Source organism: Scleropages formosus, chromosome 13 (genome assembly GCF_900964775.1).
Source record: "Scleropages formosus chromosome 13, fSclFor1.1, whole genome shotgun sequence".
Taxonomy (NCBI): Eukaryota; Metazoa; Chordata; class Actinopteri; order Osteoglossiformes; family Osteoglossidae; genus Scleropages; species Scleropages formosus.
In genome coordinates, this window is record NC_041818.1 from 5,203,386 (window position 1) to 5,262,662 (window position 59,277).

The following is a 59,277-nucleotide window of genomic DNA, read 5'->3' on the forward strand; positions in this document are numbered from 1 at the left end:
CATCGTTCCTGTCCGGTATTTCGTCACGTCTCGGGGTTGCGGTCATACTCACAGATTAGCGTTTCACTGTTCACCGTAGTTCAAACACCGTGTGTGTTTCCTGGTCTCGTGTTTCCTGTTTCACTTCCACCGAGTGTCTTACAATACGCACAGTACACTTATAACATCACACTGCACGTGAAGTCATTTTATATTTCGTCTGTGTTTGGACGTAATAGCAACGCGCGTCCGTGTCGGACTCCCATCCGGACGCTACAGCTGTCAAGGAGCTTGAACACTTTTGCAAGACACTCTATATCAATAACTCTACTTGTACAATTGTTTTGGTTTGCACAATTTTTTCTATTGGTGATGCAAATATTCAACCATGATTTCTTTAAAAAGCTTTCTCTTGGACAGAAAGATGATCACAAAAGGGCGTATTTGGAATAGTCATGCCCATTGGTAATTTTGTAAATTGTAATATTTTTGATTGATTTAGGAGACTTTTTAAAATAGTACATTTATGAGAAGACAGAGGAAAATATAAAGTCATGATGACACCAGGGTGCCATGGCATGTGCAAACAATGCGGTATATCAGCCTTTAAGCAGTTCTAATTCTGCTGGAGGGGTATAAAGCCTGGATTTTGAATGGTAAATTTAACTACCAGGCTGAGGTGTCTGAAGCATTGTCTGCGATACCTAGTAAATGATAAGAAAACAGTAGTTAAAATAAGAACAAATACTGTAGATTTAGGTCCCAGCAGCTTTCACAAAAATCCTAAATTCCATTAGACTCTAAAGTCCAAGGAGTATGTATAAATGTTATTGTCACTCTCACATTGTCCATGTGTCTCTTCCTTCATCTCACTTTTTGGATTTTTGCCCTCAGAAAAAGGTATTGCAAGTCATTGCATCATTCTCAGCTCAGTTCAGTGTATTGTATAAGTGTCCTTCCTCGACCTCAGTAGGCTTGACAAAAATGCAAAGAAACATATACAGAAATTTAATCAACAAGTACCTTATTAAATCAAAAATTATATTATTAAACATACAGTTGATTTTATGCATTTATTCATTTGGACAATTAATTCTGGACTTTTGTTGGGAAGTATCCACGAATGCATCTGAGTCCGAAGGCCTCGGCCCCGGTGTAGTGCGTTCATGTAAAACTATGAGCTGTAGTTGTGTGTTGGAATCAATCTGCCTCCCCTCTGCAATTTCACTGAGACTGAACACACAGAAGAAGCTCTTCATCTTCTCCGCACATCACATTCTGAGAAGAAAGGCAACAGGAGGTTTTGAATTTCCTCTGCCACCCCATTAGTAGAGTATAAGAAGCTCTTTTGCAAATGAAAGGGATTCCTTAATGCTATTACACTGAAAATATGCTCATTACTTTATGGAATTTGCGTGGATAGATATGGCCCCTCCTTGACAATTTGGGTTTTGAGCATGTTAACTAAATGACTGACTTGCAGGGTTCTGGAAATGCATACGGGCAAATGTATAATTGGTTTTCAAAGAGCTTAAAGACATTCTGACTCCGCTGGATCAGTCGATCAGAGGCAAATGACTTCAGAGTGATGAGACAAAGAAAGGCCCATTTTCCACTGATGGAAATTATAATATCTGCCTGCTATGTAAACTTTGGTCTTATCACTGCTGACTACTGAGTATGACCTATTAAATAATAAATAACACAAGCACTGAATAGTTTGTTAAATAGCCACGCAGGTTTCTGCACACACCGGATTTTCAATATCAATGTCTATGCATCATTTTACATTTTTGATTTGCTGCTGAAGACCTTCTACCCACTGTTTCCTTTTCTACATCCTGCACATCCCCAGGTCTGCGAGAGAGATGCTCTGTGAATGCTTCATTCAGCTGTTAAATAAATGATATAAAAGGCTCAAAAAGTGAAATACTCCAACAAAAATGTCAATAACAATAGACAACACGAAACCAGTCTTACAAGGGAAGCAGCTCCCGTTTATTTGCAGGTTATGAGTCAACAAGGAAGGGTGAAGATGACTGCTCACAGCAGACAGGTGAGCACGTGGCTTTCTACGACTTTCGCGCTCCAGTCCACGTGGACGAGCCTCCGCTGCATCAGGGAGTCGGATCAAAGTCTGGGAGCGCGACGCGACTCCGACTGAGCGCGTGCAGCAGACGGGACGGGCGCGTCTGCAAAGGCTGTGGTTTCCAGATGTGCGGTGACACAGTGGGATGCGCTGCGATAACAGACGGCCTTGGCGGAGCTGATAAGAGCACGCGGGTTGTGCAGCGTTACGCCGTAAAATCCACCCGTATGGTATTTCTGCAATTTTACAGCAGCAGCAGGCAGCTGAGAGCGCGCACACAGCCTCGTGTCACCTGGACGACGCAGCTGATCATTCAGTGAATGTTTTTACAGCGCGGCGCGACACTCCCCGGGCTCCAAACGATAGCAATTCATCGTCGTTTTGTTTACAAATAACGCTTTTATTACGTAAAATGGTACAGCTGGTAGTGTAGTGATTCGCGCTGTTGCCTTTGGACCCAAAAGTTGCAGATTCGATCCCCACCTCTGGCTGTAGGTATTTACCCTGATTTGCTCCGGTAAAATTATCCAGCTCTAATGGGTAGATAATTGTAACCTAACGCTCTCGCTTTGGTCTGGAGAAAAGCGTCAGCTAACTGAATAAATGTAATTATATTAAAGGGTTTTGGGTGTGTAGTTTACAAGTACGTGGGACTCGGAATCTTCTCTTGACATATGATATGTGGATGAAAGAAAGACCAGGTCGCTTTATTTCTTACCAAATTTCATCTTGATTTATTTAAATATGGGCCTTCAAAAATACCGGCCCCGTAGTTGTCAAAATTGCCTTGTTTCGATGGAAACGAGATTAAAGTATGTGGCACGTGACACGCGTTTTACCACACATTTGCTGTTTGTTTACTGGGTTTATGAAGGTTTATTCTTTTCACTTTACTGACACGGTGAAATATGAAATTTGACCACAAAGTGGCTCAAATCAAATGTTTCTCTCTGTTCTGTAACTGTACTTACGTAGCAGTTACTGTCCAGAATACACGACTTGAGCTGTTCCGTATTTTCACACTTATTAAACTTATTATTTCGTGCGTTAAAAAGGTAGAAAAATAAGTAGAGAGAGCTTTGTGAAGTACAAGTAATCATGGTAACGTGGTGCAGCTCGTCTGCTCAACTTCTCGCGCTTCACACAGAGAGAAGCTACAGATTAAATCTATGGCAGAAAACACACACACACACACACAGAGTCTCTCCGCCGGGGCTGTGGGCGTTTCTTAAACCGCCTATTCAAGGCTTTGCGAAGAGAAGGATGACGAGCGGTCCGAGAAGGAGTCCGCGTCGCGCGCTCCTCTAACCCTTTCACGCTCACGCACACCGCGCGCGCCCCTGTCACACCTCAGCTGCTGTGACTTCAAACGCACCGCAGGTACGTTCCCAAACTCGCCCTTCTGCAACTGACCGTTTCTGCCGAGAAATATCTACGGCTCTTGGGAGCGAGCGCGCGCGAACATCATCATCATGCATGTCTGTATCAGCTGTTGCAAACTAAGTTTCAAAACTTTTTCGCCAGCTCCGATTCCAAGAAGCGTCTGTCCGGTTTGCAGTTATTAACACTTTATTTTGGGTCGTTTGAAGTGACGTTGCGTTTGCGCGGAGAACACTGATTGACATTTCCATTACTCGTTACATCTTATAATCCGCGAAGAAATTACATTTACATGATTTATTCATTAGCAGACGCTTCTCTAAACTTAAAAGCGACGTATATCTGAGATATTATCTCAGAGAAAATACAGTTTGTAGGAGAAAGAGACATGGCTACATGTGATTCTTAGTAAACTTAGTTTACTTTGCGCCGATGATGTTCATCGCTCGAGGTGGTGCATAAAACGCAGGATAGATGAATCCTCGATGACCTTCCTACAATTTTTTTTAATAAGGCACACAAACGTTGACATATGAAATCATGCAGGAGTAACAGCTAGTATGTTGTAACAATTAAAAAAAAAAAATTACTGCTTTTATCAAATTGATCAGAGAAAGGTGATGGATGTCAGCCAAATGTGATGATTATCATTTACATTTTAAAATTATTGTAGCGGTGCCTCTGCAGCACGGAGATGAGTGTTTATTTGGGCAGCGAGCGAGGCGGGTCTGAAAGTTCTTTGTGACTCAAATAAGAAGCTCAAAATTGCAGATACTGACTGTGCTTAAATACCGATGTGAGTCGTGAGCGGCTCAAGTTCGCAGTATTAATCTCTATTTATGGAAATGAATTGTGAGTGTGGAGAGCCGAGCCTTATTCGTCACAGTAAACATCAGTATTGACTATAAGAGACAGCAGCTCAGACAGAAGGCAGGAATTACGCAAGACCGTTTGCCATGATCTATCTGGAATGTACACGTGTGGAAATAGGGTAAAATAAATGTTGCAAAAAAAAAAAGACTGTTTCTTTAAGGGAAGTTAATAAAAAAATATGTGGGCACTTGCTGACCTCGAATAAAGTCGTCTATCAAACAATCCATCTGGAAAATATGCTGGAAAATATGAGGAAGCGTCTCTTAATTACTAACTTATTTCAACAATGAGAGCAGTTTCTCATCATTGAGCGTCTCTGCTGTAACCCATTGCACAGAGCTCAGTTATATTCATGCTGATATTTTCTCATGATTTGACTGACAGATCTGTGTCTCTGCATACGTGCGGCGAGGACGCACTTAGTAATAACCCAGTTTTGTCCCTTTCTCACTTTGTGTTACCCCCTAATACCCAAGAAATGCAAGGTGTGGCAAATCTTTGAGAGAAAATATTTCATCTGGGGGGGGTGCGGTGGCGCAGTGGGTTGGACCACAGTCCTGCTGTCCGGTGGGTCTGGGGTTCGAGTCCCGCTTGGGGTACCTTGCGACAGACTGGCGTCCCGTCCTGGGTGTGTCCCCTCCCCCTCCGGCCTTACGCCCTGTGTTGCCGGGTAGGCTCCGGTTCCCCGTGGCCCCATATGGGACAAGCGGCTCTGAAGATGTGTGTGTGTATTTCATCTGGGAATTAGCGAAGGCATTTTATTAAAAAAGGCTAGGTGGTGTGGGGCCAGAGGTGTTTACATTTGTTTATTTAGCAGACACTTCTCCAAAGCGACTTCTAATGAACTCTATGTAGTGTTATCAGCCCACACACCTTATTCACCAAGGTGCCTTACACTGACAGATACACTACTTACAATGGGTCACTCATCCATACATCAGTGGAACACACACTCTGTGTCACTCACACACTGTGGGGGGACCTGAACAGCATGTCTTTGGACTATAGTTCAGCCTTCAGTTAATGCACATCTCATCATTCAGAAGGGGTCATGTGATCTGTACAACACTAACTATAAAGTGGTGACATGTAAATGCTTCCTTTTTTACAGTCAAGGAGCAGTAACAGCTGGACACAGACGCATCAAGTGTGTCATTGATCAGAGGTGTCAGAGGTAAGAACCCGCCTCCTTTCCGTTGGTAATCCAGTTGCTGGATGAGTTGCAAATGATGTTTCTCATCATAATACCCACATAAGCATTCTATTCTATTCTATTCTAACAGTGTAAGTCACCTTGGATAAAATGTGTCGGCTAAATAATAGTTAATCATTATTTTTTCTTTCTTTGGAGAAAGAAGTCTACACTAGATTTGGACCTGAAATACGAAACATTTACAGAAGTTTCAGAAAGAGTTTACCTGCCTTGCCTCTGGAATAAATACTCACCTTACACTGCAGTCACCACTGTAATAACCATAACAGGTGGCACAGCGAGTAGTGCTGCTGTCTCACAGTGCCAGGGTGGTGCAAGAGGATGTGGGTTTAATCCTCACTCAGTATGTGTTAAGTTTGCATTTTCTCCCCGCGCCTGCATGGGTTTCATTCCACAGTCTAAAAACATGCTGTTCATGTTCACCCATAGCATGTGAGTGACAGAGAGAGTGTGTTCCACTGATGTATGGATGAGTGACCCAGTGTAAATAGTGTATCTAGCAGTGTAAGTCACCGCGGTGAATAAAGTGTGTGGGCTGATAACACTACATGGAGTTCATTGAAAGCTGCTTTGGAGAAAAGCATCTGCTAAATATAAATTTGAACTCCTTGTGTATAGCCATGAAGAGCAGTTTTTTTTTTTTTTCCGCTGGAAAAAATCATCATATTGCAAACCAGACCTTTGATGCTCATACTTTTCATAATAAACTATTCAGATTCATAAAACAAATTTGTGCTAAACTTGTGCGACATTTTCATTTTACATAGTTTGTTTGAACTGTAATCCCCAAGGGAGACCTGTGCTTTATTCAGTTATAACTTTAATGGGGAAAGAGGTAATTGTGATAGGGGGCGCGGTGGCACAGTGGGTTGGACCACGGTCCTGCTCTCCGGTGGGTCTGGGGTTCGAGTCCTGCTTGGGGTGCCTTGCGGCGGACTGGCGTCCCGTCCTGGGTGTGTCCCCTCCCCTTCTGGCCTTACGCCCTGTGTTGCCGGGTAGGCTCCGTTACCCCGTAAGGGACAAGCGGTTCTGAAAATGTGTGTGTGTGTAATCGTAACATTTTTATGGCATTCTTGACCATTGTACCATTTGTTTATGTAATTGCTGTTAATGTAGAAACCTGTGGTGTGGTTACTGCATTTTTTTACTTTCCCACCACCCGTTGTATCTATCTATCTGCGCATCGCTGTAGCGTTGATATTTGTGGAGCGATACTGCATTCAGCTTTTCTTTCTGTTGCTGTTTTGGCAGCTGCAGACAGAGAGATTCAGTGATCAGAGATTTATGGCAGGAAGTCTTTATACAGGAAATTACACAAAAGACTGATTAGGAAAAAGTACTAGAATTAAGATATAAATTACAGTTCATGCAGAGGTCTATGCCATTTCCTAACTTATCAACTTCATCTAGTGCAGACCTACAGCAATGCTTGTGTGTGGGTTTTTGTGTATTAGGTGCCTCTTGTGACTTTGCCCAACAATACAATGCACACACACACACACACACACACACACACACACACACACACACACACACTTTCAGAACTGCTTGTCCCATACGGGGTCACGGAGACTACCCGGCAGCACAGGGCGTAAGGGGACACACCCAGGACAAGACACCAGTCCGTCACAAGGCACCCCAAGCGGGACTCGAACCCCAGACCCACCGGAGAGCAGGACTGCGGTCCAACCCACTGCGCCACCGCACCCCCTGACGCCCAACAATGCTTTAATCCTAATTGGATTAAGGAGAACAAGACTGAGTTTCATCATTTTCAAATGCACTTTTTGTGCAAGTTCTTTCCTATAACTGATAACACACTACAGCCACCAAGTTCATCTGTTCCCACCCACCCCCACGGTTCTCTTTTAATTCTCTTCAGCACATGTGTTATCAAGATTTTCTAACCTGATGCACGAAAAAGGTAACATCTTGTAAAATGCGGCATCTGTGTTCCTCATTTTCACACTGGACACAGGGATTTCCTGCCACTTCAGGGAGCTTTTTGGATGTCAAAAGATAAACATTGGAACTGAGAGTGGGAACAGCACAAGAGTTTCAAGTTGGAGTACTTAATGCTTCTAGTACATAATGGTTTGTTTAAGAGAAGAGCTGTTTATGCTTTGTACTATTAACAGACTTCTCTGAATATTTACCTCGGTCTGTTCTGTAATGCTGAACATATTGTATACCATACAGTTCATGCCTGGCCATCTAGGTTTGCATATTCCTAATGTCACGGCCGAGTGACTCATAACTGCAGCTGATCAGGTTTCCAAATCGCACTAAATTAATTAGAGATTCAACTGAATCCTATTTAGAGCTGCTTTTGAATGAGAGATCATCCGTCCATTGTCAATAACCGCTTGTCCCAAGGTGAACCAGAGCCTTACCCGGCAACACGGGGCAAGGGGGCCACACCCAGGATGGGACGCCAGTCCATCATAGGGCACCCCAAACAGGGCTTGATTCTCAAACCTGCCACACAGTGGGCACCAGCTGAACCCACCATGCCATCACGCCCCCCATGACAGATCCATGTTGAGCTTTTTTATTATTGACTGTAAAGAGGATGTATGTCAGCATAGTCTCTTCATCTGTTGTAGAGAGATAAGAAAAGATAGTGTTTGCAGAGCCTTCAATGATGAGCACTTAAGCAACCAGCAAAGCACTGTTTTTTGAAAAGTATGATTCCATTTGAGTCAGGATTCTTTGACAATCATGCATTGGTAGAAACGATTCATTAGTGTGAATGTAATGGTTCCAGTCCAAACTAAGATTTCCCCCATTTTGTCTTACAGGACAGCCCATTTATAGTCATGGACCCTACAAACAGCACTTTCCGCCATGGAAACATCACCCCATTGGGGTGTGATTCAATTGATGACTTTCGAAACAAAGTTTACTCAACGGTTTACTCCATTATTACTGTGTTTGGCCTCGTGGGCAATGGTTTTGCCCTGTTCGTACTAATGCGGACCCCCAACCAGCGATCTGCCTTCCACATCTACATGCTGAATCTGGCTGTGTCGGACCTGCTGTGTGTCAGCACGCTGCCCCTGAGAGTTCTCTACTACGTCAACAAAGGTCAGTGGAACCTTGGAGACTTCCTGTGCCGCATCAGCTCCTACGCGCTCTACGTCAACCTCTACTGCAGCGTCTTCTTCATGATGGCCATGAGTTGCACCCGATTCCTGGCCATCGTCTTCCCAGTGCAGAACCTCAAGCTGGTCAATGAGCGCAAAGCCCGCTTTGTATGCGTGGCTGTTTGGATCTTCATCTGTGCCACCAGCTCACCCTTCCTCATGTCCGGCACCCACATTGACCCACTCACCAACAAGACAAAGTGTTTTGAGCCACCTGAGCGGGAGGGGAGTTTGAAGAAGCTTGTAATGCTCAACTACTTCTCCTTGGTAGTGGGATTCATCATCCCCTTCTTGGTCATCCTGGTTTGCTACGCGGGGATCATTCACACCCTAATGACAGGTTCCAGCAGCATGAAGAAGCAGAAGCAGACACGCACCAAGGCCATCCGCATGATCATCATTGTCATGCTTGCCTTTCTGGTCAGTTTCATGCCCTACCACATCCAGCGCACCGTGCATCTGCAGATCATGAACCGCAAGGAGAAGAACTGTGAGGTGGAGATCTTCATGCAGAAGTCTGTGGTGGTCACACTCTGCTTGGCTGCTGCCAACTCCTGCTTCGACCCCATGCTCTACTTCTTTTCTGGAGAGAATTTCCGCCGTCGCTTTTCCACCTTCCGCAAGACCTCGGTTGGCAGCATCTCGCAGCGACGCCAAAGGATGGGCTGCGGGGCTGACGGTTTTGAGGAAGAGGAGGATAAGCTGCAGGACTGCAATGGTCCAACCAGGAGCCAGGCTCAGGAGTGATCTGCAAGGAGACCTGAGTTCTATGTTTTCTGCCAGGAGGAATTGGCCAGGTTGCTTTGTTTTTCTAAGAATATAACAAAAGGTGCTTCAGGTTCTCAGAAAATTGAGCTAGACATGTCAGTGACATGGAGAGACAGGTTTTAAGACAGACGAAAAGAAAGGAAACAGAAGAGGTAAAAACGATACCAGACAAAGTAAACGGTTCAGGTTCTCAGTTCAAAAGGCACTGTGTGTTTAAGTAACAAAGAGTACAATGCACTTCATCACGTCAACATATCAAATCTGTAATATTTAACACATATAAAACTTGACAAGGCCGTATAATTATATGTCCAGTGCTTGCTTGTGCGTTTGATCGGCTCCTCTTTAACTCCATTTTACCCTGTGTGCACTTAAATAGTAAGCAGCTTCTGACAAAAGCAAGTGCTGAGTGAATAAATGTAATTGCATCACTGCTGAGAAGGGCTGTACATAAAAAAACCTCAAATGAACGGAATTCAGAGTTGTTGGAGGAACAACAGATGTAGCTCTAACTGTATTTCCAAGACAGAACATTTGGTTGATACTCATAATGAGAGTTTTAGGGAGCAGGTACAGTTCAGGTATCCCAGGTAGCAGTGTGCTTGGATTGCTTTATGGTACATTTGTGCTGTGGTGGGAATTTTTCATATTTTATGGACAACTTGTGTCCTACACTTGAGGGATATAATTTCTAAGTGTTAAATAAATATTTGTATTCCATTACAGCACGGACAGTGTGTTTTCTATTCGGCTGCCAAATAAAATGTAAGCATGTGAACATTAGCACCCACCTGTGTAAATGAATTGAGCCTTTCTGTGTTATGCAGTGTACACAGTGGCATATCTTGTACAATGTTTGTGTGCTGCTGTCAAATATAATGGTATAGTGGAGAAGTGTAACAGATAATCAATTCCTGTATTTAAAGTATCCATGAATACGCTTGCATTTCAAGTTGCTCCAGTGCATTAACTCTGTAAATACTATTACAGTGACTAATGAATCGTTAAGTCAATATTTAAGGTTTCAGATCACAACAGAAAGTGTGTGTTTTCTTATGTTTCATTTTTAATAAAGGTTTTCCTTTTTTGCTGCATTTGTATTTCGTTTGAGAATTTACTGTAAAAAATATGTGGCAACTCAAAGGTCTTTAGCAAAGCTATGAAATGAATACAGTTCATAGCATGTGTGTTGTCCGAATCAACACCTTCTAATGTAATGTGATACTAATGATTATGGGTAGGATGGAATGTCATACACTGGTTACCAACATTAAAGTCTAACCACAAAAGGATATTTTGAGAATGTATTATTGTTCACACCAAAGACACTCACTTGAGAGATGTGGATAGACAAAGTTATACGATTTTAAGGAGACGTAGTTGCGTGTGATGATGGATATGTGAAGGAGTACACCAGCAGATGGGTGCAATCGGTGTGCCATGAGCATGGTGTTACCTGACACTTCCTGCTGTTAAGAGTGTACACACACTTGGCTCTTCTGAGCAGGATGTGGGCAGGTGTTTGCTCCTTGGTTAAAGCACCCTTGGCAGGTGACAACCAGGACATCAATCAGCTACCTGGTACCTGCGGTTTTGAACCACAGCTGTATTGCAAGGCTGTAAATGGGCATCAGACAACTGAAGCAACTCCAGGCTTAAGTCTTTCAGGAAAAACTCACAACCACCGAAGTGCCCAGTGCCATAAGCATCTCATAGGGAACTACACACACACACATTTTCAGAACCACTTGTCCCATATGGGGTCGCAGAGAACCAGAGCCTACCCGGTAACACAGGGCACAAGGCCGGAGGGGACACACCCAGGACAGGACACCAGTCCGTCGCAAGGCACCCCAAGCAGGACTCAAACCCCAGACCCACTGGAGAGCAGGACTGTGGTCCAACCCACTGCACCACCGCACCCCATAGGGAACTAATCAATTCCAATAACTACATGTCCCAAGCAAGATTGCAGTGAGCCAGAGCCTATCCCCGAGATACTGGGCACAAGACTGAAGGGATAGGCACACCCTGGACAGGACACCAGTCCATCGCAGGGCCATAACTAGTTACCCAGGCACACAGACAGGCAGAGGTACTAGAACAACTGGAGAGTAAGCACCTTGCTCAAGGGCACTACAACCAGAAGCAGGGGATGGAACCACCAACCTCTGGAGCCACAGGCAGCTGCTCCAACCATGATGCTACCAGGCACCCCTTGTAGGGAGTCAATTCAGTTCAATTCAACTTTATCGTAATTTTTCATTACACAATTCAGTTTCTGAAACTCCCACAGTGTGACACAACATACAAATACAAAGAAAAAAAGTTCTGCAGACGGGAGGTGCAGTGGTGCAGTGGGTTGAACCGGGTCCTGCTCCCTGGGGGGGTCTGGGGTTTGAGTCCTGCTTGGGGTGCCTTGCGATGGACTGGCGTCCTGTCCTGGGTGTGTCCCCTCCCCCTCTAGCCTTATGCCCTGAGTTGCTGGGCTAGGCTCCGGTTCCCCGCGACCCTGTATGGGACAAGCAGTTCAGAAAGTGTGTGTGTGTGTGTGTGTGTGTAGTTCTGCGGAATACAGAATAAATAGCATTGCATATCAATATAGCAGCAGATATAACTGCAAGTTACAATAAGTCAGTAAACTTAAAATTATCAATAAAACAGAAAGTGGGTAGCATGGACCCAGGAACCACAAAACTGCCTTATGTGCCGCCACCACCACAATGTGAGGGGCAGGAAGATACAAAAGCTTCAGATTTAAAATTGAGATATACTCAGCATTATATTCTCATATGTGGCTTCAATAGATTTTTATTACTATATTATAGAGGAAGGAAGTAATAACAAAATTTGTTAAATATAAAGTTTATAATATTTCACAGCGCATATCACTTTTTTATAATGTTTGGACATAGCATTTGACCCACCTTTAATCGGTGTACAATTTGTACAAAGTTTTGCTCAGTTGTGATAAGTTTGTTCAGTTCTGTATTACTGTAATGAATCTATTCATTTTCAAAACAGCTTCTCCTCATAAGGGTCATATTGAACCATAATATTACCTAAATGGATGCCATCCTTGCCTTGGCAGTGAGTCTCAAGTGCCCCTGGGACCTCTAAAGCTACATAATAGCAGACTGGACACAGGGTTTAGAGTCTTGTGCTATTGATGGGGTGACCTATGACAAACTGGTAAGGGACAGACAAACAAAATAAAATAGAAAGACCTTCATAAAACTAAACCCTGTCTGGATTGAGGTGCTGGGAATGAACACTGAGCCAGGGTGAGCCACGTGGTTCCGTCAGGAACAGGTCAAAAAGACCATATGGAGCTGCCTTGTGGGCTCATTACCCAAGAGGGCTCAGCAAGGGACAGCTGATAACAGTGTGGGTAGAGTTACTGCCTTTGGCTCTAAAGGTTGTGGGTTTGAGTCCAACCTACTGCTAAAGTACCCTTAAGCAAGATACTTACCTGTAGTTGCTCCAGTACATTCATATTTATTCATTTAGCAGATGTTTTTCTGCAAAGTGATGTACATCTCAGAAAATAATTTTTAAAAGTGCAGTGATTTGGATGCAATCAGTAAAATTACCCAGCTGCGTAAGTGGGTAAATAATTGTCGGTAGCTTAACGTTGTAAGCTGCTTTGGATAAAAGTGTCAGCTAAACCAATAAACATCATATAAGGTGAGATATTCTGATTGGGGGAGGGTGTGGTGGCACAGCAGGCCTTGCTGGGTCCTGCTCTCTGGTGAACCTGGGGTTCGAATCCCGATTGGGGTGCTCTGCGATGGACTGGTGTCCTGCCCTGGGTGTGTTTCCTTCCACCTGCAGTAAAGTGTGTTGGCTCACAATACTAGAGCTCTTCAATACTCAGCCATATCCAGGATTTTGAACATATTGCAAGATTAAAAGCATGTTAAACACTAACTGAGAGCCCTCTGTTACCATCCTCATTGAACTGTCACATTTCTGCTAATGTAATAGGTTTCTTGTTTAGTTTACAGTTATTCATTTAACCAACACTTTTCTCCAAAGCAACTTACAATGTTAAGATTACAATTATTTATCCATTTATACAGCTGGGTAATTTTACTAGAGCAATTTAGGATAAGTACCTTGCTCAAGGGTACAACAGCCCAATGAGGGGATCCAACCTGCAATTGGGGGATCCAAAGATAGGAGCTCTAACCACTACACTACCAGCTGCCCCACTTTAGGGCTACTAATCCTACAATACTGTTCTACAGATAACAACAACTAATTGATTATGGATTTAGGGTTTGGCTGAAATGCTCTACACCATATATGTTGTTAGAATTCAGAATACAAGCACAACAAATTGAGACGCCAGACATAGACAGAGGGTGCCGTACACACGGTGCCTCCATTACGCACTTCCCATCCTCTTGTCATTGTAGACTAATTTCAGCTCACAAAAAGATTTCAGAGATCTTCAGCCATGCAGGAAGGAGTAGAAGGTAGAGATAAGGTTGCCATAGAGTGAATGGTACACCGCAACAACGGACAGTTGATGGTATGGGAGATACGCGAAACACAGATGAAGCGGGAAGGCTTAAGGCAAAGCCAAAGAGGGAAGAGTGCATGCCTGCCACCAGGTGGACAAAATAGAAATGAGCCTGTCACAAGATAGGGCATTCATGCCTTCCCATAATGCATTTTGGCATGTGTTTTCAAACAAGGTATAGACCATTTAAATATACATTTATTTATTTAGCAGACACTTTTCTCCAAAGCAGCTTCCAATGAACTCTATGCAGTGTTATCAGCCCACACACCTTATTCACCAAGGTCACTTACACGGCTAGATATACTACTTAGAATGGGTCACTCATCCATACATCAGTGGAACACACATTCTGTGTCACTCACACACTATGGGGAACCTGAACAGCATATCTTTGGACTGTGGGCAGAAACCAGAGCACCAAGAGGAAATTCATACAAGCACAGGGAGAACATGCAAACTCCATACGGACTGAGCAAGAATCAAACCCACACCCTCTTACACCACCCAGGTGCTGTGAGACAGCAGCGCTGTTCGCTGTGCCACCATGCTGCTCATACGGTGATGTTCTTTGCCTTTAAATTATGCTGTGGGCTATTGGTTGTGTTTTATACATTACCGTTAAGTGTTAATGGGGGGGTGTGGTGGTGCAGTGGGCTTGGCTGGGTCCTGCTCTCTGGCAGACCTGGGGTTCAAGTCCTGCCTAGGGTTCCTTGTGATCCCCTACGTGTGTCCCCCCTCAGCCTTACACCCTGCGTTGCTGGGTTAGGCTCCAATTTGCCGCAATCCCACTTGGGATGAGTAGTTTTAGTCAGTGTGTGTATGTGTAGGTTAAATGATAACCAACTGTTGCATCATGTGTTGTGCTGGTTGTCCACCTTTGTTCCATTGAAAGGGTGGTTAAATTTATTTATTTAGCACATGCTTTTCTCCGAAGTTCAAGTTGTTTTTATTGTCATTCCTCTATATAACTTGTATACATACATACATAGTCTGAAACCACTCGTCCCATGTGGGGTCACAGGGAGCTGGAGCCTAACCCAGCAACACAGGGCATAAGGCTGAAGGGGGAGGGGACGCACCCAGGATGGGACACCAGTCCATCACAAGGCACCCCAAGTTGGACTTGAACCCCAGACCCCCTGGAGAGCAGGACTTGGTCAAACCCACTGCACCACCACACCCCCCCAGCTTGTATACAGTGGAACGAAATGTCATTTCTCTGGAGACCATGGTGCACAGAACAGGAGTACAGGACAATAATACACAGGACAAAAAAGGACTGTGAACTGTAGGCAGTTGTAGTGTATGGAGTCATGCTGAGTTCGCTGTTTGACTGTGCCAGGTGAGCGCTGGGGGGCAACAGGGTGTTGAGTAATCTGACTGTTGCGGAGTCTGCTGTTGCTGGCACAGATGCTCCTGTACCTTATGCCAGATGGCAACAGGGCGAAGAGTCAATGAGAGGGGTGAGAGGGGTCATCCACAATGCTGGTGGCTTTGTGGATGCAGCGGTTGTTGTATGAGGTGTCGATGGTGGGTAGAGGGACTCCAATGATCTTTTCAGCTGTTCTCACAACTCACTGTAGGGTCTTGTGGTCAGAGGCTGTGCAGCTCCCGCAGCACACGGTGAGACAGCTGGTCAGGACCCTCTCTATCGTCCCTCTGTAGAAGGTGGAGAAGATGCGAGGGGAGGAGTTTGGCTCTCTTCAGCCTCCGTAGGAAGTAGAGGTGCTGCTGGGCCTTCTTGGCTATGCAGGTGGTGTTGAGAGTCCAGGAGAGGTCCTCCGTCATGTGCACACCAAGAAACTTAGAGCTTTTGACTCTCTCCACAGTGGTTCCGTTGATGTGCAGTGGAGAGGGGTCTACTCGTGTCCTCCTGAAGTTGACAATCATCTCTTTAGTCTTATCAACATTAAGAGATAGATTGTTGTCTCTACACCATTTTGCGAGCTGGTTCACCTCCTCTCTGTATGCTGACTCATAATTGTTGCTGATGAGGCCCGCAGCTGTAGTGTCTGAACTGAGGTGACTTCCAATGAACTGTATGTAGTGTTATCAGCTCACACACCTTATTCACCGCGGTGACTTACACTGCTAGATACACTACTTACAATGGGTCACTTATCCATGCATCATGGTTAGAGCGCTGTCTCATAAGTGTAATGAGTCTTTAAAGCTTTGACTACCTCATATTGTTGAGGTCCATGCCTATGATGTAGTCCCCCAACTAGGTTGGGCACGCAGATGTCCCACTGGAAAGGACTGCTCAGTGCCATGGTGTGTGCACCTGCAAGGTGACTCCTTTCTGATAGTGCCACTCCCTGGCAGTCTCCTGCTGTCTGAAGAGTGGAGGACTGTTGGCAACGGTTCACCAATTTGCCGTTTTTCTCACAGCACTCTCAGATGAGCAAGGCTCTGCCCCACTGTGATGCTGTTGCTGCCATTCAGCAGATCTCCTCCCCATTACTCTTGTTGTCACCTGCTGTCTTCGGGGCCTGGCGGGAATGTGCATGTGCACGCTCAGGCACCCCTCAGGTTAGCCACCATTCACTCGCCCATGCCCGAGCCCCTGCGAGGCCAGTGAGAACCATGCTTTTCAGCCGCCTGTTCCCACAGTCCCTCGTATACAATGAGCAGAACTTTGGTAGTGCGATCACAGGAATCAGGTACTAGCTCCATCCCACCACTGCACAAACCCACTGTCGTGTTGCCAGGGCTATAAACGACGGCATCTGAAGACTGGAATCCGGGACAAAACGCTTAATTGTACTGCAACACATCTACTCGTTCATGACAGAGAAGAAGACAGGGGACTGAATGAACGGTCCACGCCATCATAAGGCCAAGAACAACGAGAGAATACACTTTGTGGACAAACAAAATCTCAGGCTGCAGTACATTATGGGAATACATGAGAACAGCATTCTACCCCTGCCACTGCACTGCTTTTGCAGGGAGAAAGTGTGATGGCTTGGTTTTTGTGATTTAGAAAATACAGTAGCTTTGGAAATCAGTTGTACCGATTATAAACAAGAAGGAAAAGTCTTTAACTGCTGTTAAATTTAATAGAGGATGCTTGCTTATGAGGGGGGTGTGGTGGAGCAGTGGGTCGGACCGGGTCCTGCTCTCTGGTGGGAATGGGGTTCGAGCCCCGCTTGGGGTGCCTTGCGATGGACTGGTGTCCCATCCTGGGTGTGTCCCCTCCCCCTCCGGCCTTACGCCCTGTGTTACCGGGTAGGCTCCGGTTCCCCGCGACCCCGTATGGGACAAGCGGTTCTGAAAATGTGTGTGTGTGTGTGTGTACAGTTGTAATTTTAAAGTATTGTCAATCAAAGTATCTAGTCACATGTCACGCCCAGGTAACTCAAACATGTCTGAGTGGTGTGAGAGGACATGGGTTCAATCCCTGTTCAGTTTGTGAGGGCTTTGCAGGTTCTCCCCATGTTTGCATGGGTTTCCTCCCACAGTCCAAAGACATCCTGTTCTGGTTTACCCATAATGTGTGAAACACAAAGTGAAAGTGTGTTCCACTTCTGCATGGATGAGTGACCCATTGTAAGCAGTGTATCTAGCAGTGTAAGTCACCTTGGTGAATAAGGGGTGTGGACTGGTAACACTACATGGAGTTCATTGGAAGTTGCTTTGGACTAAATAAATGTAAACGGTCTCAGCATTTTACAGGTGAGTCTGAAATTATTTTTTGGAAAAAAATATGTAAATGGATTTCAACGAATGAATAACACTTTGGAACATGTCACACAGAAATTGAGCTGGCGAGTGAACCTAAATCAGTCCCCCGATGGAAAACTCATTGGCAGAAGCCCTCTCAGTATCCTTCTCAGTTCTTGTGCATTCTGTTTATACCAAATATTGAAGTTTTGGGGGTATTTTTTAAACAAATTCTCTTACATTTCCTCACTTTTATGAGTAATTTTAATTTATTTTCTATAAACATACTTATTATTATACACTCAGCGGGGTGCAGTGGCGCAGTGGGTTGGACCTGGTCCTACTCTCCGGTGGGTCTGGGGTTCAAGTCCCACTTGGGGTGCCTTGGGATGGACTGGTGTCCCGTCCTGGGTGTGTCCCCTCCCCCTCCAGCCTTATGCCCTGTGTTGCTAGGTTAGGCTCTGGCTCCCTGTGACCCTGTATGGGACAAACGGTTCAGAAAGTATGTGTGTGTGTGTGTGTGTGTGTGTGTATTATACACTCACTGGCCACTTTAGAGAACATAATTTGCATGCCAGGTAGGACTCCCTGTCCCTTTGCTCTTGAAACAGTCTGAATACTTTGTGGCATAAATTCAACAAGGTGCTGGAAACATTCCTTAGAGATTCTGGTCCATGCTGACATGATTGCATCATGTAACTGCTGCAGATTTGTCAGCTGCATAGTCATGCTGTGAATCCCCATTCTACCACATCTCAAGGGTGCTCTAGTGGATTCAGATCTGGTGACTGAATTGGCCAAGAAGTTTATTGAAGTCATTTTCATGTTCATAGATTCAGTCTGAGATGACTTGTGCTTCGTAACATGGCGCAGTATCCTGTTGGGGGTTGCCATCAGGAGATGGATAAATTGTGGTCATAAAGAGATGCACTTGGTCACGATGCTCAGTTCATATTATGGGACCCAAAGTGTGCCAAAAAAAAACATTCCCCACACCCTTACGCCACCAGCAGCCTGAACTGTTGACACAAGGCACGTTGTGTCCATGGATTCACCTTCTTTACACCAAATTCTGACCGTATCATCTGCATGTCGCAGCAAAAATCAAGATTCTTCAGACCATGTAACATTTTTCAAATCCTCCACTGTCTAGTTTCAGTGAGCCTTTGCTCTCTGTAGTTTCAGATTCCTGCTCTTAGCTAACAGGAGTGGAACCAAATATGGTCTTCTGCTGTTGTATCCCATCCTTTTTAAGGTTCAACATGTTGTGCATTTAGAGATGCTTTTTTGTTCACCAGTGTTGGAAAGAGTAGTTATTTCAGTTACAGTAGCCTTCCTGTCATCTCAGACCAGTCTGGCCATTCTCCTCTGACTTGTATCATCAACAAGGCATTTCTACCCACAAAACTGCAGCTCACTGGATATTTTTTCTTTTTTGCACCACTCTGTGTAAACTCTAAAAACTGTTGCATGTGACAATCCCAGGAGATTGGCAAATTCTAAGATACTTAAACCAGTCCATCTGGCATCAACAACCATGCCATGGTCAAAGTCACTTAGATTACAACTCTTTTCCATTCTGATGTTTGATCTAAACATTAACTAAAGCTATTGACCCACGTCTGCATGATTTATGCATTGAGCTGTTGCCACATGATTGACTGACTGGATTATTGCATAAATGAACAGGTGTACAGGCGATTCTGATAGATGGCCACTGAGTGTATGTACATGGCTTATAAATTTTAATGGGATGATATGTCTGTCTTCAGTTTCAGACAGCCTAACAGAGATCTCCACTGTACTTAAATCTTTTGGCGGCAAATGAAATCATTACAAATATTTATAAATATTTACATATTTAGTTAACAGCACACAACACCATCACCTCCCAAGTTAATAAGATACTGACCACTCAGAGATGATACTTCAAAATATTTTTTTTCATCATAAAGTTTCCTTCATCAACAAAAAAAAATAAACTGACAGGATCTCTGCGGAATATATATTTGTGATCGCTAACCGATTTGTAGATTTAAGTAAATGTCATGGTGCAGCGGGATTGGCCAGTACCAGCTGTGTGGTGGGTCTGGTATTCAAGTCTTGTTTGGGGTGCCTTGTGATGGCCTGGTGCCCTGTGCAGGGTGTACCCTCTCGCCCTTCAGCCTTGCCCCCTGTGTTGGCGGGATAGGCTCCGGCTTGTCAGGACAAGCAGTGGTCGGTAAATGTCATTGTTTAAATCTGCAATTAAATTGTTAGTTATTGGTATAACCTAAGGATTAATACCACAACAAAATTTTAAGGAATAACTACAGAACCTACACTGAACACATACTTGTATGCCAGTTGTGTTTTGGAAGGTTAGTAGCTCTACGTTTAGCTGACACTTCTCTCCAAAGCAACATTCAGGTGAGAGTTATCACCAGCTTATAATTATTTACCCATTTATACAGCAGGGTAATTTTAACAGCCGAACTTCGGGGTAAGTATGTTGCTTAAGGGTACTGCAGCTAGAGCTGGGGCTCTAACCTGTGGAAGGAAAGGCAGCAACTTTAACCACTACACTACCAGCGGTGACTTCTATAAGATGCTTACTAAAGAGTCAACTGTCACAATGACCGAAAGAAGGAAGCATGTAAGGTAACAACCCAAAAACCTAATCAGCAGCACAACAGCAGGGAGACCTACACAAACCCAGGTACAGTACAGTATGCTGCTACTGAGCTTGTAGCTTAATAGTGAAGTAGCATCCTCGATCGTCATGAAACCATTTTCAGCTTTGGGTCATTTAATTTGCAACATCAGCATCTGACAAAATACCTACCTTGCGTGACAAACAATAGTCCAAGAAATACAGCGCGTAAACACAGCCAGTGGGACAAATTATTGCTTAGCTCCGCAACTAACACTTGCCAATGTGACTGGGAAGTCACACAAACATCCGGTGTGACTTATGTGGCATTATATTTAACCAAATTATGAAGGAGGCTGTATGACAGACAGTGGTAGTGTGGTGGATTCAGATGGTGCCTCCTGTGTGGCAGGTCTAGGGTTCAAGCCCTTCTTGGGGTGCCTTGTGACAGACCGGTGTCCCATCCTGGGTGTGTCCCCCCCACCCTGTGTTGCCAGGCTAGGCTCTAGCTTGCTGTGACCCTGCTTGGGACAAGCAGTTGTTAATGATGGGTAGATCTGTAACAGACTCTCTAAGCTTGCAGGATGTGGAGACCCTTCCTGGCACCTAAACATCACCATGTCCTCAACTCCACTGCCTCCTGTACCTAAGGTTTCACAGAATTGGTGAGAAGTGTTTTCTGTACTGCCTCATTTCACTGTTTTCATACAATTCTGGGGCTGATGTGAAATATATATTAAAAAATTCCATAAGACTGAAAATTTTGAAGAGTACCCCAAGTACCTCCAAGCCAACTGTCACAGACATCTCCAAGAGAGTTGCCTATGAAATTAAAAGGAAGAAGGCCTTTTATCCCTGCACTTATTGCAGTTATTTGTGTGATTAATCTTTTTTCTGAGAAATATCTCAGCACAAATTTTAGTTAATGGCATTGAAACAACTAGAGGATTAATTTCAGAGACTGGTTGTCTACATTTCAATGTTTTTAAGCTCTCCACAGTATTCTGGTTATGACAGGATATGTAACATGAAGCTACATTTTAATGACTGATTTTTTTCATGTTAGTAATAAACCACAAAAAGATTTGTGCAATATTAATGCTACTGTTTTCAGAGCCGTAATAAAGACAGAAAGTTTAATTAGTGAAGATGCTCGTTCCAAGTCATATAACTGGGACAAGGATACAGGGCTGAGCTGTTGAGCTACAGTATCAGTTCCAGAGTGCAAAACAAAATAGATATTAAATGCATGCACGCACGCACATACACACACACACACACACACACAATGTCTGAAACCGCTTGATCCCATGCGGGGTTTCGAGGAGCCAGAGCCCAACCCGGCAACTCAGGGCACAAGGCTGGAGGGGGAGGGGACACACCCAGGAGGGAATGCCAGTCCGTCGTAAGGCACCCCAAGCAGGACTCAAACCCCAGACCCACTGGAGAGCAGGACCTGGTCAAACCCACTGAGCCACCGCACCCCCCCGGATATTAAACAGACTACATGAAATCAACCAGGTGACAACAAATTCTGAATGTAAAAAAATCTATTTCTGTATTTGTGATGTTGTCCAAAGTCACCTTAGAACTTTGTACTTGATTCTGTTTGCCCAGTTAGTGTCTGTTGCAAGTCAGGCCAAGAAAATCTTTCAAATGAATGATGGCAGTCAGGAGAGGCATGGTGGTGCAGTGGGTAACCATGGTGGCTCATAGCTCCTGGGCTGTCGCTTTGAACCTGCTCCCTATGGTTGTGTGAGTTTCATCAAGATGTGTTTCAGGTGAACCGATGACTCTAAAGTGCCCTTGGTGTGCGAGTTAACGAGAATGTCATTGCCCCATGATGGACCGATGTCCCAGTCGGGGTGTATGTGTCCTATACTCCCAGGATAGGCTCCAAACCACCATGATCCTGCACTGGATAAGCAATTGCTGACAAAAGATGAAACAAAGACAGAGTCTCCTTTGTCTGCTAGCGGGACCCTGTTGCCCATCCTCTTTTATTTAGCCCTCTCAATGTTTTCAGACTTTTGCCAGATTTGGACAGGATTTCTAGGTTTGGACCCACTGAGATGAACTTAGTCCTCCTGCTTAGCAGATCATTATCTCTGCACCTATGACCTGGCTGATACAGTCATTATTATCAGAAATCCACATCATACTTTACCGAATCAGAATAAGTACGGGACCAGTTAATATTAAGCGTTGGGCTGAGTATAGGAATGAGTGCGGCACTTAGTGGAAGTTTGTGCGCTCGCAGGCAGGCTGCGCTTAGGCCGAACACCTGCCTGCGTATCTCCCTGCACCTAAGGCAGGATTGAGTGACCCTCAAGCGCGCTCACAGGCTCACGGTCCGTAAATAGGGAGGCGCATGCGCAGTCGCGCTCAGCGATGGCGGCGTAGGCAGGCCGTGCTGCGTTCGGCACAAAGTTCATTCCAGTCAGGAACGGGGAAGGGGACGTGGACGCGGATAGCGACGTCGCGCGCGGAGCCGCAGGCCAACTTTTCGTAGGGCGGAAAAACAGCAGAGCGCGGAGTCATTCGTGTCACTCCGCTACTGGCTTTCTGCGGAGTCACATGAGCTCCGCCGGAGAGAAGCGGACCCCGTCTCCTCCTGCGTCTCTCCGCGGTAATCGGACCCTCTTTGGCCGCTTTAAGCCTCCCATCTGTCTCGAGCTGAACGGGCCACGACTGCGCGCTCCCGCGGCTGGCCGGACTGGTACGGCGCTTGAGGGTGGGCGAAGACTCGTCGACGCCAGGGGGTTATAGTCAGTGCGATTTACACGGTTTTTAGGCGCGTTTGGTGGGTTAGGGGTCTTAGAGCTAATCGAGTCACTTCGTGGCCATTATATTTCAGGAATGTGCGGCAGTGAGTTAAGGCTTAAGCTGCTCCGGCGGCGATTAGAAATAGAAACGCATCCCGCCGGCTAGCTAACTAGCTTCGACCAAATTAAATCTAAACGTCTGGCTTTCTAGTGACGTTGGTCCAACGTCTTGCAGCGTTGCTTAACTTGCTTTTATTTATTTGCTTATTGTGGATTTTTCTAGCAAGAAAAGAGCTAGACTTACTACAGCAGCTGCTGGTGAATGTTTAACCCTTGCTAGCTAGCAGTAAGTAAACACATGATGGGAGCTAAATAATGTGGTGAAAATGAAACCTTACTTAGGTGACTTACTTTATATGAAATGATAACCTACAAGTGCCTCAAATTTATAGGCAGTGTGTATCAATCATCAGGCCGCGTAGTGGTAGTTAGCAGTGTAACTTAAGTGGACTGAATTTGCCGCTCGTGTGAATAAAAGCGAGCTTTTCGTATTAGGGATGTGTGTTACTGCGCAGTTTTCCGCGGAGGTGTTCGGCAGCACCGAGGTGGTGGTGCGGACAGGCAGCGCGAGGGGATCCTGCCGGCCGGGCAGCCGCGCGGACACCAGGCGCCCAGTGCCACGTAGGCTGTCAGCGCGCTGCCTCCACGACAGCGCGCTCTGCTCGTAAAAAGTGTCTCCTTTGCCCGCGAGAACTCGCCCGTTTTCGTTTAACGGCTTATAGGAGAGCGCGGTTTGCCGTATTTTTAACCGTCTTCTTCGGCAGAACGTCGTCTTTTTTCGTGTGTGAGGTGACGGTGACGGCGCGCGCTGCGATGGCTCGAGCGATGTCGTGATGGCGGCTCCGCGAGCTGCGCGGTGGTGGGAAACACACACGTGTGTGCGTGTACCGTGTCTGGGCTGCTTCAGTTCAGGAGGGTCTCGGGGATCTGGCTGGTGTGTGCTCGAGCAGACAGCGGCGGGCAGCTGCCCTGGACTTCATTGACTGAATGTCAGCAGCGCAGGTGGACTGTTGGATCCTGCACGCGATGCTAAACGTGGGCAGCAGGTGGCGTAGTGGTTCGAGCTGCTGGACTCGTAGGACACGGGTTCAGATCCCACCTCCTGCTGTTGTACCTTTGATCAGTGTACTTCCCCTGACTGATCCAGTAAAAATGGCCCACCTAAATGGGTAAATCATTGTAAGTAGCTTAACACTAAGTTACTTTTCTCCAAAGCAACTTAGTAGCAACTAAATAAATGTTGTTGTAACTAACAGTACTTGTTTTATTGCCACTATATAGCTGACTTAGTACAAGGTGACTTGTATTTGTATACAGGGCTCCTTACAGAGATGACATTTTTATGCAACTGGGTAATTCTTTCTCTGTCAATTCACCCTAAGTTCACTGGTCAAAGGTACTTCGGCAGGTGGTTGGATTCAAACCTGGACCAAGGCAACTGTGCCAACCACTAAACTGCTTGCTGCCACCTTTGTATTTAAGTATAGCATCCAAGAAATGCATGCAAGCGCCACCTTGTGTTTTAGATTTTTAAAATGTGAAAGTGTATCTCACCCAGAGGGTAGTAATGCTGAAACTCCGTACACTTTATATTTTCAACAAATGAATTTTATTTGACAGACTAAACGAATTAGCTGTCCCTTCCTTGAGGAGCAAGGGGTATAGCAGATGTGCGGTTTCCGGTGTATCTGGCGGTGAGAGCAGTAGCACAGGAGGCTGGTGTTTTAGGATGTGAGTGGAGTTGAGAAGCGGAGGCCTGTTGGGAAGTTCTGAAGGATCCATAGAGCAGGACCTGCTGGCTACTGTGACTCCCCTTGGGACAGCTGTCTGGTTATTACGTTAAGGGAACGGGTTCATGTGTCATGGGACACAGCTTGTCCTTACGAAGTGAGACGAGTGGCGGCTGTGTTAAAAGGGATTCCCAAGGCAGGAGCTGTGTGGTCCACATGGACTGAGATCAGATGACTTGAATGCTCTCGCTGGGGGACCAGAGGTGTATCGAACCTCATTTCAGTGAGCATTGCTCATGCATCCACAGTTAATCACCTGAAAGATCAGATTTTGGTCTCCTCACCAGTCCTAATATATTGCTTGCCTTTGTTTGTTTTACACTTCAGCAGTATTTTGTTTATTTGCTTACTTTAACAGGGGGGCTTTGAAAAACACAAGGCAGCATTTTGGCGTGTTCAGATATGACGTTTTTGGAGCACGTGGCTCGTTGGTGGTTCTGTGACCACACGGGATGTGGTGCATCGTTCTTTCTGTGGATGCTACCGCAGCATGCAGATTCCTGTCCTTCCTGGGCCAGCGGAGGCCGCAGAGGCAGTGAAGGCCAGGCTTGTGCGGAAGGAAGGAGTAGCAGCTTATTATGTGACAGGAAGCTGCGATCATCCTTTCAGGATGTGACAGGAGGCATGAAAGTGTTATTTACTTTGAGCTTGTGAACTTCTTGCTCTTCTCTTTGCTCTCAGCAGTATTTTGCTGTGTCCCCTTTCCCAATTTTTTTTTCACACAGTTGGCAAGGCATCCTGTCAGGTGGAATTTATAAGTTTTACTTTGATTGACGTAGCACAGAAGTGTGTGTCTAGTTGTCAGTGCTTAGGATGTGTGGTTTCCTATCTCTGCTCAGAAATTGGTTGAGAGGGTTATTTCCCCACCCACTGGGTGCCTGTGCTCGTGATTCTCTGTGTGACAGTTTGACTTGTCACACCAGCCTTCCATAGTCATCAAACACCTTCACAGTTTGCTTTATTTTTTTTTTTGTCTGTTTATATATAGCACAAAACTAATGACCTAAGCAGATGTCTGATAATTCATCATGGTTTGGTCTTTAATCAGTGTAGGTGTTTGATGCTATCAAACATGCCTGAGAAGTTAAGTTGGGAGCAGTATGGATTCATGGAGCAGTTTGGTGGGATTGGTGATTGCTTTGTCGATAATCTGCAATTAATGTGAACAGGAAAGCAGCGGGCCATGTGGAGATTGTGATGCTGCAGTTGCAGGCCTTAAACGTCTGTGTAAGGTTATAGAAACCCTGATCCGTTGGCAAGCTTTTTCAACTCATCGGGTCCTTGTACGTCAGTTGGGTCAGTGGTGCGGCCCGGCGGGTGAGACAGCGGAAGTGTTGACGTTTAATTCGAGTGCCCTTGTGTTGTTTAATTTTCCTTCATGATTAAAGTCCATTTTTGTCTCCTCCTGTGACTTTCCTTCCTGTGGCTGTGTTCTTCCTGTCCGAAGGCAGGCGGGGCATCCTGTAAATGGCACAGTCTCAGCGTCAAAGAGGAGGGTGTTCTCAATTTACACACAGTTCTATGCGTTCAGTTTCCAGCCTCTGTAATCGCTTTTCTTTTGGTACCGAAGAGTCATAGTTAAGTGGGGAGTTCACATCTTGCATTTATGTAGCACTTACCAGTGCGAAATACGCACTAATGCAAGAAAGACTAAGACGATACGGGGACAACCTATATAAATGGTACAGTTGTTACACTGGGCCTGTGAAACAACTTTCTCCGTAGTTTACCTGTAAAGTGTGTACATGTATTAATCAAATTGGTGTGTATCCTAATAGGAAATTATGAATGTGTTCCATTTTATTTAAAAAAAAAAAAAAAAAAAAAAACTGGTGTATTGATTTTTAATACAGGTAAGGAGAAGGCTGCCGAAAGTGGTAAAGTTCTCCTTTAGTTTCTGTTGATACTTGTGTAGTCGTTTCAGGGGTTGTTTAGTTGGTGAGCTCTTTTGGTTGACTGGTGTTTACGGAATGTTTAATCCTGCACAGTTGTTGATGTATGCCAGTGAAGGGTTGCATCTTTTCATCTTGTACTAGTACAGGTCTGTTTTGGTTTGTGGGTGTGGCATTGAGCAATGCAGAACAGATCCCTCATGAGACTGGCACTGAGGGAAAGCTGCACTCAGGTCATCATTGGGATGACCAGCCAAGCTTGGGTGCTCAGTTGGGACAGAATTTCAGGCTTTGCATGCAGGCGGCGCTGAGTGGCAGAGTCATTGTACGGCAGGGTAGGCCATTGGGGCAAGGGTGCCTGGCAGTGTCAGCATTTCTGCGCCAGAAGAGGAGCTTATCACAAGTAGAGAGGAAGTGCACGGTGTAGTCCTCAAGCCTGTCACGTTCAGCAGATTCAGCGGGAGGATTAGATGTAAAGAGGCAGACGGGCCGCCCTGTGGAGCTGCCGTGTTTCTTTGCTGATGGAGTAGTACTTTTTACAGCATTGGGAAGGCTGCCAAGTGACTTCACTAAAGCTCTTGTAGACAAGAGTACAGCTGTTAAAGAGCAGTTCTTAGACTGTTACTTTGCATTCAGAGGTTTGCTGCGTGATTGCTCGGCAACCTCACCTGTAGTTTGCGGCCTGTCTGCGTTAAGGACGCAGCGATGCTATTTGTCACGAAGCAGGGTCAGTGTGTTTTCCTGTCTGTTTTTCTCATTTGCGCGTCAGGGAGCAGCCTTTTATCTCGTCTTTCTTCTTTCTGTTCCACACCAGACTGACACCAGACTGATATTTTGGACACGTGTGTGAGTAAGCAGCGTCTTGCACCCCTGGCTCAAGGAATAGTTGGACCATTTCTTTTGTCGCTGCGTGGCAGTAGAAAGACGGGGTCAGCAGGCACAGTTGAGAAGACTGACAGGGTGCTGCCCTCCTCTTCAGGGAGGGACAAAGCTGTCGGATATTCCCATCATCTTTTACCCTGATGGAGCCTCCTGCCACTTGGTGCTCTGCTGAGTCTGCTGCAGACAGCTGTTAGGTTTCCAGCTGGTCTATGTTGTGTTTACACATCCCCGAAATCTGTGGCTTATATTTCAAAGGAGTGTTTCTGTGCAGTGGGGGTTTTCCCCATTTGCAGCGCATGTGTGGGTCGTGCATATGTAGATATTTGTGTGCACGTGTGCGCATCACCTGGATTTGTGATTACAGATGGAGAAAGCAGAGCTGATGCTGTGCCATGTCACAGTGCATTTTGCCACATCACTTCCACCAGTCACAACCTATGCATAATAATGCACTTTTAGGCCATCAGCAGCCCCCTCCCATCCTACTTGATGCCACCCACGTGTGTTTCCCCTCATCCAGGAGCTGCTCTCGATGAATGCTCTGCTTTACCATGATGACAGACCAGCCGCACCCACCGCTAGAGGCCACACCTATGCTGTCTGAGGTGCCCCTTGTTCAGCACATGCTCAATGGAGACAGCATGCAGCAGGTGAGATGCACTGCAGTTAACTTGCATTATAGGGATTAATTGGAATTTAGATGACTTGTAAGGTTTTTAACAATGCAGGTGGTCCTCAACTTACGATGGGGTTACGTTCTGCGAAATCCGACATAAGACGAAAATATCGTAAGTGAAAAATGCATTTAATACACCTAATGCACACCTCTGCGTGACAGACTGAGAGATGTGGATTGCCACTCCTGCCCAGCATTGTGAAATATCGCACCATATATCGCTTGCCCAGGAAAAATTAAAAAATTTGAACTACAGTTTCTACTGAATTTCTATTGCCAGCTCACCATTGCAAAGTCGAAAAAATCCTAAGTCAAACCATCGTAAGTCAGAGACCACCAGTACTTAATTTTAGGATGTTTTTGTCATCAAGTGGAATGTGTGGTTCAGATGATTCACAATTACCAGAGTTAAGCAAATGACATGCTCACACCCTTGTAAGTAAATCCAAGATACTTATTAGTTGAGACACTTAGGAAAGAGAAATCATACAACCCAGCATTTGGGGATATTTAGGGTCTCAAAATTAGTGTGGTAAGTTTGTCCACTTGCAGAAGTGATATGCAAGGGTAATTGAAGAACAGGGAAAAGACGATTGTTTCAGATGAGAGCACGCATGCTCATCGGTGCCTTAAATACAAATTCTTTACGTTTGTTTTCTAGGTATATTATTGGCACACGTATGTTTGATATTATGGTTCTGTCCACTATTGTAAAATGTGCTGAAACTAAGCAGAATTTAACTGGTAGTCTAAACAGCAAAGCAGTTAGGCCAACATTTAATCTGCTACTTCCTTTGTCACCTATGAAGGAAACATTGTACTAACAGGAAGCCAATCTTCTATTCTTTACACGTGTGTGTGTGCGCGTGCGCGCGCACAAATGCTCTGCATGATATCCCTGAGGACAGGGTGATTCTCAGATATACGGAATAGTTTGCACATACAGCCCACATGGAGGAAAACCCAAGTGTAGTTTGTGCTGTTGTGTTTTTGTCTTGGACACATTCAAAACAAGAGCTTTCACAACCAGATGGTCTCTTACTGTTGGGGGCAGGACTCCAAGTTAGACCAACCTCAGCCTTTCCCTCCGCTCTGTGCCGCCCCATCTTGCTGCCCCTCCGCAGCTCGCTGTCTGCATTCCTGACAGGGAAGCGTTTGCCAGCACCATTTCCAGTAAGGCCGGGGGGGGAGGGGAGGGGGACTGGAAGTGCACACATCCGGAATAGCGTGTCGATGGCCCCCGCTGGGGGCGGGGGTTAGGGGCCGCTCTGCACGCAGCCACCAGACGTGTTCCACTTCAGTACACAAACCATTCCCTGCACAGAAAGGGGTTGTTTCATGGTGTGGGGAGCTATGCACTTGTAACCCTCTTCTGAACCGAGTCCTAATAGAAGGGGATTAGTGGTATGAAGGTAAGAATGAGGGGCCGTGCTGCTCTGTTTGACCTAAACAGATGTGAATACTGAGCTTGAACTACAAGCCGCGGCAACCAGAAGGCAAGATGAGGAGGACGGATGTTATAAATGATCACATTTACAGTCCCTGTTAATTTTTTGAGACCTTTCTTATGAATGTCTGCTAATGTGTACACTGCTTGAACATCATATGGACACCCAGGTAATAGTAAAGTAAAAACTTAAGATTTTGTTCAAATAGTGAGAAGTTAGATTCTCAAATATTTTTGTATTTGGTGCTTTATTAATGGAGAAAAATTACAGTTGCTTCACTGTATTATAAGTGCACGTGTATGCTTTGTTTTGGTTGGCTGTGTTGGACATGAATGCCCCTGTTTGACCTTTAAGTGCAGCACTATGTGACATGGAGAACAGAGGCTTCATGTTGAGGCAGAAGCTGCTGCAGGCCATTACGTATGAGGTTAGCAGTCTCTCGTCACCGCAGGCTGTAGGACAGCGATGGATGCAGTAGTAAGGCCCTCCCCCACCTGAAGGGATATTTCCTTTGATCCTATAAATAGCTAGGTGAAGACGGTGAGTTTATGCTATCCCATTGTGGGGTTTCCCCTGTGGGGTTGTGCGCACACACTGTTAGACGAATGTCCCATTGCAGTGCTGGCGGTAAGGGGGAGGCAACTTTCCCAGCCTCTTCGTTCAGTCCCACTTCCACGTCCACCTCGCCAGTAACGAGACAAAATATTTACATTTCTCTCTCAGAACTGCTTCCTCAGCCTAAACATATCTTGGGATTGTTTTTGGTCATTGCACCACTGACAAGATGACCTCTGGTGATGCTGCTGGTTCCATTGCCCGAGGGGCTGATGGCAGCCCTGCCGCCCTAATGCTGACCCCCTCGCAGCTGCAGCAGCCCTTTTCCTGCATTCCTGCAATTGTTACTTTCAGTAGTTTATATAGTGGATGTTTAGGCGTGCCTTTAGTACTTTGACCTTGTGTTTGTGCTTCCGTGGAGCATTAATTCATGTTTGTGTGCATGTAGAGATTTCTCAGTGCTTGCTTGTTAGAAATGGCTGCAGTGCTCATCCCTGGTCCTGGTTGCAGTTCTGAGGGGTGGCGGCGGCTTTGGGGGCTGCGCTACAAATTCCCTGCATAGTTCTATCCCTCTCACAGTCTGTATCCTGCATTCCTCAAATAGTGTGCCCCTACCCCCTCCCCTGCTCTTTTTTGGTGTGCTCGCTCTCTCACACACACACACACACACACACACACACACACACACACACACACACATGCAAGCATGCACACACACATTGAGCACAACACCCCTGCCAGCGCTGCACAGCACACAGCAGGCCTCTGGCCCTTCACACAGCTTTTTTGTTTACGTGCCTCTGGAGTGGATTTCGCAATGCCACCAGTGGACGTGTTTTCTTTTACTGTTGATCTTGAAGCATTTCATGTGAGACAGGTTCCTGAAGGCATTTGCTCTTTCGCAGCTGAACAGTACTACACATCATTTGGGATTGGCATTTAAAGAATGAATATCCTGTCATTTCCACTTAATTAGAAATGACATTGCCAGCTAATGGAAGTAATGGTTTTTTTTTTTTTTTTTTTTTTTTTTAAAGTTATGCAGTGGATCGACTTTTGGTCTCTCCTAGTGGCAGAAGGCGGTTTGCTTTAAGTCAAGACTGTGGGGTGGCGATTCAGTAGCGACAGTAGTGCTTTATTGATTACTGTAATTTTTTATTCTTGCACTTTGATAATGGTAATTAGTGTGTAAGGTTTTAAATTCTAAATCTACTTTGTTTTATTAAATCGGTGTAGGTCTGCGTCACTGTTGTCTTAAACTGTTGTAGACTGAAGGGGTGTAAAAATAATTTTAAGTAAAGGCTGGAGAGATAAAGTCCCTTGTCACCTATTTTTTGCAGACAAAGGGTGTACCTGGGATGAGAACTTAGTTCTCTTATTACTGACAGTTTCATTGGTCTCAATTGGATTCTGCTTTCCTAGTAAATTCCTTTGGGAGTAGTGCAGACACTGCAATGATGGTTTTTATTTGAGGAATGTTTGGGTTCTTAGTTGGATAACAAACGGTGTACATTTTTGTTGGCTTTTAGCTCATCATGAAGTCCTCCACCCCTGCTTTCTAGCATCTTCTCCCAGTATTATTGGTCCTTAGAAAACTGTTCCCTCTTTCCTATATCCCCACTTGAGTAATTGACAGATGGCTGTAAGACTAAATCCTGAAGTGCCTGTTACTGCAGTACTTTATTTTACCTATGTCACTCTAGCCTACATTTATTTATTTGTCTGATGCATTTTTTTCCTATACCCCTTACCATGTTAAGCTACTTAGAATTACTTACCCTAAATTATTTCAGTAAAATTACCAAGCTGTATAAATGGGTAAGTACCTTGCTCAAGCGTACTATAGCTGGAGGTGGGAATCGAACCTGAAACCTTTCAGTCCAAAGGCAGCAGCTGTAACCACTATGCGCATATGTGTGTTTGGGAGCAAGTGAAACCTGAGTTTTCAGCATGGTGTACATTTCCCAGGCTGACATTTGTCTAGCGCAGACTGAGCCCAGTGCCCGTGGTCAGACAGACCAGGATGTGGGGTCAGTCGAGGGAGACAAACAGGCCTCTGTGAGAGTCAGGGCTCCTGTTTGCACAGGGCAGACTCTCTGCCCTGCAATGTCCACCTCTGAGCTTCCCCCTCCTTATTTCTGTTGAGCACATTGTAATAAGCAAACTCCTGGCTGTCCATCAAGCCCCCCTTTCTTCATCAAGTACCAACTTCAACAGTGCTGAAAGCTCCAAAGTGTTTGTCTTTAACAGAATGTGAGCTTGAGTAACAGGCACAGTACCAAAGCAAAAATTTGAGTACACTTGGGCAGTATTTCTGTGGGGTGAACTGGACAGAAGAGTTGAAAATGCAACCTACAAATATCGTGTATCTCTTGAGGTCGCTACAGAAAAGCTGGAAAGACATGTTTGCAGATTTCCTACTTTTTAAAAAAAAAAAAAAAAAAAAATAATGTATAGCAAATATTGTCACTTTGTACTGTATATGCATTATCAGAGTTTAAAAAGACAAATTTATCATATATGTGTGTAGCAGCAGTGTTGACATTTAAGTTTATTTAGCTGATGCCTTTTTCCAGAGTGACTTTCAGTGTTAAACAGCTTACTAAAATTTACCCAGCTGTATAAATGGGTAAATCTTACTGGAGCAGTTCGAGGTGCCCTTGCTCAAGGGTACAACAGCAGCAGGTGTGATTTTAACCTGGCTCCCTCAAGTAGTAGCTCTACCCACTGCACTACCTTTTAGTCCTCTCGATCAGTTTGGCAGAATGTTCTACATCCCGCCTTCAGACAGCACATTGGGCTGCTGGTAACATAGTGGTTAGAGCTGTTGCCTTTTGATCCAAAGGTTGCAAGTTTAATCCCCACCTCTGGCTGTAGTACCCTTGAGCAAGGTACTTACCGTAAATTGCTCCAGTAAAAATTCCCCAGCTTTGTAAATGCGTAAATAATTGTAAGCTTGTAATAACTGTTACTTTGTAAGTCGCTTTGGAGAAAAGCCTCAGCTAAATGAATAAATGTAAGTGTTAAACCGACCACAAATGTTAGTAGTGTGACTTTTATCATCATTACTCTGCAGATGATTCTGGTGCAGGTGAATCCTGGGGAGACCTTCACCATCCGCACAGAGGATGGACAAGTTCGGTGCATCACAGGTCAGTTCTGCCTTTGTCCAGTGCGTCAGCACTTTGTGTGTATGCACACACATATTCTTTTCCAGAGATAGCGTTTACACACCACCTTATCAGTGTTTTTCTTTCCAGGACCAGCGCATGTGCCCATGGTTTCCCCCAATGGCACCATGCCACCTATCTATGTGCCCCCTGGGTACATGTCTCAGGTATGTCTCACTCAGCTCCCTTGTCAGAGGTGTGTATGTACCAGCTTAATTCAAGTTGGCCATTTGTGTTTTTTTGTCTTTGTCTTTTTCTGATCAGCCCTCAGTAACTACATTAAGACTTAAACCTTCCGCTGTTTACTGGACATTGCTGCACTCAGTTAAGCATGTTGAAGCAGCTGAATAATTTGCCTTTATTCATTAGTGCATGATGGAAAAGTTTCTGTAACTAATTCTGAATCCAAATAAAGCATTCTTTAGTTTCCCTGCAAGAAAGAGTAATTATTCTAGCAGATTAAAATATGTTCTCTGGTTACTGTGAATTGTGTGCTGTATATATGAACCAGCTGCCATAGCCTCTTCAGTCCTGTATCACAAAGAGCATATTTACCAGTGTACTTGCTCCCTGTTGCTCTCTGAGTATGTAGTTTCTCTGTCTCAACCTCTTGCTCTTTGCCTCACTCTTTGTCCCTATTGTTCCTGTTCCCGGTCCTTCTAGAGAGGTCATCTGTGTCAGTGGAGCAGGTGTGCATGTATATGCCCTTTGCCCCCAGTTACAATTTTAATCTATTCCTGAGAACTGCTTGTTAATTATAAAGCAGTCCTGAGTCTAAAATGTAATTTTTTTTAAAAAGGCAAAGTTATCCCCTAGTCATTTCATCAGTGGCAAGTGTACTTCAGTGTAGTACCCTTTGTTATTGTAACACAAGACAGCTCTTAGTCTCAACCATTTGGAGAAAGCATCTGCTCAATGAATAAGTAAGTGTACCTGGTAAGACTTGTGACTTCAGCGAGAGTTTGGTTCTGTGAAGAATGATCTAACAGTTGGTTTTTAAAAAAAAAAAAAAAAAATTTTCCCTCTTCCCAAATTTGAGACACCGAGTAGAAATATAAACTAAAGGCATGAACTCAACTGTATTAAGACACACAAAAAGCTCAGTAAGGTTATAGTGATTATAGTTGGAGATGATTTTCTAGCATTCTCTGCTTCTGAGTGGGCAGTTTATAGGTCCTGAGGAAAAGCCAGAATACAGTCAATCAAATCACTGGACTGATGACTGCCTTGGCTGTTTTTATGTGGCCTGTCTCCCATGCAGGCGTAGGCAGGGTGTGCCTCATATGATTTATGAGAAAGCAGTGATCACTGTAGCCATGATATGAATTTTGACATGAAAGTGTCCATGTGCCTTAAGAACAGCAATTTTCTTAATCCCCCCCTCCATAAAGGCATTTCTCAGAACTGCTAGAAGTAGCTTGTAAATTTAAAGTACATGTTTGACTTGTTGCTATAAGCACATGTCCATATATCAAGGTCTCATAACACAGGACACTGGCATATGTTCTGCTTTCAGAACATGGTAATTTCTACACAGAAATTTGTATTTCCTTGCCTGATTTGGTTTTCTCCTTGTATCCTCTCCTTAACTTTCCTCTCTTTCACTCTTACCATGGTACTGTTAGACTTACCAGTCCATTTCCGCAGGTGGTGGAGGAGAATGGTGTTCGAAAAGTAATGGTTTTGCCCCAGACGACAGAGTTTCACCCCTCCATGCCACCGCCACCACCACTTCACGTGCCTCAGTACTTGCCCCCACACCCTGCAATGCTGCACCAGCACCATATGTATCCCAGGGAAATGCCCCCCCATTTCATGCACCAGCTTCCTCCTCCACAGATGTACAGTGAGCAGGGTGAGTGTCTCCCTGCATGTCCGCCACAACCAGCGCTTGTACCTGACAGGCTTCCATAAAGTATTTATATAGCGGAATAATGGAAGCCTTCACATGGCCTAATACCAAATGAATAGTTAAACTGTACTCAAACTATTTTGAGTTTCTTTTACGCTAATGCTGGTGTTGGTGTGTTCTTTGCACAGGTGTAGATGTAGCTTGCCATAGTGCATCTGGACCTCCACGTGAAGATCGAGCATCCAAGTCACAGGACCACCTGCACAGGCGGCTGGCCGCAAGCAGCAGCGTACGCATCACTCGCAGCCCCCCACCCTCTCCACTCAAGGGCCCCTCTCCTGCTCCCCCCAACAATGGTCAGAATGGCCAAAATAAGGGCCTCGTGACTCCAGCAGCTTCCCCAGGCCCTACAAAACAGAAAGCCCCTGGTGCACCATCCCCCTCAGACACAGAGAATGCAGGTGAGACATGCATAGGTCCTGGTTCTATCTGAAGTGCCCCCAGCTGGTCATGTGTCCAGTGGGTTTTTTTTTTTTTTTTTTTTTTTTTAAAAACCATCCTGTTCTGTTTTATTTTGTCTAGAAGTCGTGGCAGAAATGCCCAATATTCTTGAGCAGCTGTCTGGCATGTCCAAACCCACAGTGAGTATGAAGGCCCTACATCTGTGTGTTGATCTGTGTTCTGTAAGAGTAGGACTGTTTGTGTTGAATTTATTAAACCTTTCTTAAGAAGTTGGTCTTTTGGTCTATTTATATATTTCCTGTAAGATCTCACCATATCCTTTGAAAGACCTTGGTTTAATTGGAAATGGAACTAAAAATTGACAATGAGGATCTTACCAAAACATCTTTCTTAGGTGCTCAACGTTACATCTCGTTCAGCCATCCTATCCTGGACACCCCTTGCCGGTTTGCAGAATACAGACCCCAGAAGTGCAGAAGCTCCCTTGCTCTTGAACTATGAGCTGGCCTTGTCACGCAATGGCAGTGATGGTGTCTTCTCTCCCATCTACTTGTAAGTTCCACATTAGTACCCCTGGGTCTGGCAAAGCTCCACATTCTGTGAGGTCTTTAAGAGGGTGGTGGACTAGCTAATACAGGACGTTCAGTGTGCAAGGAATCTTTCTCCAGTTGTTAGTCAGTGCAGCATTGCTATGACAGACAGTGGCTACCCAGTTCTATTATCTCTGTCATCCTCCCTGATGACCTTCTCTTCACACAGGGGGCTGGAGACCACCTTCACAGTAGAGGACCTGCGCCCGGCCACAGCCTACTACATCAAGTGAGCCTGTCATGAGTGGCATCCCACACATTCTGCCTGTGTTGTAGGCTGTCTGATGCCAGGCATGTATCTGCCCTTTTTTTTCCCCCTTCTCTCTTGTAGAGTATGCGCGTCCTGTGGCTCTGTGAAAGGGCCTTCGTCTGAGGTGGCTGACTTCACCACAATGTGTGCCCCCCCTGAAGCCCCAGCACCACCACGAGTAATTCTTCATAGCAAGAGCACCCTGGTCCTACAGTGGAAGGTATGAGAAAATCTGTTCAGGTTTTGCCTGCACAGCCATCTACAGAGTCAGCTGAGCAGCACTGAGAGCATTTGGTGCCACCTCTAAAGAATATTTCTTTACTTCATAGGCGCCCAATGACAATGGATCAAAAATCACTGGTTATCTCTTGGAGTTCGACGAGGTTAGTTCAATCACTGCTGTGCTTTACCAAAAGATTGGTCAGCTGAGAAGACACTTTGTAAACACTTAGGTTACAGAAAAAAAAGGTTTTTTGTCATTGTTTTTATGTAAATTATTTTTGTTAGAAATCTGAAGATGTACAATAACCCCCCCCCCCACCCCCCAAAAAAAATCCACAATACCACTTAGACACAACTTTCCAAATGATTTTTTTTTTTTCCCCCCTCCCTCTTGCTATTGCCCAGTTTGTCCTCCTTGTAGTCATGTCTTTTTGTCCCTTCATGCTTTAACAGGGAAAACAAAGTGCCTTTAAAGAGGTTTACTTTGGGCATGCCAAACAGTACAAGATTGTCAAACTTACCCCTTCAACAAACTACGCCTTCAGGATAGCGGCTAAAAATGACATTGGAATGAGGTGAGTACTGATACATTGTCAAGTTCAAGAATTTCATCTCTGCACTGTCCATTTTAACAGGCTGTTATGAGGTGGGATTAAATTATTTAAGATTTCATTTTTAGCTCCTCAGCTTCTTGTGAGTGAGAGATGACTAACATGAACATACTTGAAGGGCTCTTTGGTCTGGAGCTCATACCAGCTTCCTGTGGTGTATAAGTGTATACAATATACAGTGTGTAATATAAAGCTTTGTATACATCATTTCAAGCTGATTGCATTAACATCTACTTTTTTGTAAAAGACTTTAGTGAGACATGTATAACAATTTACTGCAAGCTTGATCTGGCCGCTGCCACTGTTTTGACTGTGAATGGAGCAAGTTCTGACTTGAACAGGTGTTCATCAATATCATCTGCTTTTAGCCTGTAGTGTCACCTTTCTGTGTGCACTTGGTGTACCTTTCTGAAGCCCATGTTTCTGTATGTTTTCAACACTTTGACAGCATGTGTCTGTGTGTGTCTGCAGTGCATTCAGCGAAGTGATGACTTGCTGTACAGCAGGCAGTGCCCCCCAGCCGCCTGCACCACCTCGCCTGTCTGCTTCAGGGGTGTCCTGGCTGACACTGGAGTGGAACATCCCTGGTGGACTAACTGCTGGAGACACGCTTACCTACACCCTGGAAATGGAGGAGGAGGGAACGGTTAGTGGCCAGACCTGTACCACTGCTTGGCACTGCTTTTTGTCTTGACAAATCTGAAGATGAGCCAGAAGTCTGACAGGCAGAGTTCGGAACGCTTAACACCACTTGTAGTAAATGCTATGACCCTTGTGCTAGTGTTACAGCTCCATTTTTTTTTTTTCCTTCTTTTCTGATCCATAGGGCTATGGCTTCAAGCCAAAATACAACGGGGAAGAGCTTTCCTGTACTTTAAAGGGGCTCAGAAGGAGCACATCCTACAGGTTTCGGGTATGTCTGCAGGTCCACCAGACTTAAAATGATGCTTATGATGTCAGGTATCTGGCTGAAGTAACTGAAAAACACTGTGGTGCAGCAGGACACTGAGTTTGTGTAATCAGTCTCACACGGGTAGAGCAAGTGTGTTGAGACCAACCACCTGTCGCTAGAGTGTGACTGCACACCACTCCACTGGAGTGACTGTGTGCAAACACATTATGCTTCAGTAAGTATGTGACCAACGAATGGCATGCCACTACATGGAGTGTATATGCCTGTGCCTGTAGGTGCTGGCAGCAAATGCAGAGGGGCGTAGCCAGCCCAGCGTCCCTGTAGAGTTCAGCACAACACCAGACAAACCGGGTGCCCCTGGCCGTCCGGCACTAAGAGGCCGGGTTCAGCCGCGCTGTCTGCACACAGTCTGGGGTAAGGGTCTGTACATAACGTGTTGTAACATGCACTCCCACTGTGGTACAGACAAGGATCATCACATATGCTCATACTATGTCAAGTGGACACACCTTGACCTCTGCCCATATTCAGCCTGTTTTTTTTTTTTTTTTGCTTGCATGCAGATGCACCAAAAGATGATGGAGGATCTCCAGTTACGCAGTACGTTCTAGAGATGGGTCAGAATCACAATGGTAAGAAACAGAATTTAGGTGTACGCTCAGTGAAGCCTTACTGAAAGTCTGTGCCTTTGTCATATAACTGCATGAGCAGTGAGACTTAACGTCTTTCTCTTATGCCATTATTTTCCACAGATAATGGGTGGGAGGTGGTGTACAGTGGCCCACTGAGGGAACATGTGTGTGATAGCCTCAAGCCTGGCACCTGGTACAACTTGAGAGTCTACTGCCAGAGTGCAGGAGGGCAGAGTCAGGTATGCACCCTGCACCTCAGCACACTGCAGACAGGGTCAGCAGGAGCTCTGAGTGGCTGGTTAATGGAGCCGTTTGTTTTCACTATCTCTCAGGCTTCAGAAAGCCTCACGGTTCAGACTGCTCCTGTGCCTCCTGGGCCGTGCCAAGCGCTGCAGCTAGCAGGGAAAGCCAGGCCACGAGACATACCATTGACATGGGGTGAGCTAACATCTTAATGCTTTTTATTTTTTTTTTGTCCCCTCTCTCTCCTCTCTTGTGTCAGGACCAAGAGAAAAGAGTTACATTATCTCCTCTGAAAGTGAAGTTCTTTCCTAAACTGAAGGCTTCCCTTTAACCCAGCTGTGGCACTGCTGGCGTGGGCTTCTCTAACGCACAATCGTGTCCTACCCACAGGGCCTCCACTAGAGGATGGTGGTGCTCCTGTCTCGCAGTACATTGTGGAAATGTCAGACTCCACACAAGGCCCTCATCGCACGTTCTACCAGGGTCTGGAGACAGACTGCAGTGCCTGCCAGCTGGTGCCTGGGCACAAATACTGCTTCTGGGTGAAAGCAGCCAACCAGGCGGGGGTGAGCGCTCTGGACATTTGAGCACACCATGTTGCAGGGCTGGCATGTAAACTGGCCTCCGTTCTAGGGCTGACCTACCTGATGGTTTTGTATAGAATTACTGTAAAAATCAAAGTACTGGCTAATCATCTCATAAACACAAATTGCCCCAGAAGTTTGTTGGTAACTTGTTTTGGTCATAACTCAAATTATTTTTTTTTTTTTTTTTTTTTTTTAATATCAAAGTCCCAGTGAATAAAAGTTTAACACAGGCACCTCCCAAATTATTTGTAGGTTTATGTAGGTATTTAAAGTGGCTGAAAATGTAATTTTCCACACTCCTGTTCAGTGGCAATTAAGTCCATAAGCATGTGCAGTGTTAGTTTCTCACCACTTTGTTTTATTTCCATTTTGGTCTTATTGGTCACAGTAAGCCTCATATCACTGGTGATGTTAGAATCACCAGAACTTGCACTCATCAGACATGAGTGGTAATTGCTGTGAAACACTGGTATTCTGTTTAGGTGCAGTACACCCCCATCTTTTGCCTCAGTAGGTGACCACAAATCACATTTCTTTTGTGAATGAAGACAGGTGAATGAAGAAAATGATTAAAAACTTAATTTGGCAATATGTCTTTTTGAAAATGTAGCTGAGCTGTGTATTCGAGCTTGAGGAATGGGCGCTACAGATGTACTCTACAGTCTTTTGTTACCTTGTGCCGTTCGGGAGAAGAAAACATGAAAATTGTGTGTTTGAATTTACTCTCCCACACTGATTTCCTTTTTGCAGTGGGGCCCACTTTCAGAGATGTATGAGTTTTCCACTGCGCCTGGGCCTCCGGAGCCATGTGGCCCCCCACAGCTCGCAGTGAAGACGCCCACTTGTGTCTTGGCTAGTTGGGAGGTGAGGACAGCAGCCCACATACAGGTCTTCTCTGGAAATGGCATCAATAACATCAGTAACTTTGACTTAATCAGTAGTGGTATACTATGCCATATGGGAATTTATGGGCAGTAGCAGTAATTATCTGCATTTTCTTCATACTCTCCATTAAAAAAATGACTTGGCAGACCTGCTAGTTAAGCTTTCAAAGCAAGATAAGTGATTAAATTGATTGTGCAAGAGGTAAATGCTTGCACATTGATATACTGAGCGTCTCCTAGAAACTAATTATGTGAAATGAAAAGGCAGCACTTAAATACCAGGCCAGGTTTCACTTCTGTTAAGCCATGTCAGTTACTATGAGAAATGAGGGGAAAATATCTAATTCAGAATAGCAGCATGTTGTCATCCTGCTCCAATAAAGGGAGATTTATAGAGCTCCAAAATACTCTTGTAAAAGATGTCACATGCTTGAAATGGCAACAGTCCACTTCTAATGTACTGATATTCAAATGAGGATTAAACTATTTTCTGTATGCACAAAAAATATTCTTTTGTATATTTTCTATGTAATATATTGAATATCCTTTTGTTTTGGGTGTTTCTACTGTTCCTCTTGTCTTGTCTGCAGATTCCAGCATGCAATGGGGCAGAGGTTTTTGAGTTCCGGATGGAATGGGGTGCTGCCGAGGGCACGTTGACACTAACCTACTGTGGCCCAGCCCCTGGCTATGAAGCACGGAACCTTCTCCCTGCCACGGCCTATTACTGCAGGGTGCAGGTACTGAAGATGGGGACACTCCCAGTCCACAAAATGTACAGACTTGCATTAAAGGAACAGATATTATACATGCTGTTCTCAGTCAGCTGTTGCTGTTCTTTCTTGAGGTTGTCTATGAGGTAATTTCTTGCAGGGAGAATTACAGCCTCTTCTTAGGTTACAAAAATGTTTGGAGGTGGTGTTCCCATTTAGTTGGAAAAACTCCCCCCCCCCCCCCAACAATTTCTGAATGCAAGTGAGCGCGACCTATGTTTATCCTCCCAAGTGCACAGATGGCTGTGAAGCGCGCGCCTAGATGGAACGTGTGGTCATCTTAACTTCATCTGGTTTCCGTAGTGTTTACACCTTGCGGCTAATGTTTGTACGCTTTAGTTGCAAGAAGGCGCTGCAGTATTACTAGTGCTAAAAGGTGTTGCACATGCTTTAAAGATTAACTTTTTTCTGGAAAAAAAGACATTGTATTACATATACTGTACAGATATATGATGAACTTTAAAAAAAAAAAAAAAAAAAACCACATCACAACTAAATTGCTATACCTGAAGTTCACAAATTCTAATCAGCAACTAAATGAAGGGACATCTGTACAACTAACCTTGTAGCGATCATTGGCGTTGCAAGTAGTTTTCGGATCCCAGTTAGGTTCGTAAATTGATGCAGCAGTGTATAACGCATTCCCTCACCCTCATACGTTTTACCCAAATAGGACTAACAGAAAAGTAACAAATTGGGATATAGTGCATAATATGACAGGGATAAAGCCCTGAAGATATTGCTAAAAATTCATTATGGTGAAGAAATGCAGTTAACATGTAAAATCTGATTATGCAGAGAATTTTATTTAATGTTATGATTTAAACACTTAACATTTTCAAATTAATAAACTGTCATCATGAAGTAGTACAAAATAAAATGCAAACAATTACAGCAGTTTGTTTCAGAAGGTATAGACAGAGGGCTTACACAGCTACTGGGACTTGGTTTCTATTCCCATGCACACCATAAAGGTGGTTCACTGCACAGAGGATGTGCTTTGTTACCTGGAGAGATTATGACTAAGTGAAGAAACAGGTATAGTTTTGCTCAGTTTGCTATAGTGTGTTCTTGTATAATAGTTGTTTGCTAACAGGGCTGAGTGAGCCCACAATTCATAATTTACCTGTTGCTTCCGTGCTTTGTTCTTGACACTTGACATGTCCTTAAATTGATTAGATTGTACAATTATCACTTATTTGTGCGCTTCTTTTTTGGGGGGCCACGCAGGCAGTGAATTCTGTAGGTGCAGGTCCATTTGGAGATGTCGCCATGGTGACTACCCCACCTTCAGTCCCAGCTGCAGTCCGCTCGGTTGCGGTTGTCGGAGAGGACGCGCTAGCAGAAAGTCTGGCTGGCCCCGCCTCATGTCTGGCTTTGCGGTGGGAGGAGCCCTGCTCCCATGGTGCAGAAATAATTGGCTACAATATAGACTTTGGGGAGCAGGTCCCCATATCTGTTGGAAAGACCAATCACTACATATTGGAGAATTTACAGCCAGATACAACATACAGGTAAAAAGGAATGCTATCTTTGCATACGCTGTAGTATATGCGTGTACACATACAGTTTCATATTCATTCATTCATTTGCAAATAAAAGGACTGGGTGGTCTCAGCACTGCTCCCCTGAATCCTATGTGACACTGTTTTGGTCCCTTAAAGATTTATTTTATTGCCAAGTTGCTCTATTGCGGTGCTTGTAATTAAGGCCCATGGGGCATGCTATGAGTTTTAGGTCTATTAGAATGGACATGCTGCTGACTACTACAACTAGCGTTGCACCAGAAGTAACAAACTTCAGTTCTCCACATGAAGGCCTTTGCACTGACTTTGTGCTATGGATGTGTTTGACTCTTCTCCTCCCTCCTGGCTGTTTTCCCCAGGGTTCGGGTGCAGGCCATCAATGGCATCGGGGTGGGGCCGTTCAGTGCATCCCTGAAAGCCAGGACCCGACCTCTCCCCCCAGAACCCCCCACGCTGGAGTGTGCAGCAGCGGGCCCACAGAGCCTCAAGCTTAAGTGGGGTGATGGCCCAAGCCGAGGGCAGCTGAGTGGGGCAACACAGTACTGTCTGCACATGCAGGCTAGTGCAGACAGGTAGGGGGTGTGGTGAACAGCTGCTATTGAATTGAAGAGTAATGCATCTCTTTTCATTGGTTTATTATCTGTCTGAAGAAGGAAGAAGCCTGCATGTTATAGTGAGGCCACAAAATACCATGGACAGACCTTTATTGTCTCAGAAACGTGGCTGGAGGATTATGTATAGATGTTATCGGTGGAATTGGAATTAGCTTCATTTATGTAATGTTGTTGTCAGCTTTAGGGTTAGTGATGAACTGTGGAAAAAGTGGGTAATGTTTCCCAAAATATGTTGCTGGGCCATAAGAGAACTAAGAAATCACTTATTGTATGTGTACATGTTGTACAGATGAAGCACTGTCAAACAATGTACGTTTTATTTATCCCCTAAGATTGTCAGTGGATTTAGCTGAGGATACTTTTTGTCATCTCTCACTCAGTCTCTTTCCTGTATGCAGTTTCTGCTTGTAGTGAGCTTTATTTTTTAGTTAGTCTCTTATTTGTAACCTTATAGGTCATTTCAGATGTGCTTTACCAGCATACAGAGCAGGAATGTAGTTATTAGAAAAGCTGCAGTTTCATTGGGTGTCATGAGTTTGTGGGCATATGGTTGAGTCCATCAAGCTTTGTTAATCATCCAGGGATTGATTGTCCTAGGTTGGTGTGCATCTACAGTGGCCCCTGCCACACATTCAAGGTGCAGCGCCTGAGCGAGGCCACGGTTTATCAGTTCAGCATCCAGGCGCACAACGAGGCTGGTGTGGGGCCACTGTCCCCTCTGTACAGCTTCAGCACCTCCAGGTCCCCTCCACCCCAGCTTAAAGGTGAGTCACCGCGGTAAAGCAGGCTGAAGTCCTCTATTGCAGTGGTACGAAGCAGCATGGCCTTGAGCAGGTTACTGGTCTCCTGTCATGGGCTTTTGTTACATTGGAAAAGATCTGAAAGGATCTCCATTTGTCCTTTGTCTCTAACAGCCCCCCGAGTTGATCAACTGGAATCGAATCACTATGAAGTCACGTGGGAGGCCCTACAGTCAATGCGAGGAGACCCCATTGTGTATACTCTGCAACTGCAGCGGGGCCGTGAGCTTGAGCAGGTATGCTTGGGTGGCAACTGCACTTTGAGGTTCTCCTAGTGGGGTTTCAATATTTTGCGTTATTATATTGGAGGTGCCTACATATCTAGCTACAGCAGGTAACGTGTTGGTTTGAGCCACCACCCTGTAATCAAAGAACCCAAGTCTGAATCCTCATTCTTACTCAAGTACCTGTGAGCATAGTATACCTCTAATGAATTGCTCCAGTAAAAATGACCCTGCTGTGCAAATTATTGGAATTCTAAAAGTAGTCTTGTATAAAATGTTATAAGCTGCTTTGGAGAAGAACTTCATGAGGTAAATGAATGTCCTAACAAGTGTCTTTGCTTCTTTTCTCTGTTAGTTGTACAGGGGCCCTGCTTCTTCATACAAGTGGCACGGTGTTGTACCTGTTTGCGACTGGCGTCTACGCGTGTGTGCAGGTCGCAGGTGCCCCGACGGCGTGGAGCTGTGGGGTCCATACAGCCCCAGCATAGCCCTCCCTGGCCCAGAGCCCCCAGCAGCATCAGAGAGCGTGGCAGGGTCTAGGGCTACATCCAGAGATGGAGTGGCTCCCAGGAAAGACCGAGCCATTACAGATGAACAGTTTGCTCTGCTGCTTCTCCTGGGCTTTGCTATCGTGGCAATTCTCTTTGCTGTGCTCATCCAGTACTTTGTCATCAAGTAGGTCCCTCTCAGGGCTCCCACATTCACCAATTCACACATCCCAGTTGGAGGCATTTTATTTTTCCTATTCATCATCATATTATTATTATTATTGTTATTATTATTTTTATTTGTTTTACAAAATATGTTATCATATATTTCCAGCAATAGGTACTTTTTCGATGTGGTGATTTATTTACTTCTCCCCTTGACCAATGTGAATGGTGACTTAGTGGGTTGTTGAGTGGAAAGTGTTTAACAGCTGGACGTGGCACTGTAGACGCGTGCGGGGCCGGCCGAGTCGCGTACCCGTAAGTCGGTAAACCAGCGGCCCAAGTGTCTGCCAAGGGTAGGAACTGTGTGCATGAGAACGTGTGAGCAGAAGGTTACAGGTTTTTCCAGTGTCTGATGTTGGTCAGCTGGTCAGGGCCTGAGTGTTTCTGTCAGCCTCCGTCTTTGATTGGCTGTCACGGAAACTCCCATCTGCTTTGTGGGAATTTCTGAAGATATTTCAGCTTTATATTGTACACTGTCATTCAGAGTAGCTGTGAATTGAGCTTTCCTCTATTTAATAAACATGTTGTTTTTAACAGACAAACCATGAAAAGGGAGAAGTTGCCAAAGTTTTTATGAATTCCGTTTGACATGCTTGAAAAACTCATCAGAGGTCATCGTTCCCATATCTTTTTTTTTTTATAAAAATCCACTAACATCATGAATAACTTCAGAGACACAAGTTACCTTGGCTGAAAAATTGGGAGAATTTTTTTCCTGTCATCACCTCTGCGTGTATATATACATACGTATATTATGTTTATGTATATATAAATAGACAGTACCTATAAGATACAAGAAATATGCATTTGTTATAAATGTCTCTATTTGGCTCAAACTGAGCACCATGATCCTGTTCTGTGTGTTGAGCTCTGTGTGCATTGTACGTTTTGTACGTTCAGGCTGAAAAGTAAATGGGTGGGTATGGGCTTGTTCAGTGTCTCTGGAGAACAGGCGGCGATTCCTATTGCCAGTACGCGTACCCAGTGCACCCCTGGGCTATATCGGTTACCGTTGTACTGTAAACACAAGTTCGTTTTGGCCATGGTCAGTGTTTCCTCCTTTGTCACACAGATAAACCCAAATTTAATTTGCCACTCAAACTTATTGTTTGCTCTATTAGTTCTAATGAGGTTGAGTTGTTCTGTGATTAACTGTGCTGAAGTGATCATTGTGCCCCTAAAGGAGTTCACTTTTTACAGAGGCAACTGTAAGGGATTTTATCTTTGTGTCTCACATTTTGCTGGCCATGATTGTGAGTGGGTTGCCACACTAACTGTAGCACCTTGTCCAGTCTGTGAACTGTTGATGCAGGCAGGACTGGTCCCCTTTGGCACTGACAGTTTAAGAGCGCTGTGTCTGGGTTAGGTGGGGTGAGGTGAGTAGACCGACATGTTAGGGATTTCCACCGTGTCTGCACTCTTAACTGCAAAAAGTGTACAAGAATATCAGCTGGCCGCTGGGAATACTGTTCAGCACGCCACACACAGGTGAAAGGGGAGATTGGTTTGGTCCCCCCCCCCCCCCCCCCCTTTTCCTTGGCTGTTTATGTTAAACACTGTTCAATCAATCAGAAAACTTGTGCTTACAGATTTAAAAAGGGAAGTTGTGCTTTGTGGGTAGACTGACACGTTGTGAATGTCTTTGGTTCCTGTGAGTTGGGTGGTACTCTCCTGTTTTGGACAAAGAGGTATTCATAAATGAATGTTCTTAATTAAAGCTGGACGGAGCCTGAAGGCTACTTGTGTCCTGTAAGGTCCTTGTTTATAACGCTTAGAGTGTGGGCTACACATGAGCACTCCCTTGGAGCAGCCTGTCAAGCGTCTGCACACAGCTTGGCCTCCAGCCGAAGACATGGTTGTCTCACCCGTGACAAGTTTCTACTGCAAATTCCCTGTTTAAATCTGTCTTCTGTTTGTATGTGAGTTGTGATGTCCTGTACCTTCTGCAAGACTTGAGCTCAACTGTGCAAGGAGGCAGCCTCTGGTGCTGTAGTTCAGCTGCATCCTTTTACCCAGAACCCGTGTTCACTCTGACTCGTGCATAACGCAGGTGCGCTAACCGTCGGTCACTCTCATACACCTGATATCTTTGTTTTGGAGGTGAGGGAAAGTGTAGACAAGAAGGCAGTCTTATAATGAATAGTTAAATTGTGATCATGTGTCTGTCTGCTGTTTTTGTTCTTGCTCGTTCTTTTAAAACTAAACTGGAAATTTCCTCAGAGCTCATTCTGCTGCGTTGAGTATCGGTCCGAGCGTCCGTCTGTGTGCTTGTCAAGGCGCAGTACTGTTTTACACTAAAGCCTTATCTCTCTGGCCTCTGCACACTGTTTGCTCATTCCCGCTTGTGCCTGCTTCTGCAGGGCTTAGTGGCACCTCAGCCACACAGCTTCTCAGCTTCAGCCCGGGAGGGTAGCCCCCGGAACATCGGAGGGTGCTCTTTTCCAAAGATTTTTAATTCTAGTTTCTTCTGTCTGTTCCACATGAAATATGAACATCAAGCTGCTTCTCTTATCTGAACTCTTCAGTGGAGTTGCGAGACCGACTGAATGCAGAACGTGTTCACCACCGCCTCTCGTGTCACTCCATCGCCATAAGACCAATTCAGATCTGAAGGATGCTTGTCTAGGAGTTGTATTGCAGCTCTGTAAACAGCAGCAACCCCTCAACTCAAGTTACCCTCCGCTTACCTCGATGCCCCTAAACCTGCACTACTAATGCAAAGTGCACAGTTGCACCATTTAGGGTTCTGCACGGAAACAGTAACGAGTTCTGCTTGTCGTGGGTTTTCCACATGGTTATGGAGTAACGCTGTCTGAGTGTACGCTTTGGTTCTGCACAACACACATGCTTTCTGCAGAGCTAGAGACTTGCATTGTCTAAATTTAGTTTGCAAACCATTTGTGACGTACAAAGGAAAAGCACAGCTGCTAATAATTTGTATTTTCAGATTTATTACCCCCCCCCCCCCAACCCCTTCCAAACATGCAGAAATGGAACACCGCAGAGTATGTTGTTTTTTGTGACATGCGTGTGGTTTCTGGTTCGGTAGTTTTATACAGTGGGACATGTGAAGTCTGTAGTGTGTCCCTGACTCTCCAGGTCAGTTAATTGTCAGAGTTATGTCTCCTGGTCATTCATGTGGCATTTTACTGTGGGGGCTACATACTGTCTAGGTACTGCTCCCTGGCACATGAAACAGGAGTGTTTGTACGCCCAGCCCCCTGGTCTAACTGCAGGACTTCTGCATATGGCCACCCATTGTCACATGTCTTCCCAAACAAAACAGGTTACGCAGCTGAGAGGTGCAGGGCTCACCCACCGCCACCCCCAAATGAGGAGAGTGATGGGGGAGCGAGTCTGTGCCCCTGAAGCCCCGAGGAGTCTGCTGCTGCTGCTACTGCTGTAACTCTAGGGTTCCTCTAGTATCGGTGTGGGTTTTTTTTTTCCTCCCCCCCGCCCCCATCTAGACACACTCTGCCACGGGGACACGTAAACAACCCAGATACTGTGCGAGACGGATGACTTTGACACCTTGGTCTCCATCCTCCTACTGTGCGTGTTTTTAGAACATTCTCGTCGCCTTGTTTGCCTTTTTCTATTGCTTTTTCAGCAGACAAATGTAATACATTCCAAAAACGTACTTTATCTGCATTGTCGCTTTTGTTTCTTGTTTTTTGAGTACTTTCATAAACCTATGTTAATAAACTGCCATGTATTATGTTATTACTAAATTGTAACAATCATAGATAATATATTTAATATGGCAAATAAATTATAGTCCTTATAGTACTTTGCCTGGTTTTCTGGTTTTACTTTCTTGCCCATTCTCAACATTTGAAGTGATAAAAGGCATTAATTTGTACTGCTGAATTGTACATGAAGAGCACACTGCTGACAGAGAAGCTGTATTTCTGCTGGAGTGGATTCTATAACAAGTCCTTAATGTACAGTTGTAATATACAGCCCAGACATCTATTAAACAGTGTGTAGCGTAGAGGCCTTCTCAATGTTTTGACATGTTGGTCTAGTGTGTCTCACACTGGTGTGCAAGTCAGTAATGGGCAGTGAGGTGGCCAGGCTGGAACGCTGGTCATTGGGGGACCCTCTGATGGAGTAGCACCTTTGGAGCAAGTTTCGCAGGGCCTGGCGGTAGCGGGCAGACAGCAAGTTGTACAGGACTGGATTGATGGAGGCACTGAGGTAGAAGAGCAGCATGGCTGCCAGATTGAAGTTCTGCGAGGCAACAAAGAGGGCTTCACCATTGCCACCTCCTGTTTGCTGCTCCCATGCTGCACTGGAGAACAGGATGCGCCCGATGTGGAAGGGGAGCCAGCAGAGGGCGAAGGTCACCACAACTACCACTGCCACGGGTGCAAAGTAGGGAAAGGGAGGTATTTAAGTGACCTTAATTTCTATCTGAAATGTAATACGTAATTACTAATGCATCAGCTGCTATTTCTGATAGCAGGGTACAGCAATTACTGTTAATCTGACCTCTTTATTCAAGGTAACAATTTGGTGCACTATTATAAACTGCCTGCAGTAATTCATATGTATACAACAGAGCAATGCAGCTCGCGCACACATCACAGGGCTATTCAGTCAGTAATTCACTTCATGTCACTACGGCAGGAAACCCAAGTGAACACAAAACATGTAGACTCCACTCAGACAGCTGATTTGAACCCACATCTGAATGCACAACCCAGGTGCTCCAAACTAAAAGTTTTAGGTTCTGGTTCTGAGAAACTGCTATGCCAGCTGCTTGCTTTGCAGCAGTCAGGTCATGCGATGCAGCTGACAGCCGACGCACATATTTGTGAATGACACAGGTCTCTTAAGGCACCCCTGTAGAGAACCTGTTGACTTAAGCCATTAAAAATCCTTGTGTAAACACACTACCTGCCATAGTCTTTGGGATCAAAGTAATTGTTTGACTACAGAGCCATTAAAACATGGACTCCAATTCTAGGTACGTAACAAAAAATGTACTGTTCCTCATATTGCACAAAAGGTAACAGGTTGTGAAAGCACTTCAAAAATCAAATTCAGTTTCACATCAGGGAAATGCAAAAATCATGGTGAAGTCAAGTGTTGAACCTTTCTGTGGAAAACTAGACTGTATGATGTAACGTGCAGAATTATTTCTGCTCTACGGGTAACATGTAAGCTTTGATTGCTAAAAAAATGTAACGTGCAGAAAAGAAAGTGCGCAACTTGTACGATCCCCTTGGGACATCGTCACTTGTTAAGGTGACAGTTAAAAAAGCCGTGTACCATTTCCATGTGATGTTAGTAAACATTCACAAGTCAGTCTGCAGTGTCTGGGTCAGACTGGCACGGGGCTTATGTACCTGTTGTCAGGGTAACCACTGGTAATAATAAAACAGGTCATTGTTTGTAGACCTCTATATCATTGCACTTGCCTTTTTATGGAATCCTTTGGGTCACTGAGAGCTCCCCTACTGTGCTAAGTTCTCTCAAGTGCACTTATCAATCAGAACTGCTTGCTTCACTCCAAATTTTTTTTTTTTTTTGGTGGGGTTCACCCAGATATTAGAAATAAACACATTTACAATACATTTGTTTAGCAGATGCTTTTCTCCAAAGCAACTTCCAACAAACTCTATGTAGTGTTATCAGCCCACACACCTTATGCGCCAAGGTGACTTACGCTGCTAGAAACATTACTTACAATGGGTCACTCATCCACACATCAGTGAAACACATGCTCTTTGTCACTCACATGCTCTAGGTGAATCTGAACAGCATGTCTTTGGAGTGTGGGAGGAAACCCAAGCAGATATGGGGAGAACATGCAAACTCCACACAGACTGAGCAGGAATCAAACCCATGTCCTCTCACACCACGAAGATGCTGTGAGACAGCAGTGCTACTTGCTATGCCACCATGCCACGCCATGGATTGCTTTATAGCATCTTTTTGTATTTATGAAAGACCTTTTTCAGCTCCTCCGTGAACCGCCACCTTACCGTGGTGGAGGGGTTTGAGTGCCTGAGCTATGTTGTCTGGGGCTATATGCCCCTGGTAGGGTCTCCCATGGCAGACAGGTCCTGGATGACAGACGAGACAAAGCGCGGTTCAAAATCCCCTTATGAAGGAAAAATCAAGGCTTTCGTTTACCCCGCCCGGTATGGGGTCACCGGGGCCCCACCCTGGAGCCAGGCCTGGGGGGGGGGCTCGCATGCGAGCGCCTGGTGGCCAGGTCTATGCCCACGGGGCCTGGCCGGGCTCAGCCCGAAGCCATGACGTGGAGCCGCTCTTCGGTGGGCTCACCACCTGCCGGAGAAACCGTAAGGGGCCGGTGCATTGTGATTTGGGCGGTGGTCGGGGCCGAGTGCCCGGCCGACCCAAACCTTGGGCGCCAACTCTGGTTTTTGGGACTTGGAATGTCACCTCACTAGCGGGGAAGGAGCCTGAGCTGGTGCGGGAAGTTGAGAGATACCGTCTAGATATAGTCGGGCTCACTTCCACTCACAGCTTGGGTTCTGGAACCACTCTCCTCGATCGAGGGTGGACTCTCCACTATTCTGGCGTTGCCCAAGGTGAGAGGCGGCGGGCTGGTGTGGGCTTATTAATAGCCCCCCAGTTCAGCCGCCATGTGTTGGAGTCTACCCCGGTGAATGAGAGGGTCGTCTCCCTACGCCTTCGGGTCAGGGAACGGTCTCTCACTGTGTTCCACACCTCCATTGTCGGGGGGGGGGTGATTCGGAGCTGCGGCCATAAGGTCTCCGGCGCCTGTCGCACCGGCAATCCCCGAACACGGTGGTGGACACCGGAAGTAAGGGATGCCGTCAAGCTGAAGAAGGAGTTCTATCGGGCCTGGCTGGCTCATGGGACTCCTGAAGCAGCTGACAGGTACCGACGGGCCAAACGGAGCGCGGCTCTGGCAGTCGCCGCGGCAAAAACTCGGGCTTGGGAGGAGTTCGGTGAGGCCATGGAGGAAGACTTCCGGTCGGCCTCAAAGAGATTCTGGCAAACCGTCCGGCGACTCAGAGGGGGGAAGCGGTGTTCCACGAACACTGTTTACAGTGGAAGTGGTGCGCTGCTGACCTCAGCTGAGGATGTTCTCGGGCGGTGGAAGGAGTACTTTGAGGATCTCCTCAATCCCTCCGACACGCCTTCCGTAGAGGAAGCTGAGGCTGGGGACTCGGAGGGGGACTCGTCCATTACCCTGGCTGAAGTTGCTGAGGTAGTCAAAAAACTCCTCGGTGGCAAGGCTCCGGGGGTGGATGAGATCCGCCCCGAGTTTCTCAAGTCTCTGGATGTTGTGGGGCTGTCTTGGCTGACACGCCTCTGCAGCATCGCGTGGAGTTCGGGAACGGTGCCTCTGGACTGGCAGACCGGGGTGGTGGTCCCTCTTTTTAAGAAGGGGGACCGGAGATTGTGTTCCAACTATAGGGGGATCACACTCCTTAGCCTCCCTGGGAAAGTCTATGCCAGGGTACTGGAAAGGAGAATCCGACCGATAGTCGAACCTCGGATTCAGGAGGTGCAATGCGGTTTTCGCCCTGGCCGTGGAACACTGGACCAGCTCTATACCCTCACTAGGGTGTTGGAGGGTTCATGGGAGTTTTCCCAACCAGTCCATATGTGTTTTGTGGACCTGGAGAAGGCATTCGACCGTGTCCCTCGTGGCATCCTGTGGGGGGTACTTCGGGATTATGGGGTTCGGGGCTCGTTGCTACGGGCTGTTCGTTCCCTGTATGACCGGAGCAGGAGCTTGGTTCGCATTGCCGGCAGTAAGTCAGACCTGTTCCCGGTGCATGTTGGACTCCGCCAGGGCTGCCCTTTGTCACCGATTCTGTTCATTATCTTTATGGACAGAATTTCTAGGCGCAGCCAGGGAACGGAGGGTGTCTGTTTTGGTGGCCGCGAGATCTCGTCTCTGCTTTTTGCGGACGATGTGATCCTGTTGGCTTCATCAAGTCAAGACTTGCAGCGTGCACTGGGGAGGTTTGCAGCCGAGTGCGAAGCGGCAGGGATGAGAATCAGCACCTCCAAATCCGAGGCCATGGTTCTCAGTCGGACAAAGGTGGATTGCCCCCTCCGGGTTAGGGGGGAGTTGCTCCCTCAAGTGGAGGAGTTTAAGTATCTCGGGGTCTTGTTCACAAGTGAGGGAAAAATGGAGCGGCAGTTGACGGACGGATGGGTGCGGCGTCCGCAGTAATGCGGTCATTGTACCGGTCTGTTGTGGTGAAGAAGGAGCTGAGTCGTAAGGCGAAGCTCTCAATTTACCGGTCGATCTACGTTCCTACCCTCACCTATGGTCATGAACTCTGGATCATGACCGAAAGAATGAGATCGCGGATACAAGCGGCAGAAATGAGTTTCCTCTGCGGAGTGGCTGGGCTCACCCTTAGGGACAGGGTGAGGAGCTCAGTCACCCGGGAGGAGCTCGGAGTAGAGCCGCTGCTCCTCCGCATCGAGAGGAGCCAGTTGAGGTGGCTCGGGCATCTGTTCCGGATGCCTCCTGGACGCCTCCCTGGGGAGGTGTTCCGGGCATGTCCCACTGGGAGGAGGCCTCGGGGCAGACCCAGGACACGTTGGAGAGACTATGTCTCCCGGCTGACCTGGGAACGCCTTGGGGTTCCCCCAGAGGAACTGGAGGAGGTGTGCGGGGAGAGGGAAGTCTGGAGGACTCTGCTCGGACTGCTGCCCTCGCGACCCGGCCCCGGATAAAGCGGAGGAAGATGGATGGATGGATGGATGGATGGACCTTTTTTGTAGATACATACTTAGATATTGGGGGCGCGGTGGTGCAGCGGGTTAGTCTGGGTTCTGCCCTCTGGCAGGACTGGGGTTTGAGTCCCACTTGGGGTGCCCTGCGGCAGACTGGCGTCCCTTCCTGGGTGTTTCCCCTTCCCCTCCAGCCTTGCGCCCTGTGTTGCTGGGTTAGGCTCCGGCTTCTGTGACGCCGCTCAGGGCAAGCGTGTGTGTGTGTGTATGTGTGCGTGTGTACTTTGGTATCGGGAGTAGCTTTTCTTACCCAGGAGCTTGATGGTCTGCCTGTGGTGCCTGTGGCGGATGCGTGAGTATGGACTGGGCCGTGTGCGACCGAGCTTCCTGCAGATGAGGCCATAGAGCAGACACAGGCAAGCCAGCGGGAGGAAGAAATACAGTGTGGAGACCCAGGTCATGGCCTGGAGCAAACCTGAACGCAACCCCACCTCTGTGGGCTGGCATTCTCGGCCTTCCACGTGGAAGAGGAAGAAGACGGGTCCTGCGGTGCTGCCTGCCACCCCCCACAGGGTGGCGATCACTAGCTGCACCCTCGTCTTTGTGACAAGCCTGCGTGCATGCAGAGGGAAGCAGATGGCCAGGTAGCGCTCCATGCTGAGGGCGGTGATGTGCAGGACCGTGGCGTACGTGCACAATTCGCTCAGGTAGAACTGGAAGCGGCAGAGGAAGTCTCCAAACGGGAAGGGTCGGAACCTCCAGAGACGGTAGAGGTCCAGAGGGAGGCCAGTGAAGATTAGGATGTCCGAGAAGGCCATGCTGGACAGGTAGAGGTTGGTGGTGGTGCGCAGTTCCTGGAAGTGCCCGAACACCAGCAAGGTGCCCATGTTGCCGCCCACCCCGAGGAAGAAAAGCAGCATGCACACAGCTGTCACAGGAGCCAAGATGTGCATCCCAAACACAGACAGAGGTCTTGATGTATCTGGCATCACAGTTCCATTTGTACCGTTCTCAGAAAGGCTGAAGTTCCAGGCAACATCCATGAAATGTGGATCATGTGTCAAGGACATGGGAATGATGCATATCTGTTCATGAATTTGAGATCGTAAGCAACAAGGAAAAGTGCACACGCTAGTAAACGGAGAATTTAAAACTCGTCAGTTCTTGTGTCTATAGCACGGACTACTTATTTGAAGCACTCATTTATGATCCATTCTTCAATGTGTATGAAAAATGAAAAAAGTTAAACTCCATTGATGCCACTTATTCAAGTGACTGCCTATAACTCACACCTGTACGGACACTATTGCAAATATTTGATTTACAGGGCCCTAACAGTTCAGGTTTCAGATTAAATTCTGTTCCCAACTCTGTTCAGAATTCAGACAGCAAATACCTTTGGAAAGAATGGATTAACGGTCTGTTCGTTGGCACCAGCGATGCAGAGTATGTTTCCTCCTTCATTCCATGTCGAGCGAGGGAGACCACAGGAAGACTTCAATAAGGAAAGTAGTAATATTTCAATCGGTACATCAAAATCCAGCATCCTTTTATGATCCTCTGCTGACAGAGAAGACGTTTCTCTGGAGCTCCTTCCGCCGGTGTCCTCACAGCTCACCTGGACATGCTGTGACCAGGGAACAGATGGAGTTCCGCTGTCTCTCGTCTCAGGTAACTTTATGAGGGCTTATTTGGTTAAGAGCCAGCAATGAAACGGGCCCTGCGGAGAGAAGGTGCAGAGCACAGTGCCAGTCAGATTGCTCCCTAACTTTCCTTCCATGTGTTAGGATGCCGTTCGATGTTCCTCTTGCCCATGGCACCACTCCAGAGAGGTGACCCTAATCGTCTTCTTAAAGTAATCCCAGTCCACCAACTGCTCCTGCGTTATGCTCTCTGATGGTATACGGATTCCGGGGACACTCGGGGCACTCCAGAACAATATGGGGAAAAATGATGACACAAAAATGATTAAAAATTGCAATAGAAACGGAAATCAAAGCTTTGGGTCTCTTTTATTATTTACCCATCCCTTTAGGAGATGGAGATCCATCCATGGATTGAATCCTGAAGTTAACCCCAAGGTATCGGATACCCCAGGTGAGCTCAAACATCTGCACTTAGCACATTTTACCTGGATAGTGCCTGCGGTTACTCAGGGACAGCAGGTGGTGTAGTGGTTTGTGCCGCTTGCTTTGGATGTGAAGGACCCAGGGTAGAGTCCCACTCGATAAAGTAAAAATTGCCCTGCTGTAGAAATGGGTAAATCATGTTACTTTTGAGAAAAGCATCAGCTTAGTGAGTAAATGTAGCCTGGCTGTTTTACTGGCCCAGTTAAGGAAAGGTCATTATTTTGCTATCTACACTTTTAATTGAACTAAAATATGTGAAATATGTTTGTTTCCTCGCATTTCGTAAGAGCACAAGGACCCGAGGAAGTTACCCTGATGGCGATACCTGGTTTTCCAGCTTTGAATAAGAGCTACAGACTCCTTGAGCAGCTTTGCAAGGTGAGAGGAGACCGTTTCTAACAGCATGAAGAGACCTTTAAAGCCTTGCTTCGGATCCATGGAAAAAAAGAAGTGTGTTTGTCTTTTGCGCCAGCCTGTGTGTGCGCGCGAGGGCCACAGGAAGTCACGGTCCATTGGGCTGATGAGGAACGGGGATCGTAATGGCAGAGCTGGCAGACCACAGCTGGCTGCCCTGTGCTCTTTCAGCTGCATTAGCTCATAGGAGGACGGCGGGCAATGCACCGTCACACCGAAGGCCTGCGTTCCTCACAGGCCATTTTATCATCCTTCAGTGACACACATGTGCTTGCTCTTCTGTCCTGTGTTTACAACCTGGATGCATTAATTCCATTGATTAATAGTGCATAAGTGGGCCAAAAATGACCCGGTCATGTGTTTATGATATGCAGGTACATTTAAAAAGGAAACGGAAAAAAAAAACCCCTCCAAATTATACCAGAAAATTTGTCATATAGGTTTTTTTTTTTTTTTTTTTTTTAATATGCCATCCATCCATCCATCTTCCTCCGCTTATCCGGGACCGGGTCACGGGGACAGTAGTCTAAGCAGAGCCCCCCAGACTTCCCTCTCCCCGCAAACCTCCTCCAGCTCCTCTGGGGGAACCCCAAGGCGTTCCCAGGCCAGCTGGGAGACATTGTCTCTCCAACGTGTTCTGGGTCTGCCCCGAGGCCTCCTCCCAGTGGGACATGCCCGGAACACCTCCCCAGGGAGGTGTCCAGGAGGCATCCGGAACAGATGCCCGAGCCACCTCAACTGGCTCCTCTCGATGCGGAGGAGCAGCGGCTCTACTCCGAGCTCCTCCCGGGTGACTGAGCTCCTCACCCTATCCCTAAGGGTGTGCCCAGCCACTCCGCAGAGGAAACTCATTTCTGCCGCTTGTATCCGCGATCTCATTCTTTCGGTGATGATCCAAAGTTCATGACCATAGGTGAGGGTAGGAATGTAGATCGACCGGTAAATTGAGAGCTTCGCCTTACGGCTCAGCTCCTTCTTCACCACAACAGACCGGTACAATGACCGCATTACTGCGGACGCCACACCGATCCGTCTGTCAACCTGCCGCTCCATTTTTCCCTCACTCGTGAACAAGACCCCAAGATACTTAAACTCCTCCACTTGAGGGAGGAGCTCCCCCCCAACCCGGAGGGGGCAATCCACCTTTGTCCGACTGAGGACCATGGTCTCGGATTTGGAGGTGCTGATTCTCATCCCCGCCGCTTCACGCTCGGCTGCAAACCTCTCCAGTGCACGCTGTAAGTTTTGATTCGATGAAGCCAACAGGATCACATCGTCCGCAAAAAGCAGAGACGAGATCCTGCGGCCACCAAAACAGACACCCTCCATTCCCTGGCTGTGCCTAGAAATTCTGTCCATAAAGATAATGAACAGAATCGGTGACAAAGGGCAGCCCTGGCGGAGTCCAACATGCACCGGGAACAGGTCTGACTTACTGCCGGCAATGCGAACCAAGCTCCTGCTCCGGTCATACAGGGAACGAACAGCCCATAACAACGAGCCCCGAACCCCGTAATCCCGAAGTACCCCCCACAGGATGCCACGAGGGACACGGTCGAATGCCTTCTCCAGGTCCACAAAACACATATGGACTGGTTGGGCAAACTCCCACGAACCCTCCAGCACCCTAGTGAGGGTATAGAGCTGGTCCAGTGTTCCATGGCCAGGGCGAAAACCGCATTGCTCCTCCTGTATCCGAGGTTCGACTATCGGTCGGATTCTCCTCTCCAGTACCCCGGCATAGACTTTCCCAGGGAGGCTAAGGAGTGTGATCCCCCGGTAGTTGGAACACAATCTCCTGTCCCCCTTCTTAAAAAGAGGGACCACCACCCTAGTCTGCCAGTCCAGAGGCACCATCCCCGAACTCCACGCGATGCTGCAGAGGCGTCAGCCAAGACAGCCCCACAACATCCAGAGACTTGAGAAACTCGGGGCAGATCTCATCCACCCCTGGAGCCTTGCCACCGAGGAGTTTTTTGACTACCTCAGCAACTTCAGCCAGGGTAATGGACGAGTCCCCCTCCGAGTCCCCAGCCTCAGCTTCCTCTACAGAAGGCATGTCGGAGGGATTGAGGAGATCCTCAAAGTATTCCTTCCACCACCCGAGGACATCCTCAGCTGAGGTCAGCAGCGCACCACTTCCACTGTAAACAGTGTTTGTGGAACACCGCTTCCCCCTTCTGAGTCGCCGGACGGTTTGCCAGAATCTCTTTGAGGCCGACCGGAAGTCTTCCTCCATGGCCTCACCGAACTCCTCCCAAGCCCGTGTTTTTGTCGCGGCGACTGCCAGAGCCGCGTTCCGTTTGGCCCGTCGGTACACGTCAGCTGCTTCAGGGGTCCCATGAGCCAGCCAGGCTCGATAGAACTCCTTCTTCAGCTTGACGGCATCCCTTACCTCCAGTGTCCACCACCGTGTTCGGGGATTGCCGGTGCGACAGGCGCCGGAGACCTTATGGCCGCAGCTCCGAACCGCCCCCCCTACAATGGAGGTGTGGAACACAGTCCATTCAGACTCAATGTCCCCCACCTCCCTCGGGACCTGGTTGAAGCTCTGTCGGAGGTGGGAGTTGAAGACCTCTCTGACAGGGACCTCCGCCAAACGTTCCCAACAGACCCTCACTAT

At 46.3% G+C, this 59,277-nt stretch overlaps 3 protein-coding genes across 7 annotated transcripts; 2 read left to right on the top strand and 1 right to left on the bottom strand.

Moving 5' to 3' along the window:
• Positions 1 to 3,336: 3,336 nt before the first annotated feature.
• cysltr1 (cysteinyl leukotriene receptor 1) lies at positions 3,337 to 10,722 on the top strand. 2 transcript variants are annotated; one of them, XM_018737196.2, is made up of 3 exons: positions 3,337 to 3,448; positions 5,433 to 5,495; positions 8,336 to 10,722. In XM_018737196.2, exon 3 carries the CDS (start codon positions 8,354 to 8,356, stop codon positions 9,425 to 9,427), a length of 1,074 nt encoding a protein of 357 aa, XP_018592712.1. In that variant the 5' UTR covers positions 3,337 to 3,448; positions 5,433 to 5,495; positions 8,336 to 8,353; the 3' UTR covers positions 9,428 to 10,722. The 2 variants fall into 2 exon arrangements, with proteins under 2 accessions (XP_018592712.1, XP_018592713.1); XM_018737197.2 differs by lacking the exon at positions 3,337 to 3,448 and adding an exon at positions 3,498 to 3,546.
• Positions 10,723 to 22,665: 11,943 nt separating this feature from the next.
• LOC108925438 (fibronectin type-III domain-containing protein 3A-like) lies at positions 22,666 to 49,164 on the top strand. Of its 4 annotated transcripts, none has more exons than XM_018737359.2 (26): positions 22,666 to 22,996; positions 28,187 to 28,316; positions 33,422 to 33,497; positions 33,606 to 33,682; positions 35,163 to 35,370; positions 35,556 to 35,828; positions 35,950 to 36,008; positions 36,224 to 36,381; positions 36,589 to 36,648; positions 36,751 to 36,889; positions 36,999 to 37,052; positions 37,345 to 37,466; positions 37,974 to 38,148; positions 38,329 to 38,415; positions 38,691 to 38,829; positions 38,979 to 39,047; positions 39,168 to 39,286; positions 39,380 to 39,485; positions 39,681 to 39,856; positions 40,628 to 40,741; positions 41,352 to 41,501; positions 42,765 to 43,048; positions 43,420 to 43,632; positions 44,272 to 44,438; positions 44,589 to 44,710; positions 45,054 to 49,164. In XM_018737359.2, the coding sequence occupies exons 2-26, from the start codon at positions 28,203 to 28,205 to the stop codon at positions 45,375 to 45,377; spliced, it is 3,585 nt and encodes a 1,194-aa protein (XP_018592875.1). In that variant the 5' UTR covers positions 22,666 to 22,996; positions 28,187 to 28,202; the 3' UTR covers positions 45,378 to 49,164. The 4 variants fall into 4 exon arrangements, with proteins under 4 accessions (XP_018592875.1, XP_018592874.1, XP_018592878.1 ...); XM_018737358.2 differs by having other exon boundaries at positions 22,666 to 22,906; XM_018737362.2 differs by having other exon boundaries at positions 22,666 to 22,906; positions 35,953 to 36,008.
• An 81-nt stretch (positions 49,165 to 49,245) lies between these two features.
• Positions 49,246 to 55,181, bottom strand: LOC108925309 (growth hormone secretagogue receptor type 1-like). The gene is made up of 2 exons (XM_029257224.1): positions 54,422 to 55,181; positions 49,246 to 49,772 (listed from the first exon to the last, which is right to left on the bottom strand). The coding sequence occupies exons 1-2, from the start codon at positions 55,179 to 55,181 to the stop codon at positions 49,387 to 49,389; spliced, it is 1,146 nt and encodes a 381-aa protein (XP_029113057.1). The 3' UTR covers positions 49,246 to 49,386.
• Between the last annotated feature and the right edge of the window lie 4,096 nt (positions 55,182 to 59,277).

Bases quoted from the DNA above. Each gene is read 5' to 3' on its own strand.
- cysltr1 (XM_018737196.2), top strand. From the start codon at position 8,354: ATGGACCCTACAAACAGCACTTTCCGCCATGGAAACATCACCCCATTG.
- LOC108925438 (XM_018737359.2), top strand. From the start codon at position 28,203: ATGCTCTGCTTTACCATGATGACAGACCAGCCGCACCCACCGCTAGAG. The intron at 38,830-38,978 runs GTAAGGGTCTGT...GCTTGCATGCAG, and splicing joins CTGTCTGCACACAGTCTGGG to ATGCACCAAAAGATGATGGA. The intron at 44,439-44,588 runs GTGAGTCACCGC...TGTCTCTAACAG, and splicing joins CCCTCCACCCCAGCTTAAAG to CCCCCCGAGTTGATCAACTG.
- LOC108925309 (XM_029257224.1), bottom strand. From the start codon at position 55,181: ATGTCCTTGACACATGATCCACATTTCATGGATGTTGCCTGGAACTTC. The intron at 49,773-54,421 runs GTAAGAAAAGCT...CACCCGTGGCAG, and splicing joins GCAGACCATCAAGCTCCTGG to TGGTAGTTGTGGTGACCTTC.